General features: G+C 38.7%; 1 protein-coding gene across 4 annotated transcripts; it reads left to right on the forward strand.

Annotated features, from left to right (window-relative positions):
• The first annotated feature begins 380 nt into the window (after positions 1 to 380).
• Positions 381 to 34,272, forward strand: HNRNPR (heterogeneous nuclear ribonucleoprotein R). Of its 4 annotated transcripts, none has more exons than XM_032361348.1 (11): positions 381 to 529; positions 3,742 to 3,910; positions 6,175 to 6,293; positions 6,938 to 7,045; positions 9,574 to 9,687; positions 21,011 to 21,187; positions 22,788 to 22,923; positions 25,588 to 25,802; positions 30,507 to 30,656; positions 32,716 to 32,837; positions 32,976 to 34,272. In XM_032361348.1, exons 2-11 carry the CDS (start codon positions 3,754 to 3,756, stop codon positions 33,586 to 33,588), a joined length of 1,911 nt encoding a protein of 636 aa, XP_032217239.1. In that variant the 5' UTR covers positions 381 to 529; positions 3,742 to 3,753; the 3' UTR covers positions 33,589 to 34,272. The 4 variants fall into 4 exon arrangements, with proteins under 4 accessions (XP_032217239.1, XP_032217241.1, XP_032217240.1 ...); XM_032361350.1 differs by having other exon boundaries at positions 25,597 to 25,802; XM_032361349.1 differs by having other exon boundaries at positions 3,745 to 3,910.
• Positions 34,273 to 66,890: the final 32,618 nt, after the last annotated feature.

Here is a 66,890-nt window from a genome sequence, read left to right on the forward strand (position 1 = left end):
GGGAGGGCAGCGAAGGAGCGGGGCCGAAGCGGACAGTAGGGGGCGGGGTTCCGGAGGCGGCCACGCGGCGCGAGGCCTAGCTTTTCGGTCTCGCATCGCCCGCGGACGAGGAGCGAAAAGCCTCGCCCACTCAAGGCCCGGTGCCCCGCAGCCTCGCCTCTCTAACCGGGGCTCCGCCACAGACCCCTTTGTGTTCCTACCCCCGCCCCGGAGGCGCCCCAGCCGGCAGCGCTGACTTCCCTCATTGGCTCAGCCGACGGCTTCATCGATTGGCTCCCCAGTAGTCCAGCGTGAGCCGCTTCTTTCCGCTACTATTGGACGCCCGAGCTGCCTTTCAGGCCGCCGCGCGAGACGATTGCCCGGCCGCTCGGAGTCCCTGGAAGCAGTTCCGGGAAACCCCGCGTGCTGCCGGGATCGCGTCTCTGTCCATGAGGGGGGGAGGGGGTGGCGCGCGCGCCATTTCTAGTCGTTTTCAAAGCGCCTCGCGCTGATTCTCACGGGCCCGGCCGGCGGCCCCAGCTCTGCCCTGGTGAGTCTCGCGCCGGCCCGTGGGGGGAGGGGCCGGGAGCCCCGATCCGACCCGACGGGGCCCAGCCAGGGCTCGGCGCCTTGGCCCCAGTTTCCTTTTCGCTCCGAGGCCCCGGGGTGGGGGTGGGGATGGGCTGGGGGCGGCTTCGGCTTCGTCCGGCCGCGCAGCGGAGGGCCTAGCCCGGCCGAGGCGCCTCCTCGCCCTCGCTCATCCTCCCCCCGCCCCTCCAGCCCCCGGCCGGCGGTCCGGCCCGCCGGGCACCCTCCGCGCGGCCTGCCGGGGACTGCCGTGTTTTTCCCGCCTCCGCCCGCCGCTCCACGCGGCCGGCCCGACCCGCGGCCTCAGACGCCCGCGGCCCCTTCGCTGCTGTCCTCCGGAGCCGCTTCGCGCTCGTCTCGGCCGGCCTAGCCACGAGTGGGATGTGTTGCTGATCGCGACGGGCATGAGGGGGTGGGGTGGGCAGAGGGCGGGATGCAAACCTCGGGTTACCTGAGCCGGGAGAAAACTTTTGTGGGAGCTGGAGCCCGAGGGCCGATTTGTGTAGGAAGCCTCCCTCCCCTCCCCCATTCTGCATGCTGCGAGCCGAGATTTGAAGGAAAAAATGACTACTAGAGGCCGTGAAACTTAGGCTTCAAGCGGCGCCTGAGATGCATAATTCTAAGAATGTCTCAGGCGCACTAAATTGGAAAGGCGATTCTTTTTCTTAAACGGTAGCAGTCGTGTTGCCAAAATGTAAAACTTAAGGCCAAGGGGTTCTTGAAAGCTTCAGTCCTCTCATGCTGACCTGTTTGAGATTTTTGCTGTCCTCAAGAGACTCAATTTATGTCTCATGAGTCAGTCGTAGGATAAGGGCTTGACACTCCTAACCCATGAGATAACCGTTAGTTTTCATTTCGTTGGTTCTTTTAAAGCCCGTCTCTTAATATGAAGAATTTGCACAGAGATGTTCAGAAAAAGTCAGGGAGGGGCTAGTGCTCACTTCCCAAATCTCCCAGCAGCCCTTTAAAATCTTATTTAAATGTTTACTTTTTGCAAAAATGCTTAGATCAAATGACTCCAGTCACAGTATATTTGCTGCATCCAGAAATATGGTTTGGCTGTGTGGCATTGTATTGAACTGACACAAGTTTTAAACGGTCTCATACGACATAAAAGAGGTTTTTAAATGAGCACATTGTATTTGCCTTGAAGAGAGAGGCTTTCCTTGATCAGAAAGGTTTTATTTTCTACAATCTAATTATTTTATTTTATTTTTTTGTTAAAGTTTACAAACTTTTTGACAATATCAACCAATTTCAGAATCAACTTGTAGGAGAACCTTTGCAATGGAATCGTAGTCATAAATATTTCTATCTTGTGCTTAATACACAACTTGTCTTTTTTGCTTTACACATACTTAAAAAAAAATCACCTTAGCAGATGTTCATTGAACTTTCCTGTTAAAAATTTGCTTTCTTTCTGTGACTAATAGTATTCACAGGTGCAATAACTGTTAAGGGTCTTGTGATACTGAGAACTTTTGAGTTCTGATGATCTTATGGTTGTATTTGGGGGTGCGGGAGCGTGGGAAAACAGAACTATATGTTCACAAGGAGATTTTGGACTTCAGGGTGCATCTTTATAGAAATAGGTTGTATTAATCAGTAAACGTATTCATCTTACACTGTAAGTAGTTTCTTGATGAAAAGTGTGCCAGTTTTGAATGTTTTCGTTTTTGTCAGTTCATCAGAATTTGAGGCTTGCCTTGAGAAACCTTTCTCCACCCAAAGTTTAACGAGAATCTGCGTCTGTGTAGACTTTAGTGGGCTTGTATCAAGTCTTAATGTTTTGTAATCCTAAAAAGTCATGATATTGATCTTATTTTCAGAATAACCCTTTCTGCATTTTCCTTCCTTCCTACTATTACCTCGTTCCCCTTGGTCTTTCTCTTTTTCTCATTAACTTCAACTAAGTATCAGTGGACTTTGAAAAGAAAAGAAGTTGTTTTAGGTCAGAAAACGGCACCTGGTGCACCTGCACAGTGGTTTTAAGCCGTATGGAAGTGTGGTTATCTTGCGGGGTTTAGTGCTTTTTAGGAAGCTTGTATTTTCTTTGTAGCTGACTAGGTACCTTGAGGTTCATCAAGAAAAGGAGGCTTCTTCTTGAGATCCATCTTCATGTCCTCTATTTCAGTATTTGTTGCAATGTCTTTATTCTGCTTATTATCTTCATCACATTAACCAGACAAGTGCACTTTAATTCCCTGTCTTTCGAGGCAGTATAGAGACTGGCCTTGTATGGTTTTATTATCTAATCTCTCTCTTCAGGGAGCTGGTCCATTTCAGTACTATATACAGGTTGAACATACAAAATAGTTTGGGTAGGTTAATCTGGGACATCTGACCTAAGTTTACCCTCATTAGGTAATGTTTGTTGAAACTGTTTGGAAGAAGTTAGCCGTCCATTCTTCGATATGTTTTTGCGGCTTTACTGATATGAAAAATTTAATATGTACTCATGATTTTTTTTTTTTAAAGATGCAACCTCAATTATAGCTCACTTTTTATTTTACGTGGACTTAAAACAATCGTTTAGCTTTTAAACTTGGTCATTTTTTCTTTTAAATCTGTGAATGGGAATAGCAAATTAATTTTAGAACAAAAATTAATGTCAAGTTGTGTTTTTTTTTTTTAAGTGAGGCGGAGAGAACCCAAACCACCAGCATGTTGAACTAGAGACAGCAGTGCATTGATCTCACACCTATCCTAGATTTGAAGCAGAACTAGGAAAATTTGAAAGTCCTTAAACCTTGATTAAGTGGTCTGTGGGTGTTCATTCTGTTTCTAAATCAAACTTTTAAAAACTGTGTAAGAATTGAGAGCTGATGGGCTTTTTAGGATTTTGTGGTGATTTGTTGATATGCTTGTCAGGACACAACAGCTGCTTTTGTTAATCAGCAATTCTACCTTCAGTAAATTCAAGCCTTTTTTTTTTTTTTTTTAACCTCGTGTACATGAAGTTCCTTAAAGTTCTAATGCTTCCATGTACATTTTCTATGTTTTTACAGGGTTATTGTTGCAAATTTAGGTCAGATACATCACAAAAGGCATATAATATTATTTTGATAGAGTTTATTAGCAGCATGTATACAAATTAGTTTAGATAAATCATGCATTGTCCTACAAACTAGTTATTTCTGGCTTAATGTAATATAGCTCCTGAATTTTTTCCAGCAGCATAATAAAATGGCTAATCAGGTGAATGGTAATGCGGTACAGTTAAAAGAAGAGGAAGAACCAATGGATACTTCCAGTGTAACTCACACAGAACACTACAAGACACTGATAGAGGCAGGCCTCCCACAGAAGGTGGCAGAAAGACTTGATGAAATATTTCAGACAGGTATAATATGCATTTCTTGTTTCTGACTGGTTATGAAAGTGAGGGCAAACCACTTTGAATTTTATAGATTTTTTTTTTAAGGTTAAATAATACATATTGTTTCTGATCTATGTAGAGCTGAATGTTTGTTACTTTCCCTTCATTGAGGGCATATTGGGTTTGACTTTGATATTCTTATTTCATTATTTTGAAGCCTTCTTAGTGTTGAATATGCAGTCTTAGTTGTTTCAGAACAGTACATCAATTGGTCTTCGATTTACCACCAATTAAAATGTATGTGTCAGCATACCAAATGTTACATTTTTTTTTCTTAATCTAAATCAGTCATCATTTTGCTTTTACTTTTCTACTTTTAGCTTCTTAAAGTGATTGTTAAATTAGCTTAGGTCTGATTAGGTGGCATAATGAGAGGACTGGTTAGACAGTATTGTCTGAAACGAAAATAAATGTCAGACTCCTTGAGAGTTTGTGGCCTGTCTCGTTTCTAATAGACAAAAATCCACATCTCTCCGTAATCTGGAAGTGTTGGTTTGTAACAGCTGCTTTTTAAAAAAATTTCGAAGTCCCATGGATAAGTGCTTAAGCAAATTTGAATATCTTAATATGGTCGGTTGTAAGCGGTTTGAAGTTTTTAAAGAGGGAGAGAAATATTTACCCTTAGGGAGTGTTGTTCATTAATAAATGTGTCCTCCCCCTTTGGGGCCATAGATGGAAACTTTCTTCCTCTGTGTTTTGTGTGCCTATCCAGATTCTGGGAGAGAGAATTGAATGGTCTCACAAATGTGTCTTAAGTACTGTAGTAACAAATATCTGTTTTTTTGTCCTTAAATTTTTTTTTTCAAATCTGAGAAGCTTCGGATAATTTTAGACGTTAAAATGACTTCCGAAAAATGACTCCTGGGTGATGGTTCCATTTGAAAATCAGTCCTCAGGAACTTTCTGTGACATTCTGCCATAGAGAATTGGCAGTGATTTGCTCAGAGATGCTCTCTTGTAGAGAGTGCTTTGTTATTGACAAGAGGCTGATGGTTCGGGTGTAGGGTTGGATTGACAGATGGATTGATGGGTGTCCTCTGAGTTGTGGCTTTGGGTGGTGGTATGGAATTTTGAAGTAAGGAAACTCCAATAATTAGGCATGCTCATTTTGAGCTTTTAAAACAAATCATGGCAACATTTTCTTAAAGTAACTTTACAAATGGCATTACATTTATTTAAAATATATTTACTGTATGGAATAAAGTTCTTTTTCACTTGATCAAAATGGAGTCACTTTTGATGTTCATAGGGACTTGGAGTTTTAATCTGCCAAATATATCCATTTTATGTTGGATCAATTCTGAAATATAGAGAGAAATACAACACAAACTTAACAGACTTACGAAATTACATTTCAAACTGAGTAGATGTTCTGTGTGCAGTTAATATACTACAGTATAGAATACAGTGCAAATATTTTCTGTATAGTTTACTTGTAAGTCCATAGTAAAGTCCTTAATGCCATTTGAGAAAAACAGTCATTATTGACAGTGTTGAGAATGCCACAGCATCTTTAAACCTCAGCTTGACACATCAGAAGAACAAAAAAATGCCTTAAAATATGACTTTCAGAATTGATTAATCAAGCTGCACTTGCATTTGTAGAAGAGTTTAAAATTATGCCTTTCCACATTCTGATTGCAGCAAAGTAGACGCTCAGATAAACAAATGCATTTCATTTTCTCTTTGGTGCTAAGGAGAAAAAGCCTTTGATACCTTTTGGAGAGTGGAAAGAATTATTTAGTTAAAATGGTTTCTCTTTTTTTTCTCCCACCTCTTGTGTGGTTAGCAACAACTACAACAGTCCATATAATTTGAAGCTTGATCCTTGGGGAATACAGTGTATGATTACCACTCTATAAATCAGAATTTATTGTATTAATACTTAATCTGTAGTACACTGTGTATATCAGATTTATCTTCCGAGCCTCAAGAAGGGGAGGGGAAATGGGGCTAGGTTTTTTGTGGGGTTTCTGTGGGATGTGGGGATTGAAATTCATGTTTATAAGAATTGAAATTCATGTTTGACATTTTATCTTCTATTTTCATATTTGTACTCTCGACCTTTTTGTATAGTATTTGTATAGCTGCCTATATGCATATTAAATGAGAATGTAGTTTGTTAGTAATAGTACTGAATATAACTATTCTTGATGAAACATTGATAGCACGGTTTAGGTTATCCCTTTTGTTGCAATAACATTACCCCTTTTCAATTTAATTTGTAGGATTGGTAGCTTATGTCGATCTTGATGAAAGAGCAATTGATGCTCTCAGGGAATTTAATGAAGAAGGAGCTCTGTCTGTACTACAGCAGTTCAAGGAGAGTGACTTATCACATGTTCAGGTAAGGCCACTTACTAAAAATGCCTTTGAATAACTAATGACCTGAAATTACTTTACCATTACTTTTTTTCCTGAAAAGAACAGATTCTTTTTTGTTTGTGACTACCTCTGCTTATATTAAAAAAAAAAAAAAAAAAAAAAGTTTAAAGGGGAAAAAACTCTTTCACAGAAGAGTTCTCAGAAAGTAAAATCTCTCCCCACTTCTTTCCAGTAAGTTACTTTAAAAACTTAAAATCAAAGTCAGGATTTGCTGATGGTTATTAATGAGCTTTTATGGGTTTAGAATATTTCGATTTTAAACAGTTGTGGGTTTATCTGACCCTGTTTTATTATCTTGGAGGAAAATAAAGTAGGTAGGAGGAATAGTTTTGGAATGTTTGGCAAAGTTAGTCCACGTGTATTTGAATATCAACAAATGGAAGACTTGCCAGTGTGGAAGGTAAGCACCCTGAGGTCTTGGCTGTCTTATTGCTGTCTAATCCAGTTTCTGGCACACGGTAACTACTCAGCAAATATTTGTTGAGCGAATAAATGAGTAAATATTTGGTTAAAATTCTCGTCTTTTGAAACTGTAAATTAACTATGTATTTGACCCTTTGATGATTCCTGGTGATTCTTTTTCATTGAATTACTTGTCTATTCTAGAACAAAAGTGCATTTTTATGTGGAGTTATGAAGACCTACAGGCAAAGGGAGAAACAGGGGAGCAAGGTGCAAGAGTCCACAAAGGGGCCAGATGAAGCGAAGATAAAGGTAAAACTGGACTTGGGTCGTTGCAATGGTAATAAGTTGAATGATGAGATTGAATGTTTCTTTTCATGTTTCCTAGAAACAGTTTTCATTGTTCCACATTTTTTTTTAAGCTAGTGTTTTAGAAATGAGATAATTGAAGGAAAATTACACAAGAAGAATTCGGGGGGCAAACATTCAGTTGTATGTTTGGTGGAAAAAAACCTTAATTCAGACCCTTGCCTCATTGTTCTGGCGCTGAAGGATATGTGTTTATTGATGCTTCCACTAATAGCTTTTGAGGTTGACTCAGTCATGTCTCTTAGTTTGGTTTCTTTCTGAGCACTTTATTTCTCTCTCTCTCTCTCTCTCTTTTTTTAAAGAGGTATTTTATAACTGCTTTACTCCTGAATTTTTATTTTTATTTACCTCAGTTTAATTATTTGTAAACTGGGCATAGTAATAGTACCTATTCCCCTAGAGTTGTGAGGATTAAAGGAATTAAGACATGTCAGGTGCTTCGAATAATGCCTGGAATGTAGCAAGAATTGTGTAACTAGCATCAGTTACTGTTATCGTTTAGATAAACTGCTCTGCGAGATAAATACAGGGCTTTTGGTGAAAGATCAGTGAACCTCATTCCTTAGTTAAGGGGCTGTTGATGTTTTCCCACAGCGATAGATTTTTCAAATTGAAGTAGTTATTTTACTTAATGAAGTTGTTTGTATGGTTTTGTTTTAGACAGAAAATAGAACTTGTAGTTTCTGACATGGAATAGTTTACATAGAGCTCCTTTTTACCTTTTTCCCTCATCTGTAAAATGGCATAATTCTTAAATATATTTAAAATAAATACATGAAAATTCCATTTGACATAATAGTTGTTTTAAAAAAAATATATATTGGTGTGTATTGAATAGGCCTATGTTATTTCCCCAAAACTGGGTATTTGCTTTTGATAAGGTATATATTGCACATGTGATATGTGTATATTACATATTAGACAAGTAAAGTTTAAATGTATAAAATGTATATCGTGTGTATATTGTGTTACACGTGTTTCTGTGCTTAAAATTAGAGCAGCTCTTTTTGGGTCAAAGGTAGAAAAATAAAGACCCTAAAGTAACTCCGGAATCCCGGGAGTCCTCTGACCATACTTTTGAAAGCCACTAAACTTGATGTCTGGACTTTCTTGTTGCTTTGATATCCTTTATAGATCTTCATCAGCTTAGGATGGGTTTATCTGGAAGTGGATGAAACTGTCCTTAGTCAAAAATATACCCAATGGCACTTAACCTGCCAAACATAGCCTAGCCTACCTTAAATGTGCTTAGAAAACTTATATTAGCCTATAGTTGGGTAAAGTCACCTCTAACACAAAGCACATTTTATAACGAAGTGTTGGCTATCTCGGGTAATTTGTAAGAGTTCTGTACTGACAGAGAAAAACAGTGGTTGCTATGGATACAGAATGGTGGTTAAATGTATTGGTTGTTTACTCTTGAGATTGAGTGGTTGACTGGGAGCTGAGTCTCCCTGCCTCAGCCCAGCATCACAAGAGTATCGTCCTGCATATGGCTAGCACTGGAAAAGATCAAAAATCAAAATTTGAAGTGTGGTTTCTACTGAATGCATATCACTTTCATACCATCCTGAAGTCGAAAAATCGTAAGTTGAATCATCACGAGTTGGGAGCCATCTAACTTTTAAAACATGAAGTGTAAAAATCTCCTGTTTTTAGGTAGATGACATTTCTTTTTTTCCATTTTGTCTGAGCTGTTGCCTCTCATATAAATACAGACCCTTAAGGGCAAGAGCATTACCTTCTTTTCTACAATCCCTCTTTAGTACCTAATGTTGTGAAGAAGGTTGGTAATCAGGAAACAAAAGGTTTTGTTTTTTGAAACCTGAGAATACTCATTTGGTAATTGCCAAATACTTTGAGTTTGTGTTGTATGAGAAATGGTCTGGTTCTTATAGAGCTTATGATAGAGCAGAAATACAAAAGGATTAAACAAAATAAAGGTTAAATTACTTGACTATAATAGAAATTCACAGTAGGAAGATGTGAGGAATAGTGAATGAGAGAAGCTGCATGAAGAAGGTAGAACTTCTGATGAGAGAACATTTTTTTTTTTTTTGAAAGGAATCACAGGTAGGTAGATGGTATGTAAACGGAACAAGTTAAGGAAAGCTCTCATTGAAGTAGAGGAAAATGCAAAATGAGGACTGCTGCAATACGGAAGTATGGATAGGTATCCTGGGGTCGGCTTATGTCACGTTTGTAATAATCCTTGCCCCATTTTTCTGTTTCTTCATATCAAAAAATCATCGTGTGCTTAGAGATTTAATTTGTGTACAATTCTTTCCATTCATTGTATGGAAAGGAGTAAAATGAAGGGGAACAACACGTGCGAGTGATACCAGTGTGAGTTTTGACATTATTTTACCTAAGCTACATGGCCTATGATGTTGGGATATCCTTTGGAAAAGATTAATATACTGATGTGTGATATAATATTTAAGTGTAAACTGATGTATAATTATCTTTAGGCGTTGCTTGAAAGGACTGGCTATACTCTGGATGTAACCACAGGACAGAGGAAGTATGGTGGTCCTCCACCAGACAGTGTGTATTCCGGTGTACAACCTGGCATTGGAACAGAAGTAAGTGTTCTTCAGCTGTTTGCCGAAATCTTTCCAGTTTGTAAATTATTCTTTCTGTTGTATGATGGGGAAGAGTAGTTGATTCTTTTTAAAGTTTAGCTGTAATTATTTTCTTTGGCTAGCCATTTGCATTTTACTGTAGTCATAAGCAAGGAGAACCATGTGACTAGTAGATGTCCAAACACTCTGTAAAGGAATGTGGAGTTCTTGGAACTGGTTGCTAAAACCATGCAACCAGCAACACACCATTTTAGGTGCTTGGGTTGAAGTTATGAAAGAGAAACATTTGCTTTATTCTGTTTTGTTTTAGGTCAGTAATTCTGAATAGCACTTGTGCTCCCTCCTTGCCCCTACCCCCACCACATAAAGGGTACTCAGTTTTTGCTGAGAGATTTATTTATTTATTTATTATTTAAAAAAAATTTTTTTTTTTAGATTTAATTTATTTATTTGACAGATAGAGATCACAAGTTGGCAGGCAGAGAGGCAGGCAGGAGGAAGCAGACTCCCTGCTGAGCAGAGAGTCTGATGTGGGGCTCAATCGCAAGACCCTGGGATCATGACCTGAGCCGAAGGCAGAGGCTTTAACCCACTGAGCCACCAGGCGCCCCTGCTGAGAGATTTATTGATGGGAGTGGGTCACGCAAGGGAAGGGTATAGAATCAGATAAAAGGTCGAACACATTGGTCTGTCATTGAACAAAGCAATTTCTGCTGCTCCATCTGTGCCTTCATAGAGGTTTTTTTTATATACCTCTATGTTAGATAACTCTAGCCCCTCCCCTTTTTTTAAAAAGATTTGTTTATTTTAGAGAGAGAGCGCACGCAGGGGGGCTTGGGGGTCGGGGGAGGTATAGAGAGGGAGAGCCCCAAGTAGACCCCCATGCTAGTGTGGAGCCTGATGCAGGGCTTGATGTCACAGCCCTGAGATTATGACCTGAGCCAAAACCAAGAGTTGGTCTCTTAACCCCCTGTGCCACCCAGGCGCCCCACCAATTCTGATCCTTTGGTAAAAACTGTGTGCCAAAATATAAATTTACAGCAGGGTCTTTTCTTTCTGGTGTCTTTTCAGGTAGCCAAAAGAATAGTTTGTGAATAAAGACATTACCAGTTAACTTTTTAGATTTATATCAGAAGTAATTCCAGTGTAGTCTCTGTATATAAAATAGAGTTTACGTTCATTGGTCTTTGTTCCCTGAACTGCCTTCAAGCATTATGACAGTTAATATTCTATTTCTTAATATTTAGCAGTATTAAGGAGGACTCTAAGCATCTTTATTTTTCATGATACCTAAATCAGCTGTATATTATTGTTTTGTGTCTCTTTAAAAAAAAAAATTCCAATGTCCATAATTACTGTAGAGTTGGAATTGGACTGTGAGCCATCTAAGTTTGTTCTAGGAGCAAATGTCATGAAATACAGAATATGAGTGAATAGTATTTTTTTTTTTTTAAGATAATTTATTAATGGAGTGCCTGGGTGGCTTAGTTGGTTAAGCATCTGCATTCAGCTTAGGTCCCCTCAGTGGGGAGCCTGCTTCTCCCTCTCCCTCCCCGCCTCCTGCTAACCCTCCTTGTGCACCCTTTCTCTCTGTCAAATGAATAAATACAATATTAAAAAAAATAAAAGATTTTCTTATTTTTAAGTAATCTCCATACCAACATGACACTCCAGCTCAGAACCCTGAGATCAGGAGTCACAGTCTACTGACTGAGCCAGCTAGGTACCTCAAGCCATCCTTCATTTTTAATGTTCTGTTTAGATTGTGAATGCTTTCAAATCTACATTTACATTTTATTAACTTTTTTTTTTTTTTTTTTAAGATTTTATTTATTTGAGAGACACAGCGAGAAAGGGAACACAAGCGGAGAGGGAGAGGGAGAGGGAGAGGCGGGCTTCCTGCCTAGCAGAGAGCCTGATGCAGGGCTCCATCCCAGGATCCTGGGACCATGACCTGGGCCGAAGGCAGATACGTAATGACTGAGCCACCCAGGCACCCCTACATTTTATTAACTTTTGAACAATATACAAATGTAGTTCAGTTTTCTTACTTGAACAGCTATTGTCATAGGTACTTTTTTCCAAATGACTTTAAGTTTTGTTTTCTTACCTTAAACCCTCATATAAAATAAATAAAAAATGTAATTGCTCTTTTGCTTCTTCCTTATTTAGAGGCAGCCTAAAACCACCTCCAAGAGGGAGATACAGTTTGAAAAAGTTATCTATAGTATACCATCCAGCATGTGATATCCTTATTAGTATTTATCAATTATTACATTTGTCTTAATCTTGTTTCTTTAGTTACAAAAACCTTAGGAATAAAAATTAAATCTATATAATATTGTTAATGTTCTTTCCAATGCCCAGTATAGCCTGGTATAAAATTAGTTGGTTGTATCTATTTCATAATTACAAAAATGAACTTTTTTAGCCTGTTAGATTTGTTCTGTTAATGAGCTCATTAATGGAGACTTGTTTTATCTTTGTTTTATATAGATAAGAAAGGAGTTTGTTAGTATTCGTACCATTTTGCTGAAAGCATTTAAACAACTTAATAGGATAAACTATTTTGAGTATCCAGTTAGAAACAAAGTTGGCATCCTAATTGTAAAATATGGTATTCTTTTATATTGTATTGTGTCTTTAGGGGAAAGATGCATTTTCCTGTATATTAGATATCATCGCATATGGCAGATACCTTTGCAGTGAAATCCCTGTATGAGCCTAAGCCACCCCTATCAAGCAGTTTGTTACAACAAAATCTTAGGATAAAGGTTTGGGTTCTTCCCATAAAGTTAAATTCCAAGAGGTTTGGCCTATACCTGTTGAAAATTAAAGTATTGTTTTGTTTTCTTTTAAAGATTTACTTATTTTAGAGAGTATGTTGGGGAGGGGCAGAGGGAGAGAATCTTCAGGCCGGCTCCACGACCCATGAGATCATGACGTGAGCCAAAACCAAGAGTGGGACACTTGACCAACTGAGCTGTCTATGCTCCCCTAAAATTAAAGTTTTTAAAAATTCAGAAAAATAGGTTTTTAACATATTGGATTACTGATTTAATAAATAAATTGGTTTTAGTTGGTGTCATTTTTGATGCTATGAGGTTTAAGTTTTTGTTCTTTTATGTTTCACTATAGTCATTAAAAATTTTAGCTCTTGATTGAGGAAGTTGAAATTAGGGTCAGTGCCTGAGTCTGACAGTATTAAAATTAAGTTATGAGAAGAGTGAGGTTTTTGTCTTGGTAAAATCTATTGTAAATTAACCCTATAAAGGAGCACTCCTTTGCATTGTTTCTAATCATTGTCCTGAGATAAGAAAGATAGGTATTAATTTTGAAGGGTGTTTTTTAGTGTGTCTGGGCCCTCAGATGCAGTCTGGTTATAGTATCTTTGTGTTCCTCAGCTGGCATTGTAAAACTGTTTAGGGAAACAGCCTCTGTTTTCATTAGTTTCCATGATAATAAGGACTTACCTTTTTAAAGAGCACAGCAATGGTGTTTTGTAGAGGAATTACTAATGGAGGTGTTAGAGAACCAGTGTATTTAACAGAGATGTAAAAGTATATGACTTAGTAGTATCTGAATTGAATTATGTACAAGGAAAAGCTGCTGTGTTTGCAAAACAGCAAATAGGAGCAGGATAATGGAAGAGCCCTAGCAGATACTCAAAAGACTGTGTTGCACTGCCTGTTAACTCTGTTCCTTCCAGAGCCTCAAAGGACTTTTTCTCTGTTACTGTTGAAGTATTTGATGGTTGGGTAGTAGACAGCCAAAACATTTTTCAAGTCTTGATGCTTAGTGAGTAAAGAAAGAACTGGTTGTTAACGATATTCATTACATTCTGTTTGTTTGTTTTTGTTTTTTAGATTTATTTATTTATTTGACAGACAGAGATCACAAGTATGCAGAGAGGTAGACAGAGGAAGAGGGGGAAGCTGGCTCCCCACTGAGCAGAGAGCCTGATGTGGGGCTCGATCCCAGGACCCTGAGATCATGAGATTATGACCTGAGCTGAAGGCAGAGGCTTAACCCACTGAGCCACCCAGGCGCCCCCATTCTATTGGTTCTGATGGGGGCAGTGGGCAGGGGACGCTAACCTGCATATGCCTGAGTGCTTACTCTGAACAGTTCCTGTGGGTCCATAACGGCTCAGGGACTAACAAGTTAATAAAAGGAAAACATTTCTATTTCATTTTAGTTAATTAAAAATTGAGCTTAGAAACTTATAAAGGAATGATCCCTAGTTTTAAATACTGTTTATTTTTAGCCTTTTTAAGTTACTTAAATGTCCTATGTTAAACTGATCTTGAAGTGAAGCCAGCTCCTGCTTCTCAGTAAATCAGTATTTTTAGCCTGTTTCTTTTTGGATCCCATTGATTATCATATTGGGAACTTTGTTGATCACAGATTTGTTGATACTTCTTCTAAAGTAAAAACAATTCTTACGGAAAATCTGTAAGTTGGACTTCTGACATTCAAATGATACTTCAGAGTATGAGGAACTTGGCTCCTATGAATCTTGTATGTAAAGTGATCAGTCATTAAATTCTGAAAATATAGGTTTTTCACTTTTCACTTGCTTAATGAGGCAAACCTGTCTATTCTAAAAATACAGGCACAAGTGTTACATAAGTAATGTAATAACCTGGCACTTCGCTTCCTCACTGAACTGTGTGTCAGGTGTATTTTCACAGTGCCACTTTCTGTGCTCCTTGCTTTATGTGTTTTTGTAACGGGTATGGAAGAAATAGGGATAGTGAACAATCTAATTATGAAGCACCATTGCTTTATGTTAATGGAAATAATAGGAACCAGAATTTGCTTCCCAGAACACATTTTAAATGTTCAAATACAAATACCTTCAAATACATAAACACTGTCTGACTGGGCCAGAGACCTCAGCCGCACCAAAAAATATATTTCAAAATGAATACCAATTATCCTTCTATATATTTTTTTGTCTCAGGACATCTTTTTTTTTTTTTAAGATTTTATTTATTGGGACGCCTGGGTGGCTCAGTTGGTTAAGCGGCTGCCTTCAGCTCAGGTCATGATCCCAGCGTCCTGAGATCGAGTCCCACATTGGGCTCCTTGCTCAGCAGGGAACCTGCTTCTCTCTCTGTCTCTTCCTGCCACTCTGTCTGCATGTGCTCGCTCTCTCTCTGACAAATAAATAAATAAAATCTTTAAAAAAAAAAAAAGATTCTATTTATATATTGACAGACAGAGATCACAAGTAGGCAGAGAGGCAGGCAGAGAGAGGGGGAAGCAGGCTCCCCGCTGAGCAGAGAGCCCGATGTGGGGCTGGATCGATGACCCTGGGATCATGACCTGAGCCAAAGGCAGAGGCTTGAACCCACTGAGCCACCCAGGTGCCTGGCTCAGGACATCTTTTATCCACAGTTTTTTTTAGTGCTGTGCCCCATTAATGAATGGTCATTTATAGGATTGATAAACTGAGGCTGATGAGAAGCCGGCAGATTCTCTGGATATCTTGAAGGCACATCTAACAGGGTTTATTGATGAGTGGGATATGGGAGTATGAGAGAAAGGAGCCAAGGATGACTTCAAGGCTTATGACCTGAGCAGCTAGAAGGATGGAGTTGCCATGGATTAAAATGAGGACTGCTGTAGAGAAGGGCAGATTAGCAGATTGAAAGATCGTAATTCAGTTCTGGACATGTTAAGAGTTAGAGGTCTCTTAGACCTCTGAGTGGAGCTGTGTTGAATGAGCAGTTGCTTCTGTAAGCCTGGAATTCAGGGAAAGGCTTTGATTCCTTTGGTATCACCAAGGAAGTGTGTGTAGCCAGACTAAAGGTCTAAAATCTGATCCCTGCAGCCCTCTACATTTAGAGATTGGGGAGATGAGAAGGAACTAGTAAAGGGATCTGAACAGAAAGAACCAATGAGGTAAGAAAAAAATCAGGGGTGTCGTATCCTAGAAGTCCAGTGAAGAGTGTTTTCATAGTAGGAAGGTGGTCAGTTACAACAAACTTTCCAAGTGAGACAAGGACCATGAATTGACATTTGATCCTGGCAACAGGGATGTCATCAGTGACTTTGTCAAGAATAGTGGTGAAAGCCCTATTTGGAGAGGATTAAAGAGAGTGGGAGGCAAGGGATTTGAGATAGCAAGTACCTACAGCTCTTTTGAGCAGTTTTGCTGGAAAGGGTAGCAGAGAAATGGGACAGTAACTGGAAGGTGTGTTGTAGTCAGGATACATCCTTTTTTCATTTAAATTTTAAGTGTGATGCCCGACCGACAGAGCCATCCAGGGGCCCCTAAAAAAAATTTTTTTTTAAGTGACAAATTACGATCATTAGTGTGCTGATGATCAAATTGTTGTCTTTGAGTGGAAGAGAAGGTGTGGGACCTAGTGTATAAGTTAATAGCATGAGGTCGACGTTCATTTGAACATTCATCAAAGATGAACAGCTAGTGGCGCACCTGAGTGGCTCAGTGGGTTAAATAAAGCCTCTGCCTTTGGCTGAGGTCATGATCCCAGGATCATGAGATCGAGCCCTGCATCAGGCTCTCTGCTCAGCAGGGAGCCTGCTTTCTGCTTCCTCCTCTCTCTCTGCCTTCTTGTGATCTCTGTAAAATAAATAAAAATCTTAAAAAAAAAAAAAAAATGAGCAGCTAATATGTTCCAGGCACTGTGTTCAAGCTGGGAATAAAATGAGGAACGAGATTTGGGCTCTTTGCTCACATGGAAATTGAATCCTCTGGATGATGTTATTTCCAGATGAAGATACTGAGACTCGCTGATTAAGAAACTTGCTCAAAGTAACTAAAAGGTAGATCTGAACCCAGTATAACTTTTCTTTTTTAAAGATTTTATTTGTTTATTTGGTAGAGATCACAAGTAGGCAGAGAGGCAGGCTCCCTGCTGAGCAGAGAGCCCGATGCGGGGTTCGATCCCACGACCCTGGGATCGTGACCTGAGCCGAAGGCAGAGGTTTTAACCACCGAGCTACCCAGGCACCCCATGAACCCAGCATAACTTAAAACTTAACTATTTCTGGGCGCCTGGGTGGCTCAGTGGGTTAAAGCCTCTGCCTTCGGCTCGGGTCATGATCCCAGGGTCCTGGGATCGAGCCCCACATCGGGCTCTCTGCTCAGCAGGGAGCCTGCTTCCTCCCCTCTCTCTGCCTGCCTCTCTGCCTGCTTGTGATCTCTCTCTCTCTCTCTGCCTGCCTCTCTGCCTGCTTGTGATCTCTGCCTGTCAAATAAATAAATAAAATCTTAAAAAAAAAAAAAAATTAACTATTTCTCACATTCTCCCTGCCTTTGAGCTATCAACCTATTACTCCATGCTGCCATCATCCCTAGTCTGGATTGCCTTGTGAACCCGACTGGGCAGCCTGTTTCTCCATACAGTTCATCTGCTGCCTGGCTGCCAGTCCCTTGGAACATGTCATATCTAGTCACTTGTCTGCTCAAAACCCTCTGCTATCTTCCCAACAGAACTGGAATAAAATGTAAACTCCTAACATGGTTTAACTTAATCTGGCCCCTGTTCTCTCTTTCCCAACTTTTCTTCCAGTTGCTGTCATGTTTGCTCTTCATCATATATGTTAAGTGTGCTCCCATCTTTCTGTAGTGTTCTTTACCTTGGATTGCTCCTTCCTCAGATTCCCCCCCCCCCCCCAGATTTTTACTTAATTTTCTACCTTAGGTCTCAATTCAAACTTAACCTTTTTAGGGAGACTCTTCCAATTAAAACACTCTTCCTCATTTATTCCCTTTGCTTGCTTTTTTTTTAGCCTTTAATACCTCTTGAAAGCATATATATATATATATATATATTTTTTAAGTTTTTATTTATTTATTTTGACAGAGAGAGAGAGAGAGATAATAAGTAGGCAGAGAGGTAGGCAGAAGCAGGCTCCCCACCAAGCAGAAAGCCTGATGCAGGGCTTGATCCCAGGACTCTGGGATCACGACCTGAGCCGAACGCAGAGGCTTTAACCCACTGAGTCACCCAGGCGCCCCTCATATATATATTTTTTAACCTTTGTCTTTATCAAGTGTGTAAACCTCGTGAATGCTTAGACCTTGTTTGTGGTATTCACTGTATCTCTAGAACTTAGAAAAATACATGGCATATGAGTTGAAGGTATATTGAATTCCCTGTCTCACGAAGAGTTTGGAGAAGTTCTATGAATAGGTTGGAAGTCAGTTCTGTAGGCTAGGTATTATTTATTGGAACAACTCCAGGCCGATACGTAGAAGTTTAGTTGGGTATGGATAGGAATGGAAGGGATTCAAAATAGCTGAGATTTTTGTTTATTGAAAGTATTATTTCTTTGGTCATCTTGGGGGCTGGAGGGAGCAGCAGAAATTATGTTACTCAAGAAAAATGAGGAAAATAGAAGGAAGTGGTTGACAAGGGTGGGTTTTACTCATTTTGATTTTTGGAAAAAAACATTTGTTACAAATCTTGGGGCGCCTGGGGGGCTCAGTGGGTTAAGGCCTCTGCCTTCAGCTCGGGTCATGATCCCAGGGTCCTGGGATCGAGCCCCACGTCGGGCTCTCTGCTTGGCGGGGAGCCTGCTTTCCCTTCCTCTCTCTCTGCCTGCCTCTCTGCCTTTTTGTGATCTCTGTCTGTCAAATAAATAAAATAAAATCTTAAAAAAATATATCTGTGACCGAATATTTAGAAAATATAATTAAAGGAAAAGAATAAAATTAGAACAGTTTTCTCATGCATTGATAAATCACTATTAGTATTATTCACATCCACAGTCATTCATATCTATAGATACATCTATATTCATTAGGACAACCAATAGGATATGCTTCCAAATGCAGTTGGAAGTATAAAATTAGGTCTTAGGATGTACGTGTGAGAGATGACTGTATAGATATAGACTGGGAAATGGATATGATCTTTGGAAGTGAAGGAAGCACAGGGAAGATGAGATAGAGCCATAACTTTGGGAACATGCAGACTGTTACTAGGTGAATAGAAGAATCACCATGGAAAGGATAGAGAAAAAAAGGTAAAAAGACCAGTGGAGAATTCTAAAAATTGAAGGGAAGAGAATTTTTAGGAGGCAGCAACACCAGTGTTACCGCTTACCAGGAAGGCAAGATGAGAGTGAGGAAAAAAAGACTTGAATTTAGTTGTTTAAAATCCATTAGTGAATTCCATTTGGGGATTCAGCTTAGTGTTAGAGGAAGAAGTCAGTGTTGTAGTTAAAGAGAGAGCGTAGATGCCAAGGGCTCTCCAGAGTGAGTTTTTGTTAGAAATATAGTTCTGTAGGGATGTTGCACCGATAATGCCTTAGATGTGTTAACGCTTCGTAGCTGCACAGTACTAAGGATATGGTAGATGGGTTGATTAACTGCGTGAGTGAAATAAAGTAGACATGGCCATGTGTTCAAAGCATTTGAAAGTGCTTGAAAGATAAATGGGTAAATATTCTTTGTTTGCATATTGTTTTGTTACGGAAGATTTGGCATGTTTGGAAGGATGTACTTAGCAAAATAGGAGAGTCAAAGAAAAGTTTGCAGTTATTTCCAGGAGAAGGTGGTGTGAAGAAATGGGCTCTGTTATGGTTAGGAAGTTAACCTTGGAAAGGAAATAAAATCTCTTTTTCTGAGGTATGAAGAAGGAAAGAATTTAGGAAAGACTATGAGAAAACCACTGACCTTCCCACATGCCCTCCTTGGATGACTTAGTGAATGAGGGTTGGAGACTTTAAGGAGACAGAAGAACTGAATAGCTCTTGTGTGAGAGAATTATGCTAGGGATTCAAAAGAAGTTTTATCAGACAGCTGTGAAGGTATTTTGAAAACGATTGTCTTAGCCACAGTTATAGAGCTTAACTTCAGAAACAATATCCAGTAATAATTTGGGCATCTTTTGGATTGCTGTTTCATTATTCAAGTCATTTTTCAGAATGTGAAATGTTGATGTAGATGAGTTTCACTAGAAAACTCATCTCTAGGAACGCCTGGGTGGCTCAGTGGGTTAAGCGTTTGCCTTTGGCTTAGGTCATGATCCCGGGATTCTGGGATCCTTGCTCAGCAGGGAGCCTGCTTCTGCCTCTGCCTGCTGCTCGTCCAGGTTGTGCGTGCTCTCTGTCTCTGACCAATAAAACCTTTAAAGAAAAAGAAAGAAAATTCATCTCAAATGCAGACGCTGACTTACCCTTTAAGGCTGCATGTGAAGGCGTCTGGTTGACTCGGTCAGTTAAGTGTCTGACTCTTGGGTTTTGGCTCAGGTAATGATCTCTGAGGGTCATGAGATCGAGCCCTGTGTCTGGCTCCCTACTCAGTGGGGAGTCTGCTTGAAATTCTCTTCTTCTCTCTCAAATAAATAAATGCATCTAAATAAGGACTGCATGTGGATTGCAAATGTTTTAATGTACAAGATTGTCTTTATTGTTGCCTTTGTGGTAGAAGCTTGAAGAAATTGTGGTCTAGTATTAAACATTGAGAAAGTTTTTGATTGTTTAACATATTTATAATAATTTAATCCTTATTACATAATTTTTGTAGTAATTATTTTAAGATTTTATATATAACATATATATATTTTTTAAGATTTTGTTTATTTGAAAGAGAGAGACCTAGTGAGAGAGGGAACACAAGCAGTGGGAGAGGGAGAAGCAGTGTTCCTGATAAGCAGGGAGCTTAATGCGGGGCTTGATCCCAGGACACTGGGATCATGACCTGAGCTGAAGGCAGAGGCTTAACCCACTGAGCCACCCAGGCACCCCCCCCCCCCAGGATTTATATGTTTGAGAAAGAGAGAGAGCGCGCATGAGGGGTGGAGGGGCAGAAGGGAAGAGAAACTTAAGCAGGCTCCACGCTGAGCGTGGAGTCCATCACAGGGCTCAGTCTCACGACGCTAAGATCATGACCTGAGGGGAAGTCAAGAGGCGGACGGTCATTGACCGTGCCACCTAGGCACTGAGAGTTGAGAAAACTTGAGAAAGACCACTTTAATATTTATTAAATTACTGTTTTTACAAAAATGCTGATATCGTATTTCCCAAAGATACATACATATATCCTTTATTCTGTGTTTTTGTGAGAAAAAGAGAAACTATAAAAATAAACAATTCAGAGGTATTTTGCACACGCTTACTAATCATTTTCGTTTTTCAGTATAGAATATTATTCTGTGTTAATGACCATTGGTCATTGTAGTAAACATTAGGGTTAACTCCTAATGATTCAAATTGTCTTCATTCCTCTTTAACCATCTTTGTGCCCCTAGCTTCTTAGAAGAAGAGTTGTTGGGCTTTGTGGCTCTAAAATGCTTATATTGGGATTCTAATACAGAGATTTGGTTTTTTTTCCCCCCAGGTTTTTGTAGGTAAAATACCAAGAGATTTATATGAGGATGAGTTGGTACCCCTTTTTGAAAAGGCTGGTCCCATTTGGGATCTACGTCTTATGATGGATCCGCTGTCTGGTCAGAACAGAGGGTATGCGTTTATCACCTTCTGCGGGAAGGAGGCTGCACAGGAGGCCGTTAAGCTGGTATGTGATAAACACCCACTGTCTGGCGGCGGATTGGACCGCCTCAATTAAAAATGTTCGCAGTTAACTTTGTTTCGTTTTCTTTGGTTTTTCCTCTGCATGGTTAGATGTTGATAAAGTTGATATGTGACCTTTGCTCTATTTTTTTCTGATGATAAAAGTAAAAAAGACTGAAAATACCCAAGAAATAATGTGTTTGAGAAAGTCTCCCATAATTCTGTTACTTACTAGATTGGTTAGTATCTAAAGTTTCATTTGAATATTTGGCTTCTGCCGTTCTCTCTTTGGATTTTAGGCAAAAAAAGATGTGAATTGTTACTATTAAACTTCAGGACAAGATTCTTAAAAATGTAATGAAGGCTGGGATGGATTCTGGGGGACATAACTGGGTGACAGTGACTTTTAGGACACAATTCAGGAAATGATCTGAGACTTTTATTTTTATCACAACCTAATCATACAATTTATTGTCTGAGTATATGCCTGTTCTTCTCTGTATTTTGTTTTCAGACCCTCCAGTCTTCTCTGTCTTCAGTCTTTCTTCTTTTTTTCTATTTTGTAGCCCATCTTCTGTAATCTAGTAATTTTCTTTTACCCTTTGTATGTAGTAATCAATAGTACTGCTGTAGTAGTAGTAGTTGTAACAGTTCTGCATATGAGAAATATCTTCTTACCTGTGTTGGTACACCCATCTCAGGAACTTAAAATAACCATGTCATTGTTTCTGCATGCTCTTTCCAGACATTTAAAAGCCTCACTTAGTCTAGTTCCAGGCCTTCTGGAATGGGTACCTCTTTCACCAGGGCTTTTTGTTCTATTAATCGCTTTTAAATTAGTTCCATTCTAGCTTGACCCAGATTTTAGTTTTTATTAAGAACTTTTCCTTCCAACATGTTTTTATTGAAAAAATTTCAAAGCTTCATTTCATTAATTTTTGGCAACCTATAGGTGATTTTTATTTTTTAATAATCATGTATCTTTTAGTAGGCTAATGGGTAAGTAATGTTAAAGTCAAGGAATCTGAAGTTTATCAAAGAAACTATCTTCATAGTGATTTAAATAAAGCCTTTAAAAATTTCCTATCATTTCATATAATTTTGAAAGTATTGTATTTGCTGTGCAGTTTAAAACTTTTCATGTTTCGATTTAGAATACTGTGTTTTGTTTAGAATATGAAATTCTTCTGAATTTCTTCTTATTGATTATACTTAGTTGTTAACTATTGTTTTGCTTTTGGCTTATCTGTATCTAATTTTATCTCCAAGGATCCTGAATGATCAGTCTTGGGTACTTTTTCTGAAATTCTCTGGAAAATTTTCCAGATAGATAACATTGAAATATGACATAAGGTATTTTAAAAAATAGTGAATAACTCGGTCCTTTATATCCAGAAGAGCAGTGAAAATTAACAAAACCAAACTAAGATGAGAGACTGTAACAAGTTTTAAAATACACATTTTTATAATGGTAAGCGTGAGGGAACTCGGTGAGTTTGTGAAGCGGGAAGTGTTTGACCTTATATTGTTGAGTTTTTTAGAGTGAGACAATTGTCCTGAGTTTGGGATGGTTGTGGGGTATCTGGTTCTTTTCTTCCTTGCAGTGTGACAGCTATGAAATTCGCCCCGGTAAACACCTTGGAGTGTGCATTTCTGTGGCAAACAACAGGCTTTTTGTTGGATCAATTCCGAAGAATAAGACTAAAGAAAACATTCTGGAAGAATTCAGTAAAGTCACAGGTAAAACAAAAATGTATTTAGTAGAAGTTAGTTTTGGGAAATCTGTGGTGCTATTTATAAGTACCAAGAAAGAGAAGTGTATATTAATCTAAAAATGCAAATCTTCAGTGTTTAAATTGCCTCCTTTCTGCTTTACAGTAGTTTGGTCTAAGCATGTTCCCTTATATCCTTAATTTCTTGGAATGTTCCCTTACTTCTGTGCCTTCATTGCTCCTTAGCTTTTGCCAGAGTCTTTGCCTGGTAGCCCTTCAGTAAAGGCTTCCCAGCATTCAGCGTGCTTTAGGGCCAAGAGGCTGGGAGTTTTTCTCCTCCTCCTCCTCCTCCTCCCTGTTGCCTTGTCTAGAAATTTCCGATTCTAAATCCATAGAATTGATTGAGAAGTACATTTTACATCACAGGTCTGTATACATTTATAACTGAAACAAAGTTCAACAAAACTTGTAATTTCACTTATTTTACATGATTTTAGTGTTATCTTTCCTGTTCCATTTCATTTGTCTTAAATATGGGTAAAGATAAACTCAGTCTAGCTATGGTTTAAAAAACACTGATTTAGACCATTACTTCCCCTCATAAAAGCCATGGTTTTTTGTCCTCCAGATAAACCGTCCTTTCTCCTCCCTTGATGCTGTCATCCGTTGTTCGTCTCGATTCAGTCTTTCATTAATTGAAGATTGCTTTTGGCTCAGAGTCTTTCTCTTCTGCCCTAAGTTGACTTATTTTTGTAGTACCTTTAACATGTACACAGATGACCGTCCAGGCCCCTAGCCTCCTAGTTTCATGACCACCTCATTTCCAGTTCTCTATTTCCGCTCCCCCCACATCCTGATCATGTTCTGGATCTTGCTGCCAGAAATTCTGCCCACTCCAAAGTCTTGATTTTCTAGCGTTCTACTTTGTAACCACTGCCACTCTCCATCACACTTGTGTTGGTCACATGCTCCAAATGGCGCAGTTCTTTGCCCTCATCACTTTATTACCTTTCGGCTCCTTTCTGGCTTCTTACCGTGTATTCATTCCTTCAGCAGGTGTTTGTCCAGTGCCTGTTAAAGCGGTGGCATTGTATTATGCGCTGGGATACAGTGGTGAATAAGATCTGTTTTCTGCCCTTGTAGAGCTTACATTCTGGGAAAGGAGTAACACAAAAAACTAAAGAAATATTTACACATTGTGGTAAGCACTGAGAAGAGCAAAATAAGAGATACTTAGCTAGAGAATAGCTATTATCCCCGTTTTGATGTTTATGGAAGGCTTTTCTGATAACATGACATTTCGGGCAAGACCTGAAGAATGAGGAGGATGTAGCAGACAAAGAACAGAGGACTGTGCATTCCAGCAGAACAACACATGCCAAGTCTCCGAAGCAAGAAAGATCTTGGTGTATTGTAGGAACTGAGAGAATGCCAGTGTTGTTAAAATTACTGTAGAATTAAGGGTAGAATTAGATGAAGTAGGCAAAGCTTTTGTGGACCTTATAAGAAGTTCAGATTTAATTTTTGTAGAATGAGAAAGTGTTTAAAGATCTCAAGCAGGGAGTAACATCTGTTTCATGTTTACGGAATATTATCTCTACTGCCATATGGGTAATGGTTTAGAGGGGCTTAAGAGTAGAAGTTAATCAATTAGTTGAGGCTATTACAGTAGTTTGGATAGAAGATTGGACGAGGGTAATAGCTGTGAAGGTGGAAAGAAGTAGATGGGCTCTGAATTGAGTAGGGGAGTAAAGGAAAGAAAGTAAAGGAAGGAAATCAAGAAAGAGTCAAGTTCTGGCTTGAGAACCAGGAGATGGTCCTATTTATTAGATAGGGAAGTAGAGAAGACACATTTGGGGAGTGGTAACTGATTTTGGACATGCTAAATTTGACATGTCTTTAAGTCTGGATTAGAAATAAAATGTAAGCATTCTTAAGGATATAGATAGCTTCTAAAAGTACAGACTAGCTGATACTACCTAGAAACAACATATGTGGAAAGATGAGAACACAGGACTAAGACCGGAGGGACGCCAATATTTAGCAATCATTTTTTTTTTTTTAAGATTTTATTTATTTGTTTGAGAGAGAGCATGAGAGATTCAGCATGAGCTGGGGGTGAGGGGCAGAGGAAGAGGGAGAGAGAAGCAGACTCCCCGCCGAGCAGGGAGCTTGACGTGGGGCATGATCCCAGGACCTCGGGACCATGGCCTGAGCTGAAGGCAGACGCTTAACAGAGCCACCCAGGTGCCCCAGCAATCATTTTCATTCTTGGTAAAAGCAGTAACTTTTAAGTTAGAGCCAAGGATGATTTTTGGTCATGATTACTTGTTTGAATGTAAATTCCTTTGAATTTATATCAGTAATTTGGTTTTTAAATTCCTTGGTTTCGTAAATTGTAAGGTCTTGTTATAGCAAACACTCTAAACCATGGTATCATGTTCTATATCAGAATACAGTAACTGGACCTGTTGCTTATGGCTGTACCCTCAGGACCCTGAAAAATTTAAAAAGGAACGTAAAATACTGTTTCACAATCCATATCTAACAATGCTGATTTAATTGTCTACTAGGTAATTAGGGAATCATTTTGAGGCTTCTTCAATATTTTTTGCTCTTCGGCAAGTGGATTTAGGTCTGCCTGACCGCTAGATGTGTGGTGGATGCTTTTGGCTTATATATCTGGCTGTTGGTTTAACAGAGGGTTTGGTGGACGTTATTCTCTATCATCAACCCGATGACAAAAAGAAGAATCGGGGGTTCTGCTTCCTTGAATATGAGGATCACAAGTCAGCAGCACAAGCCAGACGCCGGCTGATGAGTGGAAAAGTAAAAGTATGGGGAAATGTAGTTACAGTTGAATGGGCTGACCCTGTGGAAGAACCAGATCCAGAAGTCATGGCTAAGGTAAATGCAGTTGCTTGGGATGGGGGTGAGATGATTATTTAAATTTTGTACTCCGATAAAGCTCAACTTTTAAAAGTTATATGATAAATACAGTTTATAGCTCTTGATCTTAATTCTAGAATCTGCTTTAATACCAAACTTAACAGTCTGTCTTGGTATCTAGAAATTACTGTTAATCATCCTTTTTCCTGGAGATTAAATGTGCAAAAGGAACTGAAGTGAAATTGGTTTAAGTATGGCCATCAGCCTTGAGAATTTGTTCAGTGCTAGGAGCTAGGAAGGAGACAGAGTTTTAAAAAAAGAGGTCTTATTGAATATAGACAGAAGTAATGTTTTTTGGAGATTATGAATTGCAGTCTTCATTGACCATAGTAAGACTTTTATTACATGGCTTTTGATAATTTATTTAGATTTATAGCTGATTTTTCTATTTCTTTTTTTTAATTTAATGATTAAGTTCCCTTAAGACTGTTGTCTCCATGAAGAAAGGCAGAGGGTTATCATGTTTGCTCTTGTGTGGTGGTGGCAAAATATGCATGGCAGATCCTGTGTAGGCCCTCACTTTCCTCCTAAGCCTTATACTTCTGTTGCCATGATCCCTGCCTGGTAAATAATGGTGCCATGAGGCTTGATTGTTAGGCTTTCCCTTCGGGTGACTGCTGGAATTGAAGGGACTCATCAGAGTTGCATCTCTGCTGATCTTAGTGAATTTCTGAGTATTTTGGTGTGTCTCTTCCCTTCTTGGTGAGGCAGCAACTCTGTAATGACCATAAATTGGTAGTTGAATTCTCCTAGACTGGGAAATCTTCCTCTAAAGCTTTTTATTCCAGGTTTTGAGCAAGTCATCTTCACTCTAATTAGTTTGGAGGAGAGCCCCAGTTTATACTTGCATGAACAAGTTTTATAGGCAAAGTCGTCTTTGGGTTAGAGAAGAACCACAGAGAATGAACCAGAGAGGCTCTCAGATGTGCTGCTCAGTGTCCTTTTCTTGTATTCCTTGAATGGATTTGTGTTAAGGAAAGGGACTGGGAATTTAAATAGCTCTGATTTTTTTTAATTTTTATTTTTTACTAACTTGATTTTAATTCCATTTGTTTCTTCTAATACAATTAATTGTGACTTTGGGCAAACCTATTGAACTTGGATGTCCTCTATTTTATTAGAGTTGAATAAATCTCTTAAGCATCCTTACACTTTGGAACTGCCTTGTAGAAACAGTAGAGTTTGTATTGCTTTTTCTGTAAAAACATGTTTAAAATAGCAGTATAGATATATTACACATTATAAGAGGTGAATAAAATTCACAGAGAATCTGAAGGTAGTTTGGCTGGTGATTTGTTCAACACTTTTCACATACCTCTTAATAACCTTTTAGATTGAAGTGCATCCTAAACTTTATAGGGTTTCTAGGAACTATTCTTCCTAGATCATAAACAACATTCAGAATGAAAAAGAGGACTCTATAAACTTGAGTAACACCGACTGAGTAAATTTGATTGACTAATATTGATTCCTTTATTGTTTTCTAAAGTGGAGGGTGGGTGCTCTACCCTTCTGCTGTTAACATTATCAGTGTTCTAATTCATTTAAGATTTTTTTGCCAAGTTGGGTCAGTTTTATAATCAACCGAAACCTAAGAGCCTATATTTCTTAAAGGGACTTTTTTCTGTTGAATGTTTTAAACAAACTTTCAACGAGTAATTTTTATATCGTATGTTTTGGTTTCATCTTGAAAAAGAAAAAAAGATCTGTGTTGAGTTTAAAAAAAAAAAAAAGAACCAACTGAGGCCTGCATAATGTTGAGTTTGACCTCTGTGACAACACTGTGAAAATAAAGAGGGTAGAGATGGAGGTGGACAGTGGTAGAGTCCCCCCCCCCCCCGAAGTAATACCTTCCCCCAAATAATTTTATTCATATATCCTTTATCTGAGGAAACAGTTTATTCACCGGATGTGTTAATTTTCTTTTTGAATAGGTAATAGAATAGTTCAAAAATCAAAATTACACAGAAAGGTGTAGATTAAAGAAGTCCTACCTCGGCATGCTTGGGTGGCTCAGCCGGTTAAGTGGCTGCCTTCAACTCCGGTCATGATCCCAGGGTCCTGGGATCCAGCCCTGCATTGGGCTCCCAGCTCCACGGAGAGTTTGCTTCTCCCTCTCCCTCTGCTCGCTGCTCTACTTGTGCTTTCTCTGTATCTCTCTGTCAAATAAATAAATAAAATCTTTAAAACAAAAAAAAAGTCCAACCTCTACCTAGCTGCATCTACTGTATTCCCTCGTTCCCAATACACACCCAGTTTTCGTAGTCTCTGGTTTATTCTTGTAGTATTTCCTTAGACAGATACAGGCAAATACGAGTATTCTTACTTTCCTGACTTTTTACATGATGGATACAGGTAACCTGCATTCACTGATCTATATTTGCTTTATTCAGTATCCTAGTTCATGAGCTCTAAGGTGGTATATCACTATTGTGTGTACCAGTAAGAAGTTATTAAATGTTGCCAATTAAATTTTGAAACAGTGCTTGTATGTCACATTAACTGTAAGTTGGATTCCCATTTCAGAGATGTAAAAAAGGAAAAAAATGTCTTACCAACAATGTGTCTTGGTGGTTTCTTCATATCTGCTTTTGGAGCATGTCCTCATTTTTTATGGCTACATAATGTTCCATTGTGTGGGTATGCTATACTGTATTCAGCTGGTTGGGCAGAGTTTCTAATCTTTTATTGTAACAATATTATAGTGAATGAGCTTGTATCTTGTCAGTTGATAAAAGTGCAGATATAGCTATAGGGTAGATTCTCAGAGATAGAATTGTGGGCCACAGAGTGCATGCATCTGCAATTATTATAAAATATTTTTGTATTATTGTAAAATGTTGCCATATTTCCCTGTACTGTTTTATCCTCCCACCAGCAAAATACAAGAGGCCCACTTTCCTCATCCCTGTCAAAATTGTAATATTTTTGGATTTTGCCAGTCTGGTAAATGGTGTATCTCAAAGCTGTTAGGATTTACTTCTCTCACTATGCATGGATTTAAGTTTTTAATATGTTGAAGGGCCATTTGTGTCTCTTTGTATGAACCTTGTATTCATGAATTTTGCATGTCTTTTATTCAGTTTTCCATTGAGCTTTTTCTTATTTTCTGGAGCTCTGATATTTAAAAAATAGAGGTTAACTCTTTGTGATAGAAGTCATTTGTCTTTTGGCTCCACTTCTGGCATTTTTGCCATGTGAAAGCCATTTATTTCTAGTAGTGAATTCTGCCACTCCTTTATATAATAGCTTTTATTTTATTTTAAGATTGTATTTATTTATTTGACAGAGAGAGATCACAAGTAGGCAGAGAGGCAGACAGAGAAAGTGGGGGAAGCATGGTTCCCCGCTGAGCAGAGAGCCCAATGCGGGCCTCGATCCCAGGACCCTTGGAATCATGATCTGAGCAGAAGGCAGCCGCTTAACCCACTGAGCCACTCAGGCACCCCTATAATAGCTTCTAAATTATAAAGCCTTCCTTGGAGCAATGTTATGTAAAGGAATTACCTTTATCTTTCTTTCTTTCCTTCAATATTGTATTTATTTATTTGACAGAGGGAGAGAGAGCACGTGGGCAAGCACAGGCGGGGGAGTGGCAGGCAGGAGAGGAAGAGTGGGGCTCAGTCCCAGGACCTTTGGATCAGGGTCTGTGTGGAAGGCAGACGGTTAGCCATCTAAGCCATCCAGGCGCCCCACCTTTATTTTCTTTTAATATTTTTCAGACTTTCCCCATCTCCATCTCCACCCCTTTTTAAATTTTTGATCTATTTGGAGTTTACCCTGGTATGTAGTCTGAGGTATGAATCCAACTTTTTTTTTTTCCCAACTTTTTTTTTTTTTAAGATTTTATTTTTTTTAAGTAATCCTTACACCCAGCGTGGGGCTCGAGCTCACAACCCTGAGATCAAGAGTCACATGCCCCTCTGACTGAGCCAGCCAGGCACCCCCAACTTTTAGTTTTATCCAGGTGAACACTATGCTGTTTCAGTGATTAAAGCATTATAGTTTGTTATATCTGGTATGGCTAGTCTCCCAATTTTTTTTTTTCTGACTCTTCTTGTTTATTTTTTCATATGAACTTTAGAATTAGCTTAATTACTCAGTTCTGCAGGGAGCAAAACCCCAAAACATGTTGTTCCAGTTGGTACTCAGGGACCTATTAAATTTGTGAATTAACTTAGTAATTATCTCTTGGTTCCTTGAAGGTTCTGTTCACAGTGTTAGTACTTTATTTTTATTTATTTTTTTAGAATTTATTTTTAAAGATTTTATTTATTTGACACAGAGAGAGAGAGTGAGCACAAGGTGGGGGCAGCAGAGGGAGAGGGAGAAGCAGGCTCCCTACTGAGCGGAGAGCCCAGTGTGGGGCTCAATCCCAGGACCCCGGGATCATGAACTGAGCCAAAGGCAGGCACTTAACCGACTGAGCCACCCAGGTGCCCCAGTGCTAGTTACAGGGCAGGAGAAGGAACCAATAATCTATATAAATTGGTAACTGATGATAATTTTCTTGGCAATTTTTATACCTTCTGTGATGCACCTTTATTATTTAATGTTTTTGAGAAGGAAAGCCTGCGGTGAAGTTAGGAAGAAATACTTTAATGTAAAACTTCAGCAAAAAATTAGTAGCCAATGCCATTTTTTTTATATTTGTTGTATTAGGTGAAGGTTTTATTTGTGAGAAACTTGGCTACTACAGTGACAGAAGAAATATTGGAAAAGTCATTTTCTGAATTTGGAAAACTCGAACGAGTGAAGAAGTTGAAAGATTATGCGTTTGTTCATTTTGAAGACAGAGGAGCAGCTGTTAAGGTAGAAATTTGAAGTTTTGCTTCTTGATATTTGAATTTTGTTGTTGAGACTTGCTAAACACATAAAATGACTTTAAAAAACTGAAATAAAATTGGTTTTCAGCTTTTGCCGAACTCTGGAACTTACTTTTAATAATTTGTGAAGTGGTAGTAGTGTAACAGGTAAGATTTCATATTTCAAAGCCTGATTATTACTAACTGGGTTTGTGACTTCAGGCAAGTTATTTTTAATCTCTATATTGTTTTTGTAAGCCTGATATTTGATAGCATGATGCCCTGGAAATATTATAAGGTGTAGGAATTAGCTGCTGTAAATGGTAAATAGGTAATGAATTGTATTACAATTGCTTTGTTTACCTTACTTTGTAGATCTGTGAAAGACCAGAGCAGTGTGTGAGACTTCTCACACAGCATGACCGACCTACTGAATTCACCGGATTTGTTCTGAGATAGTTGTTAGTCCTTCATAGATTTGCCTTTCTTCAGTCATTGTGGAATTCTAGTTGTATTAGCTGTGTTGCTGGTTTCAGGAGTTGTTAGAGATACTTCTTGCATATGATAGTCAATTTGATGATAGTAATGAAAAGTGTGAAAGCATTTTGTGTGGTGGCTAGAGAGGAAAACCTGAATACCTGCGCTGTTTTCTGCCAATAGTGGATCAGCAGTATCTTCCATGTGAATTGGTAGTTTCTTGTTCCTCTCACCTTCCCCAATTGGGGAGAGAAGACAAAACACTAACAGAAGTTTTTTATTTGGGAAGGTAGGTCGAGAATCCTCAGTGACTCACTCAGGCCTGGTCCTCCTTTGGCGTGGTCTGTTGGAGTGGGGCCCCCTCTAATTTGAGCAGTTTCTGTTTTCTGCCCAGGATATTTGCTTTAAAGTATGCCTTATAGAATCTTTGTATTAGTTAGAATTTTATGGTTTGCTTTTTGATGAAAGCTAATTAGTGAGACAGCATTGCTTATAAAATTCACAGCTTAGTGCAGAATTTAATGCTTGGTTTCTGCAATTGCCAGTGGTATGAAACACGGATAACTAATTTATACCTTCTGAGTATTGCTTCTCATTCAGTTGTTATTAAATAACTCGTCTCTAATTGAAAAGAAGTATAAAAACTGGTAGGGGGGTTTGCCAGAGAGGTCTGTGAAATTTCAAAGTGTGTCAGCAACTGGGAAGCTTCTGTGGACTTAGTTGCTTTAGGTGAAGTGCGTGGTCATGGGGAGCACTTAGCAGGTAGAGGAGGACTGAGGTCATCTTTGTCTAGTTGCTTGTAAATCTCTGAATGTTCTTTATGGATAGAGCATTTTATTCTGTTTGTCCAGAGCGGAAAAGATTGTGTAGGGAAGCAGAAAGGCTGTGGCAAGGAGGTGTGACATTTTGTTACTGAGTTACTTGAACTTGGATGTATGGCAGAGGCTATTCAGTGGAACAACGCAGATAAAGGACTAGAGGGTAGGATGCTTTCGATTACTGCTCTGCCGGTGACTCCTCAAGGCTTCATTAGTCTGTGCCCGTTCTAGGTGAAGTGTTGTGGGGGAAACCTAGGCATTTTTTGGTCAGTATCTTGTTCATTTTCACTGATCACCTCATTCAGTAACGCATTTGTCTTTCAGAACTTTAAGATTTTTATGGAAGAGCAGTTTCAGATTTACATGTTGAATGCCATGTTTTTATTTTAAAATTTGAGTCTTGAAAAGTTTGTGTTAATTATGGCATTTCCCAGATGTGGATTTGCTTTTTTGTTACGGCTCAACCTTGAGGGGTTAGTTATTTGGAATTAAGGAGCAGTGATAGGTAGCTCTGGAAGTCCTTCCAGCTTTTTAAATATAAGAGTAGGACATTAGTTTTGTTTTCAATATAATTTACACATAAGAAGGTAAGATTGAAGGAAATAAATACTTTGTATTTTTTGCTTTGTGGGTAGGTCCTTTTGCCAGTTAAAATAGTTGTGAAGTAAATTGTTTATTAATTGTATTAAAAGGCAGGGTATGTCTATATAATTATGTCTTAAAGTTCTGTTTTTACAGGTAAAATAAATTTATTTTTGTAATTTTGTGTAGGCCATGGATGAAATGAATGGCAAGGAGATAGAAGGGGAAGAAATTGAAATAGTCTTAGCCAAGCCACCAGACAAGAAAAGGAAAGAGCGCCAAGCTGCTAGACAGGCTTCCAGAAGCACTGCGTGAGTCTACATTTTAGTAAATACATCTCTGAACAAAGAATAAATTGGTAATAGAGATCAACTTAATAAAAAAATTCAGGAATAGACTTGAAGCAAGCTAATTTGTTTTTTTCTCTTCTCCCTTCCCTCCATTGCTAGGTATGAAGATTATTACTATCACCCTCCTCCTCGTATGCCACCTCCAATTAGAGGTCGGGGTCGTGGTGGGGGGAGAGGTGGATATGGCTACCCTCCAGATTACTATGGCTACGAAGATTACTATGATGATTACTATGGTTATGATTATCACGACTATCGTGGAGGCTATGAAGATCCCTACTACGGCTATGATGATGGCTATGCAGTAAGAGGAAGAGGAGGAGGAAGGGGAGGGCGAGGTGCTCCACCACCACCAAGGGGGCGGGGAGCACCACCTCCAAGAGGTAGAGCTGGCTATTCACAGAGGGGGGCACCTTTGGGACCACCAAGAGGCTCTAGGGGTGGCAGAGGGGGTCCTGCACAACAGCAGAGAGGCCGTGGTTCCCGTGGATCTCGGGGCAATCGTGGGGGCAATGTAGGAGGCAAGAGAAAGGCAGATGGGTACAACCAACCTGATTCCAAGCGCCGTCAGACCAACAACCAACAGAACTGGGGTTCCCAACCCATCGCTCAGCAGCCGCTTCAGCAAGGTGGTGACTATTCTGGTAACTATGGTTACAATAATGACAACCAGGAATTTTATCAGGATACTTATGGGCAACAGTGGAAATAGACAAGTGAGGGCTTGAAAATGATATTGGCAAGATCCGATTGGCTCTAGATCTACATTCTTCAAAAAAAAATTGGCTTAACTGTTTCATCTTTAAGTAGCAGTTTGCTGCCATTTGTATTGGGCTGAAGAAATCACTATTGTATATATACTCAAGTCTTTTTATTTTTTTTTCCTCTTTTCATAAATGCTCTTGGACATTATTGGGCTTGCAGAGTTCCCTTATTCTGGGGGTTACAATGCTTTTATCGTTTCAGGCTTCATTTTAGCTTCAAAAACAAGCTGAGCACACTGTTAAATCATGATTTTGCAGAACCTTTGGTTTTGGACAGTTTCATTTTTTTGGATTTGGGATAGATTACATAGGAGTATGGAGTATGCTGTAAATAAAAATCCAAGCTAGTGCTTTGTCTTAGTAGTTTTAAGAAATTAAAGCAAACAAATTTAAGTTTTCTTGTATTGAAAATAACCTATGATTGTATGTTTTGCATTCCTAGAAGTAGGTTAACTGTGTTTTTAAATTGTTATAACTTCACACCTTTTTGAAATCTGCCCTACAAAATTTGTTTGGCTTAAACGTCAAAGCCGTGACAATTTGTTCTTTGATGTGATTGTATTTCCAATTTCTTGTTCATGTAAGATTTCAATAAAACTAAAAAATCTATTCAAAACATTACCTATTTCAAATTCAATTGTGTCCTAAAACATTATTTTATTCGTAATCCTTTGCAAGGAATATTGTTTTCAAATTATAACTGCCTATGTGAGTGATCAAATTCATGCAAATTTTCTTGTCTATTCCAATATGTATCGTGGCTATCAGACTGAGGATTAGTCTAAATTCTAGTATTTATTCCAAATCGCACTTTATTGATTGGTGTTCTCTCATAGTCTCTTCTAATTTTGAAATTTTATCCTTTATTTTTATAAAAACGGGTTCAGAGGCTTTTGAACATTCTTGCAGGCATTGGATAATCTGTGTTAAGTAGAATGGGGTTGGGGAAGCAGACTGCAATTTATTTTTGACCCACATTCTTTCTATAAAGGATAATTTGTTGTCTGAAGACCTTATTGCTGGATAAGTGAATGTATAACAGGAAAAAATGCTAGTACTGTGGCGTCAATTGCACTGCGGACTAAATTTAAATTGTAGTGTACATAATCGTGACTACCACTTCAGTTACTGGTTTAGGAATATAATTTCCTATTGCTACGTAAATTTGCTTTGAGAAGCACTCGTGCCTTATAAGAGAGGCGTAAAAATATCCACTAGTCATACTTCTGACTTTCTGTTAATATCTCTTTTATTTTTTTACTACCCTCCTGGCTAAATTTTTGTTGGCCAAGTTATAACATTTATTTCCCTGTTTCCTTTAGAAATTCTGAATTTTTATAATGACAGTTTTGCTCAAGAGTAAGAGGAACAAAAGAATCCAAACTTGACAGTGCAGAAATGTCTGGATCACATTCAAATTACCATAAAATTTTCTCTTCCGTTTTACTGCTAGGTGGGTCTAAAATGCTTTAAATTGTAAAAATAAGCCACTTAGGGAGGAATTAAAATGATCACATCTTTATTTTGTGTTTTGTTCCTGTTTGGTGTCTTTTATGACAGCAGTGGTAGATCTCAGGACCGTAAGCCACTTAGTTCCTTATGAGCGTGCTTAGATTGTGTTTTGAGTTTCATGGCTTCTCTCTTGATTTCAAGTAAGAAAATTAGTATTTACTGATGAAAGTCTATATTTATCTCTCTTTAAGAGTACACTTACTATGTAGTTCAGTAAGTTAAAAGACCTATTAATATTCCTTTTGTTTTTGGAAATTAATAAAGGAATTATGTAGTCTGTCCCAAATTAACATGGGTATTTACTTGGTAAAGCTTAGATACAGTAGTTTTTCTTATGCCCATGTATGTAAGTAAAGACACCAAACATTCTTTAAATGCTGCTTTTAAACTTTGAAAATACAATTTGTAGTTATTTTAAGTCTAAATTAGACTTAAATCCTGATTTTTCTGGGGAAGAAGAAAGCATCTACAAGTAAAATTTGATTTGTTTGTATTTCTTTAAAATTAGATGTTACCAGATACAAAGTTAATCATGAGGCAAATTAGGAATGGGTAAAGAAGTGATTCTGAAAAAGTAATTGATTGTGCTTCCCCTACCCATCCTAAAATATAAACCCTAGCAAAAACATAAGACTAAAACTTGGGTTCCATGAAAAAATCCTTTCCTCTAGTTGCAGATAATATTTTACTCTCACCTATTAAAATATGTCTAAGAGATGTCCCCTAATAATTGCTTTATAGGGTTTTTGTAGCTATTTTATTTCTCAGAAAAACACAACTTTTTGGAACATTAAGTCTCATTTCAGAGCTTTTTCCCTTGTTGAATCTTGTGAACTCCTGCTGTAGCAGCATGCAGAGAAAATAGATTTGGAGCTTAACTTTTCACAGAAATAAACCTAACAATCTAATACATAAGCCTGAAAAATGTCCATTCAGGAGGTCTTTATTTTAGATTTTCATTAGGTGCTTTATCTTAATGAATTTTTTTAACGAGTTCTGGGAAATTTCATTCCCTGCTCTTACGCCATCTTTTTTGTTCCCCAACCTAATTCATTTGCTTTACTTACGAGCCTGCTACAGTAATGTGTGTTGGGAAATATATTTACTTCATATTGAGGCCAACCTCTTCTTTGTAGGTACCTTCCTAAGACAGACCTAAACATACCCCTTCCCCCTAATGGAATGCTAATTTTTATTTGATCACTCATTTATAGCAGTTGCTTAAATGTATGTATTTAAATGACAGTGTTTTAATTTTTTTAAAGCAAAAAAGTTTTAATAAGTTGCCAGATTTCTCATAAATCCAAGTTTATTTGATCAATTGATATGGAAATTGAGTTGCTATGGTTCTGTAGTTAGTTTTTTTAAGCAAAGAGTTCAGCATAATTGTTTTTGTTTTCTTAGTTACTGGGGTTATTCTGCATAAGAAAGCCCAATGCTTTCTGTTAAAAGACAATTTTTCTCTCATTTGAAATCTGACTTAGGAGGTGAACCCTCTTTTTAAAAAGATTAGCATGCATCAAAATAAATTCTATTTTAAATTCCAAAAGAGAAGGGACATAAAATTCCATTCCTAGCATAAAGCCACATAATATTCTGGAAACTCATTACATCATTTGCCTCCTGCCCATTTGGATAATCATACCTATGTTTTATTAATTGTGTATTATTTGTAAAATCCAAAACCTTTCCAGTAAATACTTGCTATAAGGCTATTACTTGTCAATTGTAAAGAGTTCTACATTTGTTAAAATTTGCAGTTTTGATTTTTCAAAGAGAATTTTGTTTACTGAGCTATCCAGTATTCTTAAAGAAAACCAGCTGAAGTATGTAAAGAAATGTTAGTGTTGTCCCTTTTTGTGTGGCATCTCTAAAGTGAGCAGCTAAGAAAAAGCCTTATAGAAAGAGTGTACTGGATTTATAAGTGTGTTTATGTTTCTCTAAGAATGGGAGCTTCTGTTAACTTAGTTCTCAGTAAGCCTGTGGATTGGGTGACTGACTAGAGAATTCAGAATGACAAATCCACTAACCAAGCATGCTTGCTTTTGTGCTAGTAGTTTGTGAATTAGTTCTGAATTTTGAAATGCAAACACCAAGCCTTAAAAATACTGCATATTTAATGTATTTGGTCAGTAATGAATATAAATATTTAATTTGAAGTAGTTACTGTTAATCTTTCTAGAATAGTTTTTTTTTCTTTTTAAATATATATACTTATGTAATTTTTATTTAGAGGTTACCAGAAGCTCTGGGTTTTTTGTTTTGTTTTGTTTTTGTTTTTTAACCATTTTCAGATGTTATCCAGAAATCTGCAAGTGTACTTTTCCTGTTTTAACTCCTTCCTTTTATCACCTGACTATCAGGGAAGCGAGGTTGAGGCTGCCCTGACCTGACATGTCATGATGTCGACTTGCTAGGTGGGGTTCGCTGGGGACGATAACCAGTGGAATTGTTGGTAAGAAATTTTTTTTTTCCTATTTTTTTTTTATCAGTAGTGGGACATTAAGTGTGGGAGAATGCCCATATTTTATAAGTGGGCATTTATGTTGGCCTTGTAGACAAGTAAGACTTTAATATTAAATAATTTAGTTCTTAATAGGAACATATAATAACTACTTCATACTTTTTATTCTCAAAGTACAGTTTAGCAGGAAAGGTCTGCAAGTATGAAGTAACAAAATACTCAGGGTATATTTTAGGTGGATGAAAATAGACACTTTACAAGATAAATTCTCAAGACTTTTAGACAATAAATTTGCTTTATTTTACTGTGGTTTCAATCCCTCTAATATCTTCATTATGTTTGCATTTTTATTGGGAAGATTAGTACATAATGCATCTTAAGAGGTGTTTATTGCACGCTGATACTAGCAGAAGTAGAAGTTGTTGATAGGATGGAGGATTTAAGTAAGCACTAGGAAAAATTATTTTTTAAATCTTCCAAAAAATTTTAACATTGTAAAATGAAACTTGAAAGTTCTAACAGTTTCACAAACAGGAGAGGGCTTGTTTTAAAAATACATTTGACATAATGACTTTGAGTCAAGAGGACATTACTTAGCTAAATATTAGAACCTTGAACATAGCAAAACCATTAATCTGTCAACAACTTGTGTTTTGTCTGAAATCCAGGACAGCTGTTGCGATTAGTAGGTATTGGTAGAATTTGTCAATTTTTAGATGATAGTAAAGATTAAAATCTCTCTCAGTAGAGGATTCCATGATAGTAAAGTATAAAGCAAGGAAATTAAATCTGATAACCAAGCATTTCTGACCATAACATATAAAAAAATTATGACGCAATCACTGATTAAAAGTAATTATGAATATTCATACATGAAGAACCTCCCTAATATTCTTAAGCCTCCTTTGTTGGTTGAACGTATGTCTAGGATGAAACTTGGGTGTTAAACGTGCTAGTCAGTATTCTGAAATCTTGTCTGTAAGCTTGTCGTAGACTACTTATAAATTGCTATAATGAAATTATACTTTAAGAATTGCAGTGATTACATCATTTTGTTGAGGTGCTTGTTTCTCTTCTGACACATTTCATGCTGTACCATTGATAGAAAAGATTATAAAGATTGTACTAATAATGTGCTCTTTGGAAAGCTTGATAGTAAGCAGTAGGAACACGCAAATAATTCTGAGGAGTTCATCTTTGCAGCACAAAGTCTAGCTACTGGCTTTGATATACTAACAACAAAACGCATTTCATGGGATCAGGAAGGGAGACATTGCAGAGTGGGGGGAGGTTTCAATTCTTCAAATACAAACAGGGGCTTTCATTTTGTGTAGTAACTTTGTAGGATCCCATGAACACTGCTTTTCTTGATTTCTCGTTTATAATGGCTGGACAAAAGGAACTTCTCTAGCCTGTTCGGTAACATAGGTAGAATTGTACTTTTAACAAATCCTACTAAGATGTTTAGTACTGTGTTATAAGGCTATTTCTATAATTGAGCTGAAAGCTCCTGTGAACATGACATTGCTATATGCATAGAGTAATATGAGAATATTACAGTAGGAACATTTGCAAGACCACTTAATCAGCAGTTTAATAAAAATCATGCTTTTGGTACAGTGTTCAGGTACCATAACTGTATTGGAATATTTGTACAATGTTAAATATTTTTAATAAAATCGAACATGTTCAAAATGTTGTGTTGGTGATTTTGGGTGGGGTGTGATGGTTTCAATTGTGTAAAACAGATTCAGTAGTTCTGTAATTGAGACTTTTGTGGTCAAATGGAGTTCTGTCTTCACATTTAGTACTAGGTATTGGGTACCGGCTTGAAAGACGACAGTGAGGGAGTGGGAAGGAGTAAAAACAAAAGAGCTGAACTTGAGGGGGTCTATTAAAATGTCAGGAAGTAGCTTTACTGGGAGTTAGAGCTGGGTCTTCAGGTTTAAGATGGGAATGTTGGCTTTTGGCATAAAAGTTTGCCAGTAAAGTTTTTCTGATGAAATTGTGGCATGTCCATTTGGAAATGATCTAGAAAACATACAGAGGCGGGCAAAGGGAAACACCTGTACGGTGCTTTCAGAAGGCATTTTATTCCCTGTGTTCTTGGCCCCTTGACATAACCTGCCAGCAAGTGAAGAAGTGGTGAGGGAATATTTGAGGAAGGCTGTGTTGAAGGGTTTAGGCGCATCATTGGGAAATGTCTCCAGTATACAAGACGCACCATGTTGGGAGTGAGTTCTTCAAACTTGATAAGGTTTTTGTTTTCATATTGATCCCATACTCTTGAGGAGAGCCCTAATACAGTAATTTTTCTTGTGAGTTCTTTCCCTTGAGGGTGTACTTAGTTCTTTATCAGTCAAAGAGGTAGAAGTTCTGCAACACCAAATGGAAATTTACCTGAAGAAATGTGCTCATTTTTCTGCCAACTGTACCATTAATAGCCAAAAGATCTAGGAGGAAAGTGCTAGGGACATAGTGATCTATAAACAAATTGAGTAGGAAACTCTTCAGAAGGAATAGCAATATATTCTGCTTTGTCTCTTTTGAATGAAGATTGTTAAATAAATGTGAGCTTGTAGGGAAGAAAAAGTGATTACCCTACTGTTTTGGGGGTTTTTTTCCCTACTGTTTTAAGATAAGGAATAGACAAAATAACTCCTCTAGGTTAGTATTTTCCAGAAAGATTTTGTTGTTTTTCTTTTGTCCAAAATCAACAGATCATTCACAGAGACAAGAAGGAATGTTCTAACCAAAAAAATATCTAAACATGGTGTTGACAGAGCTGGGGATGGGGTGGGGCAGTTTACTGATTTATGGTGTGTTTATTCCAAAAATAAGAGGTTGCTTTTGCTGATCATTTTAAGCTTAGGCTCTAGTGGTATCTTTTGGCGCTACCCGAAGCCCTGAATATATTTAGTTCAATTTTAGAAATAATTAGATTTTATTAGATATTTTCAGTGGGGTGTATTATATTTACATAAGGGAGTATTTTCTGCCTGTAGCTATGAAAATCACATTTCTGTTTACTGAAACTTGAAATTTGTGGATCATATATAAGCATTTCCTCAAAAACTAATACCCCCAAAAAACCACTAATGAGTAGTGTTTTATTTAACTATTTACTTAGAATTCCCAAAGGGTGAGTTTTAGGCCCAGCTATCCATTTATTAAGAGAGTAGGAGGCTAAATTAGCCATATAATTGTACAACTCAAGTCATGCCTTTAAAATAACATGAGGTTTGATCACTTTAAAATTATTTTCCACAAAGGTAAATGGTGAGGATCAGTATTGTCAAGGATGATAATACTGGGAGTCGGGGCAGGAGTTCAACCTCAGTTTTCAGATAGATAAAAGGGAAAATATTTCCTTAATTTTGAAAATATTCCATTGTTGAAGATCTCATATACTGTATCAAGCACTTTTTAATAGAATTCGGAGACAAAGCCATGCCTATACTTTGAATACTAAAGCCAAGAATCCTTTAAAACTGCAAATTTCAGTTGTCTAGGTTTTTAAGTAGATCAAACAGCAGTTGATATGTTTTAAGAAGTCATTACTGTTTTTATCAGCGAAATCACTATTGCAATTTTTGTATTTTTATATTGATCAAGATATTATTAAAACAAACTTTTCATTTGAACCTGTATAAAGGGGTTTATATTTTTTGCTTAATTGATGTGGTCAGAGCAACTTGGGTATACTTCAGGCAGGTTGTGATGTAACAGAATTTGTGGTTAGATGATCTGTGTTTAGCATTGACTGGTCATATTGAAACTTTTCATGCTTCCTGTTAAGAAGCAGAACCTTATCAGATTAATCCATATTTATGTAGAGTTGATGTGGAGAAATTTGATCTGTCTAAATACAACCAATAATATTGTTATCACAATTTTTTTTTTAAATAATGAAGAGTAATGTGTTAGTTGTAATGTCATTTCTGTTTGACTTTCCAAAATGTGAGAAAAAAGGTAAATGAGACCATTTGTTGCATCTGTCAAAATAATTTTGAAAGAACTTATGGTGATGATTTTAATTTTCTAGTTAAAAACTGTTTAGGTCACAATTCATCATTCGAAACTTCAGTGTGGGTGGATATCCCGGGGGATTTAAAAAAAAAATACAGATTATAATTCAGTGGGTTTGAGATGGGGCAAGAATTTGCATTTCTAACATGCTTCTATGTGATACCGGGTGTCCCTGAGGACACTTTGAGCAATAGATTATCTCACAGTCCCTGGGGATTCAGAGTAGACCTTAGTAGAAAAGGTATCAGCAGTAGATGTGTGCAGTGGTTTGCAGGATCTGGTTGGTCTAGTTGGATCTAGTTGGAGATTAAAAACTTTGGCAAAGGCCACCACAAATATTAAGAGTGTTCAGGATTGAAAGGAAAGGTTAGGAGACCATCTTCAAGAAAATGAAATGAGTTTAGAAAAACAGGCTTTAATATTAAAGTTTGATGAAATTGGTGGAAAATAGCAACAGGAAGGGAAAAGCAAAAAAGACCAGGTCACTGAGGAAATGTTCTGGGATATTTATTTAGGTATTAGACCAGAAAGCAGGTTATAAGAGTCATGGAAGGTAAAATAAGTACTGAAACCTCAGAAAGGGGAAAGTTGATAGGTTACTACAGAATACCTGTGTGGTTTTCTTTTTCTTGAAATGTTGAACTCTGAAAGAAAAACCATGGTTGACGTTCACTAATTAGATCAAAGTAAACCTTGAGTGGGTGGTGGCCAAAGCAGATTAAGGAAGAAAATCACTAAAGGTGACTTGAGAAACAGTACATATGGATTAAGAGCAACAGATGGGATATTCTCCATGAGGAGTAGAAATGGCAGGTGTTTGTATCCATTTTTATATAGAGGGACTAGAAGATAGGTAGTCCCTGATAAATGTGGCAAAATATCTGATTTTCAACTCTAAAACTTTATTTTGAAAAATAAAAACAGATGAAGTATGGAAAACAAATACTCTGCTGTTTCCTTTCCTTAGCCAACTTTTTTGATGGTAGGTTAGTCATACTGTGGTGTATTATGTACCAGCCACTGTGCTGAAGAATGGCCTCACATTGTGTATTATTATATAATCAACAACCCTTTCAGGTAGGTGGTATTGTTCTTACTTTACATGTGAGGAATTCAGAGATCGAGATTATATAATTTGTTACATACAGCTGGTGGTTCACCTGTCTGTGAAGTGGCAAAGCCAGGATTCAAACCCTTTTCTTCCTGACTCCAAGTGTACACTCTTAACTACCGGGTTAGAAATAGGCCTAATAATGTGAGGTTAAAACTAAATGTTAAATTTTATGTTTACTTTAAAATTTTTACTTTTACAAGAAAATTTGTTTACCTTAAAGCCCTGTAAGCCTAAAATAAAGCCAACCTAGTTTGAATTTAAAATATTTTTCTCCTAGATTAAAGTGGATTGCTAAAGTGTCCTTTTATATATGTGTTACATTAGTAGTTCAGTCATTTGTTTTCTCATCCATCATTCATCTATAAAAATTTAGGCCAAAATATCTGAGAAAGCTAGTTTTCACCTAGGCAAGACTATATATTTGATTCAGAAAGGGGTGCCACTTTTCAAATGACTTATATTTTTAAAATTTCACTTCCGCATATTTTACTCACAAAATCCAAACTTATTTTTATTCTTGAGTTCTGTCTGTACTATTTCTTTCCTCCTTCCTTCCTTTCCTTTCTTTTTCTTTTTCCTTTTCCTCTTTTCTTTCATACGCTCCACGCCCAATGTGGGGCTTGAACTCAGGACCCTGAGATCAAGAGTCATATGCTCTATTACCAGGCACCCCCCCATCTGAAGTAGCATTTAAGCATTTTTAAACTATTGGTATATTAAGCCATTTCCATCATCTAATATTTAATTTCAGCACTTCTCTGTTTTTCTTTTTTAAACATTTTTAAAAGATGTATTTATGTATGTATGAGAGAGAGAGCATGAGAAGGGGGAGGGTCAGAGGGAGAAGCAGACTCCCTGTAGAGCAGGGAACCCTGATGCAGGACTCCAGGATCATGACCTGAGCCGAAGGCAGTTGTTTAACCACCTGAGCCACCCAGGTGCCCCCCTTCTCCATTTCTCAAGGACTTAGTGAAAGAGGTTGTTAAACAACTTATATCTGACCTGAGTGTGTGCGTGTGTGTGCACATGCACAAGAACACAAAATTATGCATAAAAGTAGCCAGTATGGTGGTGCGTGAGACCTGCTTACACACTCTTAACGAAGATGCTCTCCCTGATACAGGAGGAGAAAAGGCCTTAGAATACTTTTCTAGATAAATTAATAATGGCTTTAGATTATTCCAGGTATTTTCTTTACTACTGTTCCATTTCATGAAAATCTGAGCCATATAGAAAATATATAGGTCAGTAGCAATTGGTAGTTTTGTTAAAAGCCTATTAATTCTCAAGAACTGTTAATATCTTGCTTGTAGAATTCTGTGTAATTTGAGCCATTGCTCAAAGTAATGGGTATTTCAGAATAGAATCAGGGATTCTTTGTTCATCATTCCTGAATTTAAGGTCACCATGATAGTAATGTGACATCATATTGGGGAGGAGCCTAAAAGCTCCTTTACTGTGCCTAAGTTCTCAAGTCATTTCTTTGAGTTTCTAACTGATCAGTTGGCCTGGTTCTAAGAAAACTAGTTCTTAACAAAATTTTCACAAGGTTAGTTTTGTTTTGGTGTAGATGAAATGTCTGCCAGAGGGAGGTTATTAATAATGTGAAATGTTAAATTAATAATCTGGCCAATGTTACCTGAAAAGTCAGTGTTAATTTCTTTTTAAAAAATAACATTTATGCATTAATTTTAGTGTTGCTTTTATTTTAATCTGAGCAATAGGTCAAAGCAATGATAAGTGCTCTTGAAATTTACCCAGAGATTTTTGTCTAGGGCAGGATATATTTAAGTGTCTGTAGATGGATGTAGTAGCATTGAAGGAAGAAGGTTGAGTAACTGTAGTCTACCAGCTGAACACTCAAAGTCTCAGTATATAATTTGTCATCTTGTTTAATCCATAAACATTTGAAAAAACATTTAAATAATTCTAATGAGATAATAAACTCAAATTAAGACATCTTCATGTCTTCTGGTGTTGAAAATTCTTAGTCTTATTTTATTAATGTAACATGTTTTTCACCTTAAAAAGAAGATGGCAAAAATATGGGTAGTAGCTGCTAGTTTATTTCTCTATAGTGTGAGCTCTCAATAGTAGTAGGAACTACCAAAAATTCCCATTCTGGATTTTACCTTTGAAAGGTATTATGAAAGTAATTAACTTGTTTTTCTTTTCAGAAAGTGCAGTAAACATCTCCATCAAGGCATTAATGCTTAAAAAGGGATATTAAGTGGATCAGTCTTAGTACATCATCAACCAGATCTAGATAATTGGCTAAAAGTCAGCTATTTATTAAAAAGTGTAGTTTATACCTAACATTGATGGTTGATTCGTGATCCATTCATTTCACAACCATTGAGTGTTCTGTGTGTTCAGAGTTAGGACTATATTAGTAATCCGTAGTAATCTGTGACCATTACCTTCAAAGAATTCAGATTAGATTCTGGGAGGCAGTAATAGATTTATAAATCGTAGTGACAGTCATCAAACCAAATCCTCCAGAAATACCACTGGAAACCTAAAAAGCTATTTTGTGCTCCTGTTTCAGCTCATAACTGGAACACATGAATAATGTGTATGATTTCAGTTATCCTGGTGAGCAGAAAAGTTTGTAAATTGTGTCATGATTTTTTTTGTTTGTTTGTTTAGCTAACTAAAAATATAGTGCCCACTGGATATGATCAAAGTAAGTTGATCCTAAGAATTTTAGCCTATACAGTTCAATTTTTAAGAACATATAAATAATGTAAAGAGGTGATTGAATCTGAAAGAACAAGTGTGAAGGTAGGTTTCCTTACATTTTTATTTTTCTATTACTGAAAACTTTCAACCTTTCAGTGCAAAATCTCTGGTCGTCTTTGAACTAATAAACAGTTCTCTGAAACATTTCTTCCCTCCCTGAGGATAAACAGACATACAGATGCTGCTTCGTGCGAATGGGATAGATTTACTAAAAACAACTCTCTCCTCCATTTCCTTAACTCGTAAAGTTCCTTATATGATCAGGCTGTTCTTGTACTTCACTATTGTCTTTTGGAAGCTGATGAGTCTAGTGTCTGATAACACATTTCTTGTCACGGTATTACAGGATTTTAATACATGTGACAGGAGCCACTGCTGAGGTGCTTGAGAAAGAAAAGATACGATGGCCCCTTTTCCAAAAAGACTCCGGACTGCGTTGTCACAAGACTATGGTTTAACCCACCAACTTACCCTCTTTCACAGCTTGCAGCTTCTTACTTTTCACTCATGAACCTTCTCCTTTTTCCAAAGTTCTCTAAAACCTGTGGCTGTCAGCAAGAGAGAACTGAAGTTAACATGTTGACAGTTTCAGTCAAAAATACATTGACAGAAGGGCTAATACTGAATATCTCCAATGGGTTGTCATTGTTTTAAAGTTACTTGAACTTAAGTATTTAAGTGTAGAAACGGAGGTCCAGAGATAGTGTGGTCTAAGACCTCCAGAGCACAAGTAGCCAATCTGGTATTGGACCTAGCGGGGGGCTGATAGCCCAGTTTACATTTTAATCACCACCCTGTACTGCCTTCTGGATTTTACTTCTCTTTGCTGTCTTACCAGGTAAATGTCATTGCGCTTCTTTGAAATAATAGAATAAATTGGATCCTGCTATCTACTGTGTTAGACTGGTGGTCTTCCCAGCTCAGAACTAAAGATGGGGCCAAAAACTAGTTCTAGGAGTAAGAGCTTAAGAACTGTGTTGTATTGTGATAGTAAAACTACTGGTGGCCTCAATAGCTGTGCAACTTCCGTTTGGAAAGAAATGCTAACAAGCAGCCTCCAGTAATCGAACGATGCTTCTTAAACCTGTGTATGATTTTTCAAACTGCTCTTTTTTTTTTGTACTTGTAACAAAAAAGCCACAAACATCTTTGATTCGCGATTTCCTTTGATGAGTCTTAAAACCTCTCCTAGTTAGAGTGTTCAGGATTTGTTTTAAATTACTTGTAATAAAATGGAGCCAGGCTTGTTGGTATTTTATCTGCAATCACTATGATTTTACATGGAATTCAATTTTATTGTCTTTCTTTCCAGATTGGAGTTCTTACTCTTTGAAGGTAAAAGCCACTTTATTTTTGTGAACACTTCTTAGTTGCCCTGTTTTGTACCTTCCCTGGCTTTCTTTTATGTCTTTGAAGTGGCTACCTGAAGGTCATGAAGTATGCTGGGCGCATACATAACCATGGCTTCGTGTAGTGCTGATTATCCTTTTTTTTTTTTTTTAACACTTTTCTGATTACTTGCAGTTCTCTTTCCATTTGTGTGTGTGCATTTTAGAAGTGGGGCATAATTGTTTCCATTTCACTACATAACTCACAGGATTTGCCTACACTAGGGTTACAGAGTAAAGCTAGAGCAGAAGCAGAACTTAGGTCCCAGTAGTTTTCCTCTCACTTTGATTCCTGGAGAAAGAAGCCTGTGAGTTTACCCAAGCAGAGTTGAGTGGCATTCCGACTGATTGCCTGTTAACTTTGGAAAAATCTGTTCTGTAATAGTAATAGCCTCTGTGTGTATGTTTGTATGTATGTGTATGTATATACACACATACATGCACACAGCTGGTAGATAAATAATTCAGCAATATCAGAACTGGGATTTATTTAACGACCTGGAAGGTAGTCATCAAAGTCAGACTGGCTCTAGTTAAACTTAGCACCAAGACCAGCTTCTGTTCCAGATAGACCTCTGATGAACTAAAGCACCCTTGGTTGCTCTGGGGCTCCATCCCTCTCTGTTCTGCCTACAAGATTTGTAATCACAAATATTTTCATTGCTTTTCAGGCAAACCAGGGTGCTAATGGCATCAGTGACCTTCCTGTCATTTCAATTACCTTTTTTCTTGCCATCACTGTCCTTGATCTTGTTATTTTTGAGGCAGACCTCAAAACTTCTTTGGCTTTTGCTGGTTTGGTCTGATCCACACTTCTGTGGATTTCCTTGTCCCCTATAATGTCCCCTCCCTGTGTCTTTTGTCTCTCTTTAGGAACTTCAAGCACTGTTAGGACTACTGGATTTTATATCTCTCACCCCAATCTTTCACTCTCGTATGTACCTCCAGATCAGATGAAACTTGATAATGTTGAAAAATAGTTACCAGTTTCTGTTCATTTAATAGACGCTTAATGAATACATATGTTCCTGCCCTGTACTGGCAACTGGGGATACAAGGCGGAGCATCCGGCATGAGGAACAAAGCTTTATAGACCAGCCATAGAAGAATTCATGTGTTTGGGCAGCACTTCTTGATCTTACAGGTTCCTTCTATTAGATTTTCTGTCAGTCAGGCTGTGCTTATTCTTCTATGGATTTTTTCCTTAATTTCTTTAGTCATTAATCTACTATCCTAGGATGGCAGTTCTTTATCTTCTAAGAGAATGACTTGGAACCAATGTAGGAAAAGGTATCAGACCAGTTATACAGTTACACTGTAATACTGGAGTTCATTGGAAAACTTGTGTTAAAACATTTTAATGTTTAGATTTAAACAAAAGAAAAAAAATTAAATGTAAAACATTTAAACATATATTAAAACATTCTAGGAATTCAGCAATATCTCCTAAGTGAATTACATTTTACTCATTACAGCAGCGTTTACATTCAGATCTAGATAGTAATTTGGGAACGCCACCTTTAGATAATATTCTGGGCACTAAAAATACAGCAGTGGGAGTAAGACAGTTTTTTCCCCTTTTGGAGCTGGTTAGGTTAGGTTATTAAGGGGGGAAAAATTCACATTTAGTCTTCTTGACCCCCAAGGCCAAGCCTTAAAGGTGAGAAAGGCGTTGCTGTGTGATTTATAAGTCTGTTCCTAGATTGTTTCACCTCTTCCTAATTGTCCTACTCAATCTCTTCTACTGCCCTCTTGGTCCTATACAGCTGCCGGAATTCTCACAAATGCCAGCATTCCTGTTACATCATGGTCACAAGTCTAAGTTCTTAAAATTTGAGGCCTTTTATATACTACTTGTCTCCCCTTTCAGACCTTTTATTCCTTTCCTAATCTGTCTGTGATTCTACTTAAACGTTTACGGTTAGCTTGAGGAAAGTTATACCGCCCTTGTCCAGGTTACTCGATTCCTCCCTAGCAATTATTTTGGAGATCATTCCATTTTCTTAAGAGACTTGGATTGCGGTGGGTTCGTTCTTGAAGTAACCAGAATACATGGCAGAGCTATCATAAACGCCGTGTACTGAATGACTTCAGACTCCAGCCAGAACTCCCAGAAGTATTTAGAATTCATTAAACGGCAGTTCGACAAGATTGTATTGTACCTTGTTATCTAGGTGCCGTGGGTAACGATATGTAAGAAAATGCTGAAGGGTCGGAATTAATTATTCGGTTATGAGAGTTTGCTGTCAGGTTTTGAGGTGAACCTCGTGCCTCAGAGGGGTTTCCTGCTCTGGTAGAGAACGTAGACCAAACAGTAGCAAACAGCCTAGTTGGCCAGTCCTGGCCTAAAAATTGCACAGATGACTACATAGATTTTCACATGCTTCTGTGTCTTCTAAAAGCAAATGCAGTAGTCATTTCTACTACACGTGAGATTGTTTTAGAGAGTTTTTTTTCTCTAGTCATGGTGATAAACTACTTTAGATGAAGTCCCTTCGACTTGCCTCCTTACGACATCCGTGCTCCAGCTGTCTCTTCCTGGGGAAAGTGCAGAAGAAAGGCTTCTTGATATTCTGACTTTTGACTTGATACCTAATCCAACACCCCTTACACTAGTCAAGGAATAGCTCCATTCATTGAGTTCCTGTGTACCAGACCACGAACCTCGGTGCTTTCCATTTCTTGAGTATTCGCAGTGACTCCTGAGTTAGGTAGTAGTGTTAGTGTATCCCAGTTTTACCAGTGGGAAAACAGGCTTAGCCACTAAGTAGTGTCACACACTACTTAGCAGCTAGTGTGTGACAAAGCAAGTAGGAGAATTAAGACTTCTCTCATTTTTATCTTTCTCTACAAGTATGTATGTAGCTTTATAGAGTGAGAGACATCTTTTCTTCTGTTAGATTTATTGTGGGAAGGGTTTGAACGACGAGCTTAAAAGAGCCAAAGGTTTATTCTAGAATATAAGGTTTAAGTTTGGAGAAATTTGTTGTTGTGTGCTTCTCTTGCCCTGCCCTCAGCATCACAGACTACTTCCTTTTCCGTATTTTGTGATTGATTCATGTTTACTTCTGTATGTTTACAGAAGCTTCAGAGGAGAGAAGTTGATCTTGTACTTGCAAGTGTAACCTGGTCGCTTTGATTATCCCTAGAGCAATCTCGAACGTTTCAGTTCACCCTGCATTTAGCACGCGGACACACTGTATGTGCAAGGGCACGATGCCTACCATCTCCTGACACCAATAGCAGTAGTTGGTGCCAGGCAAGGAGAGGAGAGCGACCTTCTCTGTGGGCCCGAGACTTCTATGTCCCGACAGCATTTTAAAGAATCTACCTAAAGCAGTTGTGAAAGTTAGTTAGATACATTCTTAAAATCTGGACTCCGTTGCAGCCAGTCAGGGAGATCCCTGCTTTTGCTCTTGCAAAATTAAAAATAACAGCCAACTAAAAAAAACTTCTTAGGTGAATTATGTGTGTTGTGCATAGCACTACCATTTGTTAAGTGCCTAGTGCATGTGAAGTATTTGTGCCAAGTGTTTTTGGGCGGTCTGTTTTAATTTTCACAGCTTCACAGATGGGGACACTGAGATGCCGGAACATTTTGTAGTAGAGCCATGATTCAGACACCCAGTAACTGGTTTGTTCAAAACTAGAATGCCAGAGTGTTGTAGAGCGTTGCTGTTTTGTTCCTGTTTTAAGTTTAGTGTTTCTCTCTTCACCTCCATCTCCCTCCTCCCCATGTTCTGTGTTGGGCCCCCCCCCCACCACCTTTATGTCAGTGAGTTTTGTTTGTTTTGTTTTGCTTTTATTCTTTTTCAAAGGATTTTAGCATCCTCAGAAGTAGAAAACTGGGAATTTATTCATAAGTTTAGAGATTTTATAAAAGACTTCAGAATAATTATACTTCATTGACTTGTATCTAAAAATTTTTCATTTTGAATTGTTATTTAGGAGGAGGGCTATTAAAGTGTTCTCTTTGCCTGTGTATGATACATTTTAGATGTCCCACATTTTTCCCTGGATATTTATCAGCAGATGGTGTAGAGGTTTGGTAAGTAGCACAGTTTGATTTTGTATGTCTCAAGGGTTTCTCATTTAGTCACATATTTGAATTTCCTTTATTCTGGCGTTCTTTTCCCTGGTGACTCTATTTGCAGTATTAACTGGAAATCCTTGTACTGTGCTAATTTTGATCTTTTTTTTTCACTAGCATGTATTGGAGCACTCACACTTGAAGAAGGACATAGGTAAAAAGTATCATACGGAACATTTTCTACAAATTAGGGTTATGAAATCTCCTTTAGTTGCGTACCTGCCATATTCAGTGTGAAAATTATTTATAAAACAATTTAAATGGTATAGATTTTTCCAAAATGATTGTGGGTATTTTGATTCTCTTTTATTTTATAAATGTAACATCAATTTTCTTAATCCTTAAGATCAAAAAAGGTGGTTTTATGTTACATTAGGAAATGGTTACCACTTTGAAGTATTTCCCCTTTGTGTGAAATTTTATGCAGGACTTCAGGTACTTACAAAATGAAGAGCAAACATTAAAACACATTTTAGATTTATCAGAATCACGCCTTTCTGCTGCTTTGTCCCAAATGCTTTTTCTTAGATCCCCAGAACCCTCATTGGGTTATAAATCCCCTATCAGTGTCTCAGTTCTGAGCCAGCTGTGCCAAGACGAGCCCTTCATATCCTTGTAAGTTCTTCCCTAAGACTAGAGGTTGTAGAAGACCAAAAAACTTGGCAATGGGTTCATAAAGTTGTTTAAAACATCCTTTGTTTTAAAATCAAGATACACCACACATTTAAAAATTATAAAGTTAGTGACACCAAAAATTTTAACACATTAATTTTTCCGTCAAGTGTTCCTTGAAAACTAGATGCCTACAGTGGTTTTTGGTTTTGTTTTTCACTTGGAATTACCTGAAGTTGACTTAAAGTCATTTATTTGTAGAAGAAGAACTTTGTAGTGAATGACTGAAAAGGACTAAGTTCTGCAAAATCAGAACATGAGTTTCCACATTTGTGTAATATATATTCTCTCTTTTCCTACTTTGTCTTGATAATCAAATCTTTTAGGAACAAGGCTGATGGCAATCTAGTAGGAAAAATTGAGAACAAGCCACATTCTACATCTCATTTATAGTAATCTGATTTAGCAAGATATCCGAGTATGTGGTAGAAACATGAGTCAACTGAAGAATTTACTTCAAAAACTAGTGGAGAGCAATCAAAGATTATTAAGGCATCTTTGATTGAAAGTAGTTTGTCATGGGGAACCCTCATGTTCAGTAGGAAGTCTACCTGTTCTGTAAAAATTTTATGTTCAGTGGATTTTTAGGAATTAGCGTATTTCATAAAGCAAGGAGAAACTTAATAATGCAAGTGTGACTGCTGACACTCAGAAATACTATGTCCATTTATTTCTGAAGGTGACATTCCAGGTTGTGTAACAGTTGCTGGCAAAATTCATTTAAATTCAGATATTCCAACTTTGCTTCTTTGCTTTAGCACCGTTCTGTAAAGTTACCTGAAGATTTAGTTTAGTTGGAAAATGAGGGCTTGAGAAATGGAGCTGTGTGTTTAGTATGTTCGTGTTTTCATGAAAAAGACAGTGCAGGAACTGACGTGCCAGCAATTAAAAGATAGTCCTACATTTAGGATCTCTTTTCCTTGGAAGTTTGGGCTAGAAGTTAATAGCCTTTGGCTCATGAAACTGCAGCAGCTTCTGTCCCTGCTCCTCTATCTTCACCTAAGGGGGAAGAGTCAGTCCCGAAAGTAGCCTCCATTCACCTTGTCCCTTACAATCTGCCGTGACCTTGATTTCTAAGGTTCTCAGAACCAAAGGCAAGAAGAAAGGGAAGAGAGTGTTAATCCTATAAACTGTTTGCGGCCTCTAACCCTTTGGGTGATATATATATTAAAACCGTTTGCTTTGACTATAGATCTGCCTCTAGTTTCAGCACTGATCCCCCCCCCCCCCGAAATGTCCAGGAGCATAGTTCGGTTTCTTAAAGAAAGTGGAGAGGGAAGGCCCACAAATGGTAGAGGAGAATTATGCAAGAAAAATGTCGAAAAAATAATAAAGAGGTTGCAGGGAATGGAGTGAGGTCAGCATTAGGGAGGTAGGAGGTGATAAAAATCTGTATTAAGTAATTTGTAGTCTGATTTTGCTTTCTGTATGGTTTACTTATAGCTAACATGAAATGAGTGTTTCCTTCCCTAAGTGTGCAGTTGGGGAAGAAATGGGAAGCCAGTCTGGAGGCACACATTTGCAGCAGATAATCTGTATCCACGTGGCAGAAATGCTTCTAACGGCATTCAGTCCAAGAGCAACAGCCTCTCTAAAGGAAAAAAGCTATAAGTCATCACAAGTCTGATCACCTTCACCATCATCTGCTAACAGATCAGATAAGGCTTCACGAAGGATATTCTGATGGTTTTTAAATTGTCAGGAAAGTATATACAGAAAATGTGCCCAAGACTTGTTTTTTTTCTGGCTCCCTATTCTTCTGATAATAGTTAGCATTTCACAACTAAAATAATCTTAACACTTGAGCATAATCTCTTAAAATGCATTTTCATGAGCTGATGTGGGCACAACTTACACGTGACACTTGTTTACTCTTAGGACAGAGCATCCCCAACCTTGGAGACGATCGCTCTTTTAGACTTGATGACTGTTTTGCCTTAGTGTCTACAAAACCTAGCCTGCACAGCGTTCGATTTTTCTCTTTGGCCATAAGCCTGAATTTAGAATCACGTCAAGAGAAATGAGTGGAAGTATTGGGACAAAGCCAGCAGCTATACTTAAGATACGTTTAAGTCAAGTGTTGTGGAGGGTTTTTTTGTCGTTTTGTTTGTTTGTTTGTTTGTTTTTAGAGATAGTTTATTGAGCCCACCTCTGTTAGGGACACTGAATTTGGGGTTTAAATAAATAATGTTACTCATTTTACATTTTGAAAGTAGTATTTCAAAGAACTAAGCAAACACTTAAAAATGTAGCTAGATTTGTTGCAGGCCAGAGAAAATAAGGCTATTATCATGTGATTCTTGATTACTTACATCATAGAGGACAACACAAATACAAATACAGCTCAAGGTAATTTGAAGGGCACTTTTTTATGTGGGCTAGCTGATACCCTTGGACTTTACTTCGAATGAATGATTGGTAGTATCTGTGAAAACTTGGCATGAGGACTTACATTTTTTCTCATCTCCAGTGTCCACTTCTATAAAGCAGGCATGAAGAGAAACAAAAAATAATTTCGCAGATCACGAGGTTTATTCTGTAAAACCAGTAGAATGGAACAGGTATAATTAACATTTCTTAGAGTCTTCCCTCCTCACCCCCCAACCACCTTTTGAGTCTACAGGAACAGTTGAGAGGTCGGTCAGGCTCCGAATAAGTGTATTAGGTTATAGTTGAGGATTTTGAATATGGAAGTATTTAGGAGGACAGGGTTTATGACTGACCTTTAAGGTAAGATTTACCATGAAGATTCATAATGAAAGATGGACAAATGAGCAGTTTCAAAATACAGACCGTGAAATTTAAGAATTGTTGGCTATTACAACAGTAACAAAACACTAGAGACCAGGGTATCTATCTAAGAGCAGAGGTCTATTGCTGACTCCCGTCTGTTGGTAACTTTAGCAGATCTAATCCAGATGCTGCTTTAGCCCTATAGCAGACAGCAGTGTTTTATTTTTGCCTTATTTCCAGATAGGAGTTTAACCTGGTGCTTTTGCCACTGTTAAACAGCTTTGAACAGTGTCTTGCTTCAGAACGATTAACCTGTGGATTTGTCTTCCCTTTGAATGTTTTTTTTTAACTGCAGACTAAGAAACATTTAAAATGGCCCCAGCATTCATGTAACTTGTTCTCAACCGGTTTTTACTTAATTTCTCAGGTCATTTGAAATAAGGATTCCTTTTTTTCTTTTTCTCCCCCCGCCCCCCACTGAAACTGAATTTTGCTTTTTTGTCTTTTTATAAGTGAAAACATGAGTCCCTTCTGTGCTTTGCTACCAGAATCTGACATCAGGAGCAGCTGTTGCCATGTCTGATTTTCATGCATGGGTTTTTCTGGGATGGGAAACCTATCAAATCCAGTGTTTAATAGGACAGCTTGAACAAATTCACTGGCTTTCCTTGCTGCTAGCCAACACCTAACCATTTTATATTCCCTACACTTCTGGAATGCCAGTCCAAAGGTAGACATTGTGGGCAGGAAAGGAGTGCACTTTGTCCTGTCCGATAAACAGACATTTTGAAGTTGGTTGGTTGGTTTTTCTTTAAAAATCTAACTCTTCAGGACCAGATGTGTTCATTATAGGTTTTTAAAAATTGCTTATTATGTTTATCATTTGTGAATTAGTATTCTGCCCTTGTCCCTAAAGGTAGTTTTTTATGCTAACTTTTGTTTTGCCTTTCTAGCTGCTAAGATAGATAATGGTTATTGCAAAGTGCACGTTTTTAAATGGTCTCCAGTGTCGACTGCTGAGCCAGTGATGGAATGAGTACTTGAGGAAGAATGTGTCATTTGGAATCCAGGACCATTCAGCAAGAGTAACTGCCTGATATATGGTCAGAATGCTCAAACTCTTATGGCGTATCAATGGCTTTCTCTTCCATTCCCCTAAAAGCAAGTTTTCTTTGCCTGAGTTCCCCTCATCTAGCTATCCTCATATCCATTTCCAGAGTAGTGACCTAGTTCTGTCATTTTGAGGTTGAAGTGTCAGTGTGTGAGTAAAGCAAACATATTTAATGATTTATAGAAAGCAGAAAAAAATTGGGAACTACTAAGCGTAGAAAGTTTTAATTTTCAGTTCATGATTTTGCAAAGCATAAAGACATTTCTTGGTTGTTAATTCTACATGAATTTTTCAATACTTTTTGCCTCTTGCCTAGTTAATTTTAATGCTAATTCCCTATAACTAAGAAAGCAGTTGAACAACCTTTTAATTTAAAGCTTGTACTAATGATGGAGAAAGTTCACCTTTTTTCTGATTTAAGTGGTATGTAAATATCAATTTCACATTTGACTGGCAAATTAGAAAATCACTTAGAACAGTTTGGCATTTTTTATTCCGATTGTTAGAACTGTTTCTCCTTTACATTTATACTGCAAAATAAATCAAGGACATGGACTCATGCTAAAATGATCAACTTGTATTTGGTCTTCGTAGGAATTAGGTCTTTTTTGTTTGTTTTTAAAGTAAGCTCTGTGCCCAATGTGGAGCTTGGAGCCATGACCCCGAGATAAGACTCTTGCATGGTCTACTGACTGAGCCATCCAGGTGCCCCTTCTTGGAAGTCGTCTTTTTTCACTCAGCATTTATTAAAGGAGCAAACAAAATTTTAGGCTGTCGTGAACTAATTCCCTTTAGCTTGACTAAGCTGATTTTCATCAAGGGGTAGAACATGTATTTCATTTCCACATACTTTAAGGTATGATTCATCCCTATTGAAGTTGTGAGACTCAAAACTACGCCCGAATCGTTTAATTTTATGTCCTTCCCTGTTTACTGTGTCTGACCTTCAAGATTTCGTGGCTGCTGCTGAAATGGAAGCCAACCAGTGCAGAAATTTGGGGGAAAATGAACCTGAAGAATGCAGAGGGAAGTAGGAATTCATTTCTAGCATTCCCAAACCTGCTTTGTCATGTGAACGCCACTGCAGTCAGAGGAAAAGAACTGAGTTCATGGAAATTACCAGCTAAGTCTTACATCTTCTTTAAGGTTTTTAGGAAATATTCTGCAAAGGTAAGTGAAATATCTGTTTTGAAGAAAGACTCTAGTAGGTATTTTTAAACTAATTGTTTCATATTAGTAAAGACAGACAGCTGCTTAATTCCCAGCTTCAGAAAGTCTTGCTCCGGTTTGGTCTGGTTCCCAGTATTGTGGAGAAGGAGGGGTTCGGCCAACATGGAGCTTTTCCTCTGCTTCTCAGCAGTGAAGCTGAAACTTGCATTGAAATGTACAGAGTGCTGATTTTTGTTATTTTGTGCCCACATTCTTTCTTGAACTGTATCGTAGTTTTAATTTTATCCCTCACTGTATCTATAGAAAACTATTTTTTTTAATTTTTAATTTTTTATAAACATATAATATATTTTTATCCCCAGGGGTACAGGTCTGTGAATTGCCAGGTTTACACACTTCACAGCACTCGCCATAGCACATACCCTCCCCAATGTCCATAACCCCACCCCCCTTCTCCCAACCCCCCTCCCCCCAGCAACCCTCAGTTTGTTTTGTGAGATTAAGAGTCACTTATGGGAAAACTATTTTTTTCAATAGAAAACTTTTTAAGTGCTTCAGAGTTACTATGAGAACTACATTTGCGTTGTATGCAGTGAAGTAAGAGTGAAATTACGGGTTTTTATAGGTCTCCATTCACCTCCATCTCTATTGGTTTTGTAAATGATTTTTTAAATTGCTAGGGTTAAATTATTTCACATTCATTACACTCCTATGTGTCTGGCATTGTGCCAGACCCTGGAATACAAAATGGACTAGCACACAGTTCCTGTCTTGAGAAGCTCATTTTTTACTGATAATGATAGAGATGGAATTCTAGTTTAGGAAATAAAAATCTAACAAACTGAGGCTAGTTAACATTTCTGCATCAAACAGTCCACTCTAGCTTGTGAGTCTGGATATGACAGATTGTATTTGAAAGATCCCGTGTATGTGTGCACTTGAGAGAGAGAGAGAGAGTGTGTGTGTGTGTGTGTGTGTGTGTGTGAGAAGGAGAGAGAGAGATTTGCAAAAACACTTCATATGTGTTAAATACTCCTCTAAGCTCTTCACATATATTTTTTTAAATTCTCACAACTCTCCTATGAGATAAATGCTACTAAAGCCCATTTTCTAAATCATTAAGGCAGAGAAGTTAATTAACTTGCCTAAGTTGGCACAACTGTGATCTAGGATCCGGTATTTGAACCCAAACAGGCAGATTGCAGAACTCGCGCTCTGCAGATTGCCATACCTGGGTGAGTACCCATGGAACATTCCAGTTTTTTTGTTTTTGTTTTTTATTTAATCTCTACACCCAACATGGGGCTCAGGCTAATGACCCTGAGATGAGAAGTCAATGCTGTGCCAACTGAGCCAGCCCGGTACCCCAAAAACATTGCAAATTCTTCATGAAATTTTTGAAAAGGAAAGTTCTAGTAGCAGTTCTCCCACCTCCAACGGTACGTGCACACGCAAAACTGAAAGACCTGAAACCGAGCAGCAGAGCTTGCCTCAGTTTTATTTTATGTCCGATACCTGTTGTCCCTCGAGTTTACTCCTTTGTTTTTGGAATGTGGACGTTTTCTCTAGCTGCTAAATCATGAGAAAATACAACTGCCAAGAGTTTTCCTAGGTTTCTTTAAAAAGTAGATTAGGCTCCAGTGCAAAAGTAGAAAACTGCTCTGAGAACCCCAGGTAGGTAACTTACGTCCTGTTGTTTGCACAGTTTATCTGAAGCTTCTGCACCTCTACCCCCTGTTGTTTTTATACTCCTGTAAATCTGATTTGACCTTTAATAAAGTGTTTTCTGAAGTGAGTGCTTTTTTGGTCTCATTTCCCATTTGGCTTTGTATCTCCTTTGGTCACCTGCTGTATGTTACTGCCACCCGTTTCAAAATCAGTGGTTTCATTAGGCAGAGCTGCTGTATACCCAGTACTGTCAAGAGTTCAGAAATCTGTATGCCAAGGTTTTGCTCTTAGCTCAGTGCAAGTGCCACCCAGTACTAAAACGGACAGATTTATAGAGAAACCAGATGTTATAACATGAATGTGAACAGTGGTTGAGTATCTGAAGCAATTTCATCAAGAAACATCTGGCCTGGTGAAATCAAGTTAACTATTCCATGATTGATTAACTGGAGAAACGAATTTGATCTTATTCTAGATCAGTGTTTCTCAAACCAGCTTGTGTGTGAATCACGTGTAGGTTGTTAAAATACAGATTTTGATTCGCTAGGTCTGGGGTCAGCCTGAGAATCTAGATTTCTTTTCTCAACAAAAGTAAGTTTTATTGAAATAAAATTCATATAAAATTCGCTTCTTAAAAATGTACAATTTGGAGGGTTTTTTGTTTTTTGTTTTTAAGCATGTAGTTATGCGAGCCATCACCACTGTCTTAATTTCAGGACATTTCTTCCTGCCAGGATAGAGATCCTGTACCCGTTAGCTGCTATCCCCAGTTACCACCACATCTGCCAAATTTCTGGCAACCACTGATCTACTTTCTGTCTCTGTTTACATTTCACATAAGTGGAATCATAGGTTACATGGACTTCTGTAACTGGCTTCTTTCATTGAGTATGTGTTCAGGGTTCCTCCTGGAAAGGTGTATCAGGTCCTTTGTTCTTTTTACGGCCGAATAATTTTCCACTGCATGGACATAGCCTATCACAGTTTGTGTATTCGTCAGTGGATGGACATTTGGGTTGTTCCTTTTGGCTACCATGAACCCTGCTGCTGTGAACATTTGTGTACAAGATTTTGTGTGGACATGTGTTTTTGTTTCTATAAGGACTAGACCTTTAGGAGTGGAATTGTTGGGTCATGTAACTTAAAAAAGTATTGTGGTAAGGACATTTATGAGATTCACTCTCTGGAATTTTTTTGACCTTTTTTTTTTTTTTTTTTTTTTTTTTTAAGTAATCTCTACACCCAGTGTGGGGCTTGAACTCACAACCCTGAGATCAAGAGTCGCATACTTTACTGACCCAGCCAGCCAGGTGTTCCAGCTCTTTTTTTTTTTTTAAAGATTTATTTATTTATTTGACAGAGAGATCACAAGTAGGCAGAGAGGCAGGCAGAGAGAGAAAGGAGGAAGCAGGCTCCCTGCCGAGCAGAGAGCCCGATGCAGGGCTCCATCCCAGGACCCTGGGATCATGACATAAGCCAAGGGCAGAGGCTCAACCCACTGAACCATCCGGGCGCTCCTAACTCTCTTCATTTTTAAGTACACGCTTCAGTATTGTTAACTTCAGCACAATGTTGTGCAGCAGTTCGGTCATATGTTAACTTGATAATTTTGAGGATGTGCTAAACTCCTCTTCTAAAGGGGAGGTACCGTTGGAGAATCTGCATTCCTGGGGAGCTTCCAGCTGATGCTGAATTGCAGACTCTAGGTTACATCTGGGCACTATTGAGTAAACAGGGACATGGGCTTAGTTCTAGTTCTACCAGCAATGTCTGGCGAGCAGCACAGAAGGTGTTTGGGCTCTCACGAGGCCTTGGTGCCTCATCTTGTTCCTTCAGATGTCCGTGTCACCACACTCAGGCTTACTCCTCTAGCCTTTGAACTCTTCATATAACCTGGTACATCTGATCTCTAAGAGGGAAGAGAATATGCATTTTTAGTTTAAAGGCAGCTCTAAGTTGAGAATGCCCATCGAATTTGGCAGAATATTTATAAAGCTCTTGGATGGTGTTCTACAAAATTTCTGGGTGGATCTTCATTTCGGGGAACAGAGACAGAATGAGCGGGTGCGTACATGCCCTTCGAGCTGAGCACCCTAAATACAGGTCCTTTGTTCGCACAACTAAGATTTGGCGTATTGTGAGAGATTTGGATTCTGGGCTTTGGTTTGCAGTTTGAAAGGTAAGACTAGATGAGCAAAAAAAAAAAAAAAAGTAAGTACAATGCCAGAAAGGGAACCAAGGGTAGTTTAAAGATCTGTGGGAGTTCAGATGAGGTAGGGTGATGCTGGAGATAGGAGGTGGTAGAAATTAGAAAACATTTCTTAGAGATGACAGTTGAAGTAAGCCAGGATTTTAGAAAGAGCTGTGTATGAGAAAGGTGCATCCTAAGATGCTGTAGGAGAAGGCACCCAACTACTGAGGTCGTCCGCGGTAGCCTGTGTACCAGCTCTTACTGAGTATCTGCCTTGCTGAGCCTTGGGTGTACAATAAAGGAACAGAGCAAGGCCTCTGCTCTCATCATTATTGATCAAGTAGATTTCAGGTGAAATACAATGTGATCTGTTTAAAAATAGCATAAGATTTCAGAAGTAGTTTCAGAAAGATGTCATTCTTGGGATTGGCCATTAGTTCTGTTTAGCTATAGTCAGTGGCGCCTGAAATGAAAGCAGTGAGAAATACAGATGTAAAAAATAATAATAAATGAGCAAGTTATTTATTGCCTTCTGCTTTGAAGGAGTGGCCTAGAAGTCTGAGCAGGAGGCTAGTAGTAAGGGGAGACAGCAGCAGTCTGGGTCGTGGCTCTCCACTGTGATCATAAATGAAAATTAGGGCTTTAGTGGAGACACAGGGTACTTGGTCTGGTCCTCAGTTGTTTTTTTTTTTTTTTTTAAGTGAATTATCTAATATACTCTAGGGCCCAACTTCTACACCCCATAGTTGGAGATTGTCAATTGTCCCACAAAGATTGTTCGATGGGGTACTTTTCAAGTTTGACAGATATTTCAGCCTCAAGAGTCTGATTGCTGTCTCCATTCCAGTGGATTATGAGCTGTATTGAATAGGATTTTCTTGTGTCTTGGGGGTTCTTTGTGCATAGCTGCATTGTAGACTACCCCCAGAACTTAGCAGCTTGTTTGTTTATTAAAATGTAATTTAAGGTTAATTTTAGGGGATAGCTATAGACATCCATGCTTCTACTTCAAGAAACCTAAAAATTACCGACCTAGTGGCCCAATCTTAAGAAAGAGGTATCGACAAAAGTAATCCCATAGTCCTAACATTGATACTTTTTAATGCCAGTATACATGATCTGGTGGCCACACAGCGCAGAGCCGAGGCTGAGGCACCCTCCTGTTTATCACGCTCTTAGGATTTCCCTCCAGTGTGAATTCTTGCATGTCTGTAAAGACAGGAACCACTGACAGATTTTTCAGAATTAATATCCTCATTGGTTTTGCATCCAGGGAGAATTTTCCTAACGTAAGAGACACCATGAAAAGCTTTCGCTCATTCTTGATATTCATAAGTTAACTCGCCGCAGGAGTTCTCACAAGTTCCCTAAGGAATGTAGGAAAACGGAAGACTTTCTGATACTGATGCCATTTCATGGGATTGGCTCTCCGAACAAATTCTCACGTTCCTTAAAAATCGAGAAAACATTCAAGGCTTGCCCACAGGCACTCCATTCAGAGTACTCGACCATCATTTGCCCAAGTCATGAGAATCCTTGTGCTGTAGGGCTTTCTTCATTCCTTACAGAAGTGCCAGGCCTGTTCAAAACAAACCTTATTATCTCTTACGGTTAGACTGGGCCAAGAACGCAAGAGTGGCTTAACGGAGTCATCAGGCTCCGGGTCCCGGGGGGTTGCCATCAGCTGAAGACTCGATGGGCTGGAGATTTTGCTTCCCGTGTGGCTCACTCCCGTGCCTGGCAGTTAGTGCTGTTGTTGGCAGAAGATGTCACTCAGTTCCGACCCAAGTGGACCTCTTCACTGGACTCATTCGAGTGTTCTCAGGACGTGCAGAGCTAGCCTCCCGCCCCCCGCCTCTGCCCGAGTGAATAAAGGGACAAGCCTCCTTCGCTTTCACAATATTCCGTTGATCACCCAGGTCAACCCCATTCAGTGTGGGGAGGGCCTCCAGAAAGGCAAGAATACCAGGAGGCGAGAATCGCTGCGGCCATTTTGGGGGCTGGTTGCCACAACTTGAGACGGATTTGAATATATTTTCTCTTCTACTAAAGCATGTTTATAAAGCTGGCCCTTGACATGCAAACTTAGAAATGTCTATTAATGACTCCTAGGACATCTTAATACTTTACAGTGAGTTCTCCAAAAGTGTTTTGATCTAAAGGTCAATGTTTAGTAGGTGTATAGCATTTTTGACCAACTGGGTTGGCAGACATTTTTCTAAGATTTATAGGCTGCTTAATATCTACACATTCTAAGTGTGCATAAGGCCCTCTAAGTTTGCTCATCCGAGCTGACAGGAGGAGTAAGAATTTTCCTTCCCCCTTGATTAGGTAAAGACAGGAATTGGGGGAGGGGTGTGACTCAGGTGTGGCTACGGGGTTTCTAATGGGATTATCTACTAGGTCAGAGCTCTGCTGATTTAGGGATGCAGGAACATGCCTGGGCTCGAGAGGGAGTGACTTGGGAATTGGACCACAGTTCGTTTGATGGGTGTGTGGAGATACCAGAAACGAATCCGGCCATCTATCTACAGGTAGTCCGAAGCTTGTCAAGTGAGAGTCCAAGGCTGTAAATCAACCTCCAAGAGAATTAGGAAACAGGAGCAACCCTTAGCCGAAGAAGAGGAGTTTCATGGAGAGGAGGGCTGACAGGGCCAAATACAGCGCGGAGGGTGCGAAAGGCGAACGAGGCGCATCCACGGAAGTTGGCAACATGGGTGTCCGAACAGCGCGGGGAGGACAAGGGACGCGCCGAGAAAGAAGTGCGAGGTGAGGGGCCGGAGTGGTGAGGGGTTCTCAGGCTTGTTGAAAAAGGAAAGGAGAGAGGAAATGTAGCTGGAGAGGGATGGAGGGAGTTTTGTTGTGTGGGTTCATTTTTTGTTTTTAAGTTCGCAAGGGCCTGTTGAGAACAGGAAGGGTTAAAAGGGGGAGGGGGTCATGACTAAGGCACCGAGGCCCCAGGGAAGACGGGAGTGCAGGGGGTGGGCGGCCCTGGTAAAGCAGGGGCCTTGGACCAAAAGACATCACATCCTCTGACACTGGAGGTAAGAATGTGTAAGTGCAAGGTAACAAGGAGAGGTTTGAGAGGTTGCCATGTTTGCAGCTCACTTGCTTTAAAGGATGCCATTTTCAGAAATAATGATTCCACTTTGTTCTACAAGTCCCCAGAAGGAGGAGTGCACCATTCATTGACTGTTGGCATCTTGGGTCAGAAAACCCTGTTACAGTTAAAATTAATGTCTGCAGGCTTCTCAGACTGACGAGCTATGAGGCCTGGGGCATGCCCCTTGCCCTCTGAACCTCCGTGCTGTCGTCCCTAGAAACAGAAATGCACTATGAGCTCCTTGTCCTGTGTGTGACTAGCCCAGCTTCGTCCCCTTTCTCTGTGAATATGCAGCAGACACCCAGCTTGGCTAACTGCTCTCAAGTACGTTTCGGTGATACCTCTAGATGACTCTGTAGGGTCGCACTGGCTCTAACATGCCATGTGTGCAATTTGCAAGTCATACTCATTCCCAGAAACACGAATCTCAGTCGTGCTGTGAGACTGGGCAAGTTATTGAACTTGTCTGAGCCTCAGGTGTCTCCTGTATAAAATGTGAAAGGGCTGATGCCTGCCTTATTTAATTTTGACCACAGGTCTGCTGTAAATGTAAAACAGTCCTAGCGTGAGAAACACTGCAAGAATTCAATAAACAATAGGTCCAGAATCCCATATTCAGTATCCCTGTGGCCAGATGTGTTCAACAATTCAGAAATGTTCCCATTTCAGGGAGCTACCCTGGGGCACAGGTACTTAATATCGTGTATTATGTTACCTCCCATTTGGGTCTGGGCAGCATCCCAGGCCATAGTTCTAAACCACAGCATCCCATAGTGGAACACATGAATATTTCTGCAGGGAAATATGATGACTGACTATGACTAACCGCATGTGAGTTCAGGTTTTGCCTCCAAGTAACTTGTATACCAAACTAAAAAAAAGTGTTCTTGGTTTTCCTAACATTTTGGGTTTGGGATTGGCAATAAGGATTACAGACCTGTGCCAGTCCGGTGTCACGATAGGCCCCACTCTGTGGCCAGCTCTGTCTAGTGCTGTGAGTATCACAGAGAATAACCCTCGGGTTATTGTGCTGCTTGGAGCGTTATCTCGAGCCCCTCGTGAGGTGCAGCATACAAAGAATAGGGTTAACTCAGTAGAAAACGGGGAAAAAAGGGCGCCTGGGTGGCTCAGTGGGTTAAAGCCTCTGCCTTCGGCTCAGGTCATGATCCCAGAGTCCTGGGATCGAGCCCCGCATTGGGCTTGCTGCTCCGCAGAGAGCCTGCTTCCTCCTCTCTCTCTGCCTGCCTCCCTGCCTACTTGTGATCTCTGTCAAATAAATGAATAAAATCTTTAAAAATAAAAGAAAGAAAACTGGGGAAAAGACTGGAATCATGAATCAGCACATCATGGAAGCAGCTGTCCCAGTGATTGCCGGACATAGGAAAGTGCTCAACTTCTTTTGTAATCAGGGAAATACTATCAAAACCACCATGACATGCGCCGGACGGGTGCAGAGAAGTCTGACGGTGGCAAGTGTTGGTGACGGAGCCACGAGACTTCACACCGGCTGGTGGCAGAGCTATTTAGAACAACCACGTTATAAAACAGTTTGTCTTTTGAAATCAGAGGGAGACAAACTAGAAGAGACTCTAAACTAGGGAACAAACGGGGTGGCTGCAGGGAGGTGGGGGGGTGGGGGTGAGGGGTAACCGGGGGAGGGGCATGAGGGGCGGCACGTGATGGAAGGAGCACTGGGTGTTCTGTGCAACTGATGAGTCACTGACCTGTACCTGTGAAACTAGTCATACACTATATGTTAACTGATTTTTTTTTAAAAGTTTGTCCTTACCGTGAATTTGAAGACACGTATGGATATGCCCCGTTTTCCAGCATTGCCGCTCCTTAAAGTTAGCCCAGAGAAGCTTGTGCACATGTGTGTCAGAATACATGTACGACAGGTTACAGAACGCACAGAAGGTTCTAGCTCTTGTTCTGTGGTGCTTTCGTGGTGGTTTGCTTTATAATTCATTAATCTACTTTTAATGCACTTGTTTGTACTGGTGTTCTATTTCGTGAAGGTATTTTTGAAAAATGTATGGATTTAAAAATATATATATGGGTTTTGGAGCCAGATCTGTGTCTAAACGTACTGTGTGATCTTGAGCAAACTACTTAATGTCCTTGCAGGACCATCGTGATGGAGCCAATCTATCCTCGCGCCAAATGTGCTACCAGTGGTAGGGTAGCGGCATCTTTTCGTGTACAGGCATAGTGTAAGCACTTTAAATGAATAATCTAACTTAATCCTTGAAATATCCCTGTGGGATTGATGCTATTTATTTATTTACTTTTTTAATTAAAAAAAATCAAAGACTCAGAGAGGTTTTCAGCAAACAGGTCTATTTACTTACTGGCCAGCTCACCAAAATTATTTTTTTTTCCCTAAGAGGTCTTTGCTTTTTTTCTTTCTTTTTTTTTTTTAAGATTTATTTTATTTTATTTATTTGACAGAGATCACAAATAGGCAGAGAGGCAGGCAGAGAGAGAGGGGGAAGCAGGCTCCCTGCTGAGCAGAGAGCCTGATGTGGGGCTCAATCCCAGGACCCTGGGATCATGACCTGAGCCAAAGGTAGAGGCTTTAACCCACCCAGGCGCCCTTGAGACCCCAAAATTACTTTTTTCCTCTAAACTTTCATTATAAAATTTTATAATAACTCACTTGAGTTCAACAGTTTTAATAACTTTGACCAGTTTTACTTGACCTGCCTTCATTTTAAGTTTTCTGTTTTTGTTTTTGTTTTTTAAGATTTATTTATTTGACAGATCACAAGTAGGCAGGCAGGAAGAGAGAGAGGCAGAAGCAGGCTCCCTGCTAAACAGAGAGCGTGACATGGGGCTCAATCCCAGGACCCTGAGATCATGACCTGAGCTGAAGGCAGAGGCTTAACCCACTGAGCTACCCAGGCACCCCTTTGACCTGCCTTCATTTTTATCTTCAGTCAGCTTTTGAAGGCATCTTCCATGTGTTTCTTCTCTAACTCCCTGCTATTCTGCCTGCTGCTGTACCCCGAAAGTAACTGAAGCAGTCCTCTGCCCCGGGGAAGAAGGGCGGAGAGAAGCTAGGCGAAGGTGTTAACTAGAAGACATAAAAGATTTAGGATCAACAACTTTGTGAAGTAGGGTGGGCCGGTGACCTCTAAACAAAGCTGACTCAAGGGGAGTGATTTCCCAATCACCTGCGTAGTGAACTGACAGGTTTCGGAACCCAGGTCTGGTCCTTTCAGGTACCACTCCTCTCTGGGCATTCCTGTTTTAATCCGAAA

This window comes from Mustela erminea, chromosome 10 (assembly GCF_009829155.1).
Source record: "Mustela erminea isolate mMusErm1 chromosome 10, mMusErm1.Pri, whole genome shotgun sequence".
Taxonomy (NCBI): Eukaryota; Metazoa; Chordata; class Mammalia; order Carnivora; family Mustelidae; genus Mustela; species Mustela erminea.

Coding starts and splice junctions, on each gene's coding strand:
- HNRNPR (XM_032361348.1), top strand. CDS start 3,754: ATGGCTAATCAGGTGAATGGTAATGCGGTACAGTTAAAAGAAGAGGAA. Junction 21,188..22,787: donor CACAGGAGGCCGTTAAGCTG/GTATGTGATAAA, acceptor TCTTCCTTGCAG/TGTGACAGCTATGAAATTCG. Junction 22,924..25,587: donor AGAATTCAGTAAAGTCACAG/GTAAAACAAAAA, acceptor ATCTGGCTGTTG/GTTTAACAGAGGGTTTGGTG.